The sequence below is a fragment of the Oryx dammah genome, unplaced genomic scaffold (assembly GCF_014754425.2).
Source record: "Oryx dammah isolate SB20612 unplaced genomic scaffold, SCBI_Odam_1.1 HiC_scaffold_21, whole genome shotgun sequence".
In the NCBI taxonomy this organism is placed as follows: Eukaryota; Metazoa; Chordata; class Mammalia; order Artiodactyla; family Bovidae; genus Oryx; species Oryx dammah.
Window position 1 is genome coordinate 41,660,481 of NW_024070205.1, and position 72,089 is coordinate 41,732,569.

Below are 72,089 nucleotides of genomic sequence, written 5' to 3' on the forward strand. Positions count from 1 at the left end.
ACTTAGCAGCAGCAGCTGCAGTGCATAGAAGGCCAATTAGGTGACTATTATGTCATCAAGTTCTCCCAAGTAGGGTTAGTTCCCTAACCCCAAAAGTGTGATTTCAAAATTCAGGATTTATAAGGAATTTAAGCAACTTCATCTTTTCAGAAAAGGTCAGCAGAGGGAGCTGGTAAACCACGTTTGAAAAAGCTTAAAATTGGTTTCAGATGTTAGCCTAGGGCACAAGAAGAGAAATAATTACAGAAGCACAGGCAATAATAGAATAATAGAATACAGCCATGAAATTAAAAGACGCTTACTCCTTGGAAGGAAAGTTATGACCAACCTAGATAGCATATTCAAAAGCTGAGACATTACTTTGCCAACAAAGGTCCGTCTACTCAAGGCTATGGTTTTTCCAGTAGTCGTGTATGGATGTGAGAGTTGGACTGTGAAGAAAGCTGAGCGTGGAAGAATTGATGCTTTTGAACTATGGTGTTGGAGAAGACTCTTGAGAGTCCCTTGGACTGCAAGGAGATCCAACCAGTCCATTCTAAAGGAGATTGGTCCTGGGATTTCTTTGGAAGGAATGATGCTAAAGCTGAAACTCCAGTACTTTGTCCACCTCATGCAAAGAGTTGACTCATTGGAAAAGACTGTGATGCTGGGAGGGATTGAGGGCAGGAGGAGAAGGGGGTGACAGAGGATGAGATGGCTGGATGGCATCACTGACTCGATGGACGTGAGTTTGAGTGAACTCTGGGAGTTGGTGGTGGACAGGGAGGCCTGGCGTGCTGCAATTCATGAGGTCGCAAAGAGTCGGACGTGACTGAGCGACTGAACTGAACTGAACTGAACTGAATTTCCACTGAGTGCTTGGAATTCAGTGTCAAAGACCATCTTAGTCTCACTGAACATTTCTTAGCCCAGTGGTGTAAATGCAAATACTCTCAGGAGTCAGGAAGGTAACCTAAATGAGGGAGGAGGGCCTGGACAAGATCTGACTGGAAGGCACTTCCCCCATGTATTAGGTTTAACACAATAAACTGTGGAAAATTCCGAAAGAGATGGGAATACCAGGCCACCTGACCTGCCTCTTGAGAAACCTATATGCAGGTCAGGAAGCAACAGTTAGAACTGGACGTGGAACAACAGACTAGTTCCAAATAGGAAAAGGAGTATATCAAGGCTGTATATTGTCACCCTGCTTATTGAACTTCTATGCAGAGTACATCATAAGAAACACTGGGCTGGAAGAAGCACAAGCTGGAATCAAGATTGCCAGGAGAAATATCAATAACCTCAGATATGCAGATGATACCACCCTTATGGCAGAAAATGAAGAGGAACTAAAAGCCTTTTGATGAAAGTGAAAGAGGAGAGTGAAAAAGTTGGCTTAAAGCTCAACAATCAGAAAATGAAGATCATGGCATCACTTCATGGGAAATAGATGGGGAAACAGTGGAAACGGTGTCAGACTTTATTTTTTCGGGCTCCAAAATCACTGCAGATGGTGATTGCAACCATGAAATTAAAAGATGCTTACTCCTTGGAAGGAAAGTTATGACCAACCTAGAGAGCATATTCAAAAGCAAAGACATTACTTTACCAACAAAGGTCTGTCTAGTCAAGGCTATTGTTTTTCCAGTAGTCATGTATGAATGTGAGAACTGGACTGTGAAGAAAGCTGAGCGCCGAAGAATTGATGCTTTTGAACTGTGGTGTTGGAGAAGACTCTCGAGAGTCTCTTGGACTGCAAGGAGATCCAACCAGTCCATTCTAAAGGAGATCAGCCCTGGGATTTCTTTGGAAGGAATGATGCTAAAGCTGAAACTCCAGCACTTTGGCCACCTCGTGCGAAGAGTTGACTCACTGGAAAAGACTCTGATGCTGGGAGGGATTGGGGGCAGGAGGAGAAGGGGACAACAGAGGATGAGATGGCTGGATGGCATCACTGACTCGACGTGAGTTCGAGTGAACTCTGGGAGTTGGTGATGGACAGGGAGGCCTGGCGTGCTGCAATTCATGGGGCCTCAAAGAGTCGGACATGACTGAGCAACTGAACCGAACTAAACTGAACTGAAATGGCATTATTTGAGAGCATAAGTCCCAAATTGCAAGGTTTGAGTGAAAGAGGAGAGTGAAAAAGTTGGCTTAAAGCTCAACATTCAGAAAACTAAGATCGTGGCATCTGGTCCCATCACTTCATGGGAATTAGATGGGGAAACAGTGCAAACAGTGTCAGAGTTTGTTTTTTGGGGCTTCAAAATCACTGCAGATGGTGATTGAAGCCTTGAAATTAAAAGACACTTACTCTTTGGAAGGAAAGTTATGACCAACCTAGATAGCATATTCAAAAGCGGAGACATTACTTTGCCAACAAAGGTCTGTCTAGTCAAGGCTATGGTTTTTCCAGTGGTCATGTATGGATGTGAGAGTTGATCTGAGGATGAGATGGCTGGGTGGCATCACTGACTCAATGGACGTGAATTTGGGTAGACTCCGGGAGTTGGTGATGGACAGGGAGGCCTGGTGTGCTGAGGTTCATGGGGTCGCAAAGAGTCAGACACAACTGAGCGACTGAACTGAATTGAACATGTCATGCAACAGTGTGAACACCCAATCATCATGCTTATGAACTTCAAAAGGATCATAGCTTCTTAATTGTGCCTGGAATCTATACCTCCTGGGTCCCAAGCTCCTCTTATTTAAACTGAGCACATTGGCTCCATTGCTTTCAAGCTATACTTTACCCTAATCTGACTTGACTTGAGTAGCATCTGCAGGGCAGGTCCAGGACCATTTCAAGTACATGAATTTGTTGTAAAGTGAGTATTGCTGTCATTACAGGTCATATGTAGACTGCGATTCCTCCACTGGACCCTATAAAACTCTTTTCATTCCTTTCATGCAGGCGATGTGTTGTCTCATGCACTTCTGCTGCGGTTCATGGGACCTCAGAGAGTCGGACATGACTGAGAGACTGAACTGAACTGAGATTCCTTTTACTAGAAACTACAACCCCCAATTTTTATATAAAATCTAATGTTGGCAACAAATTAATTTTTATTTTGAAAAATATTAAGCCCAGAGGAAAGTTGAAAAAACAATCTGATTAATGTGCGTCAACATGTTCCTCACCCATTTCACCAACTAGCAACCTGGCAAACACTACAAATTTGGGATGTCCCCCAACCCAGCCATTTGTTAAATATTTACCCTCTCATTTTTGGCAAATGGCTTTATTGAGGCCTAACTGATATACAAAAAAACCCTGTATATATTTAATGTATATAATTTGATGAATTTGGACATATGCCTGCATCTGGGAAACCATCACCGCTCAAGGTAGTAAACACATTCATCACCTCCAGAAGCTTCCTTATGGACCTTTGTTTGTTTTTGGTTAAGAATATTTGACATGAGATATATCTACTTGCTGCTGTGCTGTGTTCAGTTGCAAAGTAGTGTTCAACTCTTTGTAACTCCATGGACTGTAGCCTACCAGGCTTCTCTATCTATAGGATTTTCCAGGCAAGAATACTGAAGTGGGTTGTCATTTCCTCCTACGGGGATCTTCCCAACCCAGGGGTTGAAACCGAGTCTCCTGCGCTGGCAGGCAGATTCTTTACTACTGAACCACCTGGGAAGCCATACACCCTCTTAACAAATCTTTAACAACATTTTAAAATCCACAATACACTATTGTTAACTATTGGCACTACATTGAACGGCAGATCTCCAGAATTTATTCATCTTGCATAACTGAAAGTTTATATCCATTGAACAACAACTCTACATTTCCCTCTCCCTCCATTCTCTGGCAAGCACACCATTCCACTGTTTCCTTCTATAAATCTAACTGTTTTGAATACCACATACAAATAGGATAATACAGATTCGTATTTTCATGACTGGCTTATTTCACTTGCAGTAATGTCTCCAGGTTCATCAATGCTGTCCCATATTGCACCATTTCTTTTCTTTTTTAAGAGCTGAATAATACTCTGCTGCTGCTGCTACTGCTAAGCTGCTTCAGTCGTGTCCGACTCTGTGCGACCCCAGAGACGGCAGCCCACCAGGCTCCTCTGTCCCTGGGATTCTCCAGGCAAGAACACTGGAGTGGGCTGCCATTTCCTTCTCCAATGCATGAAAGGGAAAAGTGAAAGTCAAGTCGCTCAGTTGTGTCTGACTCTTCACAACCCCATGGACTGCAGCCTACCAGTCTCCTCCATCCATGGGATTTTCCAGGCAAGAGTACTGGAGTGGGGTGCCATTGCCTTCTCCGTATACTGTATGTATATAGCACATCTCTTTATTCATTCATCTGTCCATGGACATTTAGGTTGTTCCCATATCTTGGCTATTGTCAATAATGCTGCGATGAACCTGGTAATGCAAATACCTTTTTGAGATCCTGATTTCAATTCTTTTGTACAAATACCCAGAAGTAGGATTGCTGGCTCATACGGTACTTCTAGTTTTAATTTTTTTGAGGAACCTCCATACCATTTTCCATAGCAGCTGCACTATTTTACATCCCCATCTACTGTGTAGAGGGTTCTGATTTCTTCACATCCTAACACTTGTTATCTTTTATTTTGCTTTTGATAACAACAATCTTAACAGATGTGATGTGATATCTCATTGTGGTTTTGATTCACATTTCCTTGATAATTAGTGAAACTGAATACTTTTTAATATACCCATTGATTATCTGTATATCTTCTTTAGAGAAATGTCCATTCAAGTTCTTTGCCCATTTGTGAATTAAGTTATTTGTGTTTTTTTTTTTTTTAGTTGTAGAAGTCCCTTATATATTTTGGATGTTAACCCCTTATCAGATGTATGGTTTGCAAACATTTTCTCATTTTGTAGTTGTCTTTTCTACAACTACAAAATGTTGTTTATTTTGCTGTACAGAGACTTTTAGTTTGATGAAATCTCGCTTGTCTATTTTGTTTTTGTAACTTTGTGCCTTTGGTGTCATATTCATTGTTAAGAACAATGTCAAGAAGCTTTTTCAATATGTTATCTCTTAAGAGTTTTTAAAAAAAGATCTTGCTGCAAATTATGTTAAAGAATGTTCTGCCTACAAAAAATAAAAGAGTTTTATAGTTTCAGTTCTTATATTTAAGTATTTCATACATTTTGAATTGATTTTTTAGCATGGTATAAGAGAATTGTCCAGTTTTATTAGCATGTGAATATCCAATTTTCCCAACACCATCTGTTGAAGAGACTGTCCTTTACCCTTTCTGTGATCTTGGCAGTTTTATCAAAGATCTACTAACTGTATATATGTGGATTTATTTCTGGCCTGTCTATTCTGTTACATTCCTCTGTATGTCTGTCTTTATGCTAGTATCATACTGTTCTAATCACTATAGCTCTGTTTATTATTAATAGTTCTAACTTTTTTTTGCAGAGTAATTAAAGGTTTTCTATATGCAAATCATGTCATTTGCAAACAGAGATAACTTACTTCTTCCTTTATGATTTGAATACTTTATTTTTGTTGTCTAATTGCTCCAGCTAGAACATTGAATCTAAGTGGCAAGAGTGAACATTCTTGTCTTGTTTTTCACAATTGAGCATGATGTTAGCTGTGGACTTGTCATATATGACCTTTACTATGTTGAAGTAAATTCCTTCTACATCTAGTTTGTTGACAGTTTTAATCATGAAACTGTTGAATTTTGTCAAATGATTTTTCTTTATCTATTAAGGTGATCATGTGATTTTTATCCTTCATTTTGTTAATGTGATATATCACATTAATTGACTTGTATACATTGAACCATATACCACTCTTTATGGTTATATTTCTCCTGATTAAAGAGTCAGTCAAAGTTTATAAGTTATGTTTAACTGTTAGATATCTTTAGTTTGTCCTATTCCATAACAGTTTTCCATCCTCCAAAGGGTCTAGTTTAAGAATGATCAACATTATCGAGTTTGCTACTACTGGAACTAATCTCCTAAAATAGCCTTTTACTTAGTTTTCTTACTTCCAGTTGCTCGCCTATAAACTGTTCTTCAGAACTATCTTTCCAAATCATAAATCAGATCATGTTTTTTTTTTTTTTTTTCTCCTGTTAGTCACTCAGTTGTGTCTGACTCTTTGTGACCCCATGGACTGTAGCCTGCCAGGCTCCTCTGTCCATGGAATTCTCCAGGCAAGAATATTGGAGTGGGTAGCCATTCCCTTCTTCAAGGGATCTTCCCGACCCAGGGATCGAACTTGGGTCTTATGTATTCCAGGCAGACTCTTTACCATAGTTTGACTGAGCGACTTCCTTTCACTTTCATGCATTGGAGAAGGAAATGGCAACCCACTCAAGTATTCTTGCCTGGAGAATCCTAGGGATGGAGGAGCCTGGTGGGCTGCCGTTTATGGGGTCGCACAGAGTTGGACACGACTGAAGCGACTTAGCAGCAGCAGCAGCAGAACCACCAGGGAAGCCCTCTGATGTATAAAAGTGTTTGCTGAAAGAGTTGAGTGGTTTGGGAGGGTTTTAAAAATCAGGAATAGTAAGGCATGCTTATGTACTGTGGCAAATAACCAAGTAGAGAGGAAAACTCAACAGTTTGGGAGAGAAGTTGGTGGAAATCTGTCAAAGTTATCTGCTAATTGCTACTATTTTTTCTCTGAGAGTGAGGTGAGAAGAAAGTGGTAGAGATTTGTGGTAAGAGGAGATGATATAAAATAGTCATCTAGGACATGAGATTGGAAAGTGAAGGAATTAAAGAAATCTACCAGGGTTTAGGGGGCAGTGGGATAGGCAGGAGTTGAAGAGTGATCAGTTAGGAAGCTGAACTTTTTTCCTCTTTCTAAGATGAAGTGCTCAGAGAAGAGTTGGATTTTGGCCAGAGTTCGAGTCCTACCATGCGAGTGTGAATGAATGAGAGAAGACAATGGAGCTGAGAAGGAGAAGACAATGGAGCTGGTAAGGCGGCTTTCTTGCCTGAGTCACTCTTGTTATTCTGTCATCTTTGAGGACTTTGCATGATTGAAACTGGCTTGCTGCCATGACCATGATACAGCTCTCAGAAAGGAGAGACTAAGGAAGTCCAGAGTAAGCAATTCCCTTTTAAGTATGCAAATGTGATGTTACAGAATAATGAACTCTAAACTGGGTAATGAAGATGAGAAAATAAAGGGAGGCTGGACAGTGAAAGATGGTGGAATGTTTGGATTGGAAGTCCCAGGAGTTTTAAGGGAATATCACATTAGGAGAGTAAACCAGAAGAATACAATGATGTTGGTGGAGAGTGGGATGTTTGTAATTCAGACTGTGGAAAATTACACTTGTTGGGAATAGTATAGCCAAGACCAGCACTGTCCAATACAATAGCCACTAGCCATATATAGCTTTCTAAGTGTGTTCCTAGTTTTTGCAAATGTTAATCATGCAATTGTGTCCAACTCTTTGCAACTCCATGGACTATAGCCCACTAGGCTCCACTGTTCATGGGATTCTCCAGGCAAGAATACTGGCGTGGGCTGCCATTCCCTTCTCCAGGGGATCTTCCTGACCCAGGGATCGAATCCGGGTCGCCTGCATTGCAGGCAGATTCTTCACTGAGCCACCAAGGAAGCCTATAGCTTTCTAAATTTACATATAAATCAACATTAAGTTAAAAATTCATTTTTCTTTGGCACTAGCCACATTTCAAGTGCTTAACAGGCACACGTGGCTAGTGGCTACTGCACTAGAGAGTGAAAATTGAAGTTTTCCATAATGGCAGAAAATTCAATTGGACAGCACTGGTTTTGCATATGAGCATAGTACTATGTGGGCCTCCCTGGTGGCTCAGTGGTAAAGAATCTGCCTGCAGTGCAGGAGCTGCAGCTGAACCAGCAGTTTCAATCCCTGGGTGGGGAAGATCCCCTGGAGGAGGGCACGGCAACTCTTCCAGTCTTCTTGCCTGGAGAATCCCATGGACAGAGGAGCCTAGCAGACTATAGTCCATAAGGTCACAAAGACTGAAGTGACTTAGCATGCATCCAGGTATAGTAGTAGGTGATTGAGACAGGTGGAGGATAAGATGTTAGAGGGAGGTTAAGGAGCTGATTGGACATGATGTGGAAGGACAGTATATCTGATTTCGAATTCACTGAGAATTATGACAGGAGTCATAGGAAAGAGAGAGACATTGAGTCAGAGGTTGATTCACAGCTTCTCCATGCTGCTCTGAGCCTCTTGGAGACAGCTGACCTCACCCCCAGCTCTGTGTGTGGGTCTTTTAACCAAAGGAGAATCTTATCCCCCTAGCACATGATTAGAAGGAGGCTTTGATTCGGTTTATATGTGAGAACTTGAAACATGAGGAGAGATGCACTGGAGATTTTAATTTGTTTCTATAGTGCAAAGGGAAGCTGATGTAGCAGAGACTCTTAAATACAATGGAACAAATAAAACAACATTTTATTTGTCTGCCATGCAACCATTTGCCCACTCTAGGCTGGTAAGGCAGCTTTCTTGCCTGAGTCACTCTTGTTATTCTGTCACCTCTGAGGCCTTTGCATGGTTGAAACTGGGTTGCTGCCATGACTATGATACATCTCTCAGAAAGGAGAGAGTAAGGAAGTCCAGAGTAAGCAATTCCCTTTTAAGTAATTGAAGGAGAAACCACACACATAATTTCCATTCACAAGAAAATGATCACATGGCCACACCAGCTGCAAGAAAGACAGGGAAATGTTGTCCCTAGTTAGGCAGCCATGTGACCAGGAAGAAGAGGTAAACAGACTTTTAAAGTACAAGTTGCTGTCTGCCATATTCTGCTTCTGAAGGAATTCTGGAGGCAATTCTCTCTTTTTCTTCAGGTTGTAGTCTGGAATTGCAGCAGCTGTTTTCTTAGCATGCTGAGGATGAGCTGAGTCAACGCAGAAGGGCAAAGCCAAGGAAACTGTGGAGAAATGGCACTCGAGCCACTGGATTGCGAAGCCCACATTACCTCTGGACTCCAATTAGATGAGCCACGATGTTTTCTTGTTATGCCAGTTGGAGTTGAGTTTCTGTTTCTTGCAGTTAGGATGCACCCCAATTTATTTAACCACTCCACTGCTGACACTATTTCTCTTTGTCATTGTTACAAGCAATGCAATAAACGTCTTTGTACACATGACCATTTCTATAGACAGAGTCTAAGATGAGTCATTGCTGTGCCAAAGAATATGTGCATTTAACATTTTGGTGAACACTACCAAGTTGCCCCAACCTATGTTTAATAACATTTACATTTCACAATCACCACCCTCCTCTAATGTTCTGAGATGTCTCCTTTTGTCTAGATTTTGTAGGATAGCTTTTACAGGAGAGAATTTTGGTGATATGTTCTCCTCTGCTGATGTTGAGGCTTAGATTCTTTTTAATTTTTTTTTAAATTTTATTCTTTATTTTTGGCTGTGTGGGTCTTTGTTGCTTTTGTTGTGTGGGCTTTCTCTGGTTGTGATGAGCAGGAGCTACTCTTTGTTGTGGTGCACAGGGTTTAATAGCCACCTGTTGCTCTGGCTAAGCCATGAGAAAGTCACCATGGGAACAGAATAAAAGCAAAATATAGCAATAGAGCATAACCCAAATAAAAGTACATTGGGTTGATCAGTTGGAGTGGTCATGCCCCAGTAAGCTAAGGAAGAACGTAGTGTGGACCTTGGAACGCCAGGTCAGCACCAGTTCAGAACACTGCCTGTGCACACACTAAGATGTTTCCCCAAGGCATATGCGGGTCTATGACCTACAGCTAGGTGGTAGCCCTTGTACAAGAAAATAACAAAGATAGTTTAAAGTAATTAATAAAACGGGAGTCGTGACTGGGGACACAGGAGGCTGACTTCATCGTAACACAACAGACGCTTTCTGCTTGCCAAGACACCAAGTAAAAGTGATGTGGCTCTGAGGAACAGGTCTTGACCCAAGAGGTCTTGAGTCGCTCGGTCCCATCTTTAAAACTTTAATTCTGTCACTAGTTTCTTTTTCCTAAACTGTGCGTTGACCACTTTTGATCCCTAGCTGCTGTGCTGGACACAGCAAAGGTGCACGGACTTCTCATTGCAGTAGCTTCTCTTGTTGCGGAGCTCAGGCTTTAGGTGTGCAGGCTCGGTAGTTGTGGCTTGTGGATTTAGTTTCTCTGGGGCACATGGAATCTTCCTGGAGCAGGGATTGAACCCATGATCCCTGCATTGGCAGGCAGATTTTTATCCACTGAGCCACCAGGGAAATCCGAGGCTTAGTTTCTTCCTCCATTCACATACTGTTCTTGCTCCTTCACTGTTTACTAATCTAGCTATGACTGATCATAGTTACACTCTTTATAAGTCTGCTGGCATTTCCATGAAAACAGATGTCAAAAATAAAAATATGACATAGTTAGATAGTATAACTTGTACTCTGTAGGCAAATGTGCTCAGTAGTCTTATCCTGATACAAGCTAGTTGTCTCATTATATTTTCCCTTTTGCCCTAAAATTTTGATATCTATTTTTAATTATCTAGCAAGTTTTTTTAAAGAGAAAGGACTAAGTGTAGACTTTTAAAAAAAATCAAAATGCTCTGAAGTTAGAGACTGTTTTAAAATAATGATATATCGTGTTAAGGACAGGACAACTGTGGAGGGTGTTGTTTTTCTCAGTTGTCACAGTTTTCATGTGAAACTGGCAGTGATTGGGAGTGGGCACTAGGACTGGGCTCCCCTGGGGGCTCAGCTAGTAAAGAATCCGCCTGCAGTGCAGGAAACCTGGGTTCAGTCCCTGGGTTGGGAAGATCCCCTGGAAAAGGGAACGGCTAACCACTCCACTAATCTTGCCTGGGAAATCCCATGGACAGAGGAGGCTGGTGGGCTACAGTCCATGGGGTCACAAAGAGGCAGACACGACTGAGCAACTTTCACTAGGACTGGGAAAACACAGAAGCTCTTTAATTGATATCCTCTTACAATGATCACTACAGGGAATGGGGAGACCCTCACATTATGCTACGGCGGGGCTTGGGGAGATGGGGCCAGGGGGACCAATGGAACAGGAATCAGTAACCTAGACAGGAAATGAAATGGGCCTGAACTAGGCAGTGAGGAAAGGGGGAAGATAAGGAACAGAGTCTGTGAGTTTAATAATAGTTACCTTTGTGTGAGTATTTACTGTACGTTAGGTACAGTAAATAAGCTCTATTTCTTTGCATTGGTCACGGAGGAAGGCTTTCTTATCTCTTCTTGCTATTCTTTGGAACTCTGGATCCAGATGCTTATATCTTTCCTTTTCTCCTTTGCCTTTCACTTCTCTTCTTTTCATAGCGGTTTGTAAGGCCTCCTCAGACAACCATTTTGCCTTTTTGCATTCTTTTTCTTGGGGATGGTCTTGATCCTTGCCTCCTGTACAATGTCACGAACCTCCATCCATAGTTCATCAGGCACTCTGTCTATCAGATCTAATCCCTTGAATCTATTTGTCTCTTCTACTGTAAGCGTAAGGGATTTGATTTAGGTCATACCTGAATGGTCTAGTGGTTTCCCCCACTTTCTTCAATTTAAGTCTGAATTTTGCAATAACGAGTTCATGTTCTGAGCCACAGTCAGCTCCCAGTCTTGTTTTTGCTGACTGTATAGAGCTTCTCCATCTTTGGCTGCAAAGAATATAATCAACCTGATTTCAGTGTTGACCATCTGGTGATGTCCATGTGTAGAGTCTTCTCTTGTGTTGTTGGAAGAGGGTGTTTGCTGTGACCAATGCATTCTCTTGGCAAAACTTTATTAGCCTTTGCCCTGCTTCATTCTGTACTCCAAAGCCAAATTTGCCTGTTACTCCAGGTGTTTCTTGACTTCCTACTTTTGCATTCCAGTCCCCTATAATAAAAAGGACATCTTTTGGGGATGTTAGTTCTAGAAGGTCTTGTAGGCCTTCATAGAACTGTTCAACTTCAGCTTCTTGAGCATTATTGGTTGGGTCATAGACTTGGATTACTGTGATATTGAATGGTTTGCCTTGGAAACAAACGGAGATCATTCTGTTGTTTTTGAGATTGCATTCAAGTACTGCATTTCGGACTCTTTTGTTGACTATGATGGCTACTCCATTTCTTTTAAGGGATTCTTGCCCACAGTAGTAGATATAATGGTCATCTGAGTTAAATTCACCCATTCCAGTCCATTTTAGTTCACTGATTCCTAGAATGTCGATGTCACTCTTGCCATCTCCTATTTGACTGGTTACAATTTGCCTTGATTCATGGACCTAACATTCCAGGTTCTTATGCAATATTGCTCTTCACAGCATCAGACTTTGCTTCTATCACCAGTCACATCCAGAACTGGGTGTTGTTTTTGCTTTGACTCCATCTCTTCATTCTTTCTGGAATGGTGGATTACACTGTTTAATCCTTATGAGACTCTACAACGTAGGATGTGTTACAACTTCTATGCAATAGGAAAGAAAACTAGCTTCAGAAAAGTACATTGCTTGCTCAGGTTCACACAGCTAGTAAATGGCAGGACTTCTGCACTCATTTCAGTTCTCTAAGCAGCCCCTACAGCAGGGTGTATTAAAAGATCTGGAGTGTTGGACAGTAAAAAAAGATAAGTGCAGTAGGGGGTACTATTTGTATACACTAAAAAGAATTTCTGACAATGTAAAATTACCCTTGAGTTGAAATGCCTTACCAGTCTTTCTGATTTAAAGGATGTGCTGGAGGCCAAAGTGTTTAATATGTTTTCCCTTTTGCTAGGTTTCTGGGACCTAACTTGTAGTGGGAATTCCTAATAATGTACTTTCACAGCCCTGAGAAGTTTCACAGAAATAGCACCTGGCAAAACAGCATATATTAAGAGATTATGTTAATGATTATCTTTCATGTTTTTCTTAAGAATAATTGCTTTGTTACAAACCCCAAGGCCAGATCCAGAAGGGAATATGACTAGGATCCTGAAAGCATGGACATTGGAATACCAGGTTGGTGCCAGACATGAACACTGCCTAGTTTCTAATTGTTCCCAAGACTAGCCCAGAAGAGAATGGCCTGGGGTAAACACAAGGAGATCTGGAATACGTCAGTGTAGTCCAGGACATTTAGGAATAGGTGATCAACAACACAGCATGTATCTTGAGAAAGATAAGTTCTGAGAAAGTCTTGTAGTCAGCAATTAGGAATAAAAGCTGGAATCAGAGTGGACTCTGCACATCAGTCCAATAGAGGCTACAGGTCCCCTGACCCATTGCACCAGATTTCGTGTTCTGTCTTCATTCTCCTTGCTCGCTCCTGGACTATTAGGGCAACAGTAACTAAATTCATTTGTTTTTATGCATGGGTTGTATTTCAGTCAGTAATTGAAAAAATGTATTTCAGTAGGTAATTATGTAGAATTAAATTGGCAATTATGTAGAATTTTGGGGGGCTCCAAAATCACTGCAGATGGTGACTGCAGCCATGAAATTAAAAGATGCTTACTCCTTGGAAGGAAAGCTATGACCAACCTAGACAGTATATTAAAAAGCAGAGACATCACTTTGTCAACAGAGGTCCATCTAGTCAAGGCTATGGTTTTTCCAGTGGTCATGTATGGATGTGAAAGTCGGACTATAAAGAAAGCTGAGCTTTTGACCTGTGGTGTTGGAGAAGACTCTTGAGAGTCCCTTGGACTGCAAGGAGATCCAACCAGTCCATCCTAAAGGAGATCAGTCCTGGGTGTTCATTGGAAGGACTGATGTTGAAGCTGAAACTCTAATACTTTGGCCACCTGATGCGAAGAGCTGACTCATTGGAAAAGACCCTGATGCTGGGAAAGATTGAGGGCAGGAGGAGAAGGGGACGACAGAGGATGAGATGGTTGGATGGCATCACTGACTTGATGGACATGAGTTTGAGTAAGCTCCAGGAGTTGGTGATGGACAGGAAAGCCCATGGGGTTGCAAAGAGTTGGACATGACTGAGTGACTAAACTGAACTGATGTAGAATTTCACAGTTTAAAAATAAACGGTACTCAATAAATATTTGTTTTCTTCTTTCACAGTTAAATAAATGAGTAAGCATTGTCAAGAGCACTCCTTTCAAGGTTATCTAATTTTGATTCTGAGACTTGTTTGGAAACTCTGTAAAACTGTAATTGAGCTGTTTCCCAGTATAATTTATGGACTAATTCCAAGGTGGGGAATGAGACCCCTTCTTCCTATTGAACTTGTTCTACACTATGGCCACAGAGTAGGTCTAGAATAGTCATGGTCAGAGAAGAAGAGGGAGGGATGAACAGTGAAAAAGATGCATGTGGAGATTCAGAAACATAGTGCTCTACATGGAGGAAATTAGCTGCAAAATCCAAGACACAGCAGGGCAGATGTGCTTGGATAGAGAGGCAGTTCTGCCGGGGTCCAGCCCCGGTGGATCCAGGGAATTCGAAGGGTGGACGGAGTCGGCGAGGAAAGACTTATTTATTGATTGATATAAGATTAGATTAAGAAACAACAGTGTAGTAGGAAGATTAAGTGGAGGAAGAGGGCTGAATAGCTTGGATTACGCGGAAGACCAATAAAATTCCAGACAAGGAATTTGCACCATCTATGTTGGGCCACCGGCGCTTGCTTGAATATCTAAGGGTGCCTCGCCTTAGGCTCCCTTTCGCGCGGGTCTTAACAGCCAGGGCAAGTAAGTAGACTTGGCGAGCCTCCGCGCCCCAGATGGAAATTCAGCCTGAAATTAAGGCAAAGAGGAGAGGGAGGGAAAAAGAGAGAGAGACACGGGGGAAACCAGTCCAGCGACTGGCTCCTGCTCCTATTGTTTAGAAGGCCTTATATACCTTTTAGATTGTACATAGAGATCAATGGGTAATACAAAATTATGTAGTGTTAGCAGCCCAGACTCTTATCAAAACCAGGCTTTTCTCTCTGCATACCTAATTGTATACACAAGTCTTAGGTGATTTACATGATCTTCTGGCCAAAAGGGGCCAATTAACATTTTACAGCCTTTTTTCTGATAAGGGTTAGTCAACCAGAAGACTTATTTGTGTTGATCTTCCCAAAGTTTGGTGTCACTCTCAGAAAGTACTAAATAAAGTTACATTCTTACATAGCAAGGACACAAGAGGAGTGCAAAAAGAGAAGTAATTAACTCAAAAGTCTAGTGTTGCTAACATCAGAACTACTATATATCTTTTTCCATATCCCGTTTACATTGATTAACATCCTCCCAGGTGCCTAAAAGATAAAGAATATGGAGGCCTGGTGGCAATCATTGAGTCAACAGTGAAATCCCGTCACCAATATAATTTTTAACTCTTTAGAAAAGGCTCTGTATCTTTAAGATGCTTTTAAGCTTTGTGCCTCTCGCGGTTGAGGGCTGCAAGCAATTCACAAGCTGTAACAGGTCCAGGGAACCTGTTAGGCAAGCTAGAGAGCAATCAAGAGGGGGTTAACTGAAACATCCCTTTCAAATGCAGAAGACTAAAGCCCTGAGTTGACTTTTTTCCAGAGAATATCAGAAAAGTGGAAAAGCAGGCAGATTCTTATTTTTTGGGGGGGTGGATGCTCAGGAAATGCCAGGGGGAAAACCTGAGGTCTGATTAGCCTTGCCATCAGAGCTCTTGCTGCATGATCTTGTCACGGGTGGAATTCCTCACGCTGGCTCCCGACACAGGTCTGTACACACACTCAGGCAGAGTGAGAAAGGGAGACATATGGATGCTTTCGTGGAGCAATATCCTTGCAATATGACTTCCATGTTATCACTATTAAGAATTCTGAGGTCATTTGTACATTGGAAACCACAGGCTTAATTGCTGGAGTTAAGAAGATCCCTGGATGTATGTTTTGCAGATCCATGTCTTCACTCAGCCACTTTATTAGCTCTGTTACTTTGGACTAGGGGCTACTCAGCGGTAAAGAATCCACCTGCCAAGGTAGGATATACAGGTTCAATCCCTGGGTTGGGAAGATCCCCTGGAGAAGGAAATGGCAACCCACTTGGGTATTCTTGCCTGGGAAATCTCATGGACAAAGGAGCCTGGCAGGCTACAGTCCAGGGGGTCTCAAAAGAGCTGGACAAGACTTAGCAACTAAACCACAAACAACAATAACCTTGGAGTAATCAACTGATATTTCCTTGTCTGTTTCTTGGTAAATTGTGTAGTACTGACCTCCCTATGAAGACAGAGCTTGCCATAGTAAGAAACTCAGCTACCATCATTATATTTAGCAGAGATCCAAAGGCAGGAAGGGGAATTTTTTTTTAAAAATTAGAAAATGGGAGGGATTCAGACATACTCTTATTGGAGATTGTTGGCATGAGAAAGGTGGAGGTGGGTCAATGAGAAGCAAGGCATCACATGTGCCTGTGTTTGGGGATTATATTTGATTTTCTTTGTTGTTCCTGAGTTGGAACTAGGGCAAGAGTTAGAGAAGCTGACACTTATTGACCAAGTCCTGGTCCTGAATGTTCTAATCTGATTGTTGCAGAGGTTATGGGTCAGAGTTCTATTGTTGTAGATGGTTTGGCAATAATCTGTTTGTGTATTCAGTCTCTTGGCACAGTGTGTGCAGCAGATGAGATTAGATTCAGGCTCCAGCTTGTGTTCCCATAGTTTGCCCCATGGTTGCCTGGATAGTTTACCTTGCCATGCTTCATCCTGGGTACCCAACTTTCCTAGCCAACTTCATGAGGAATGCTAAAGTGTCAGCTCTGCTTCACAGGAGAGAAAAGCATTTCCCAAAGTCATTTCTATTATATTCTGCAGAGCAGTTTTTCACTATGAGTTCCTATAGTAAATGCTCTGCTTCCAATTCCAATGTGTGTGTGTGGGCTTCCCCCCACACCAGTGAGCAGTTCTTGGAGACCAGCTCGGTTTCCTACAGTTGAACTCGATTCTGACACTATCTACCTAGAGATAGTATCAGGTTCTACACGTTAAAGGCTTGGTCCTACAAGATCGCTTTCTCTTCAGATGTCAATCATGAGCCCAGGTTGTCACCTGTGCATCTGAGAACCAGTTGTAGGTAGGAAGTTTCAATGAGGCCCTAATTGGGTTCAACCAATTTGCTAAAATAATCAGTGCTTTTGTGAACTAGTTTGGCTCCCAGAACTCAGAGAAGCATTCTATTTACTAGATTACTAGTTTATTATAAAAGGATGATATAATTTAGGAATAGCCAGATAGAAGAGATACACAGGGCAAGGTAGGTGGGAAGGGAATGGAATTTCTATGTCCTCTCAAGGGCACCATTCTGCCTGAATCTCTGTGTGTTCACCAACTTGGAAGCTCTCTGAACCTCATCCTTTTTGGTTTTTACAGAGGTTTCATTACATAGACATGATTGATTAAGTCACTAACCATTGGTTATTGATTCAGCTTCCAGCCCGCCTCTCCCCTCCCCACAGATCAAAGGGGTGGGAAGGAAAGTTCCAATCCTCTAATCCCATGGATGGTTCTTCTGGTGATTGGCCCCCATCTTTAGGTGTTTTCCAAAAGTCGCCTCATTAACAAAAGATATCTTTATGTTCTCATCACTTAGGAGATTTCAAGAGTCTTAGGAGTTCTGTGCTGGAAATGAGGAAGACCAAATATACAGTTGTTATTACATATCACAATATCACATATGTTAAGAAGTGAAATAGGTTAGAAGTGTTAAAAAATGGAACAAAAAAGAGGAGCTGCAAGAGCAGACCAGAGTGGAAGAGCCACAAACTAGATCTCTTCTTACCTACACAACTTCCTGATTCTGTAGGTTTTGAATTTCCTCAAGTGTGCAAACCATGGGCCTCTCTGTGAGGTGAAGTTTGCCATCTAAGCCCCTCAGTGAGACAATGTGAAGGCAACACCTTTTCTGGCTGAGTCACATTCTCAAATGTGTAACTGTGAGAGAGGATCCAGGGTTGGTATAGCTTGGTCAAAAACTGCTTTTGACATGGTGTTTGCCTTTGCTCTTCTTTTCCTAGCCTTTCTTCTATTATCTCTCTGTGAAAGACATCTCAGCTCTGTCTTTTCCGGCTGGATTTGGTTGACTCATAGAAGAGGCAGCTGTTTGCCTCTTTAAGCAGAGTTATAAAGGTGTATGTGAGTGGAAGGTGTTTTTCCTTTGGGTGCTGGAGGCCGGTTCCAAGAGTGGGTGGAGGTGGTTGCTTTCTGTGGAATAGATCTGACGGGGTTTCTTCTTATGTCAGCTGGAGACCCTGTTTGGTTGAAGAGTGCATTCTAGGGGGATGGGCACTTCTAGGCAGGTACATTCCTTTAGAAACACTCCAACCAAGTCGTAGACACCTCCCATCCTTTTATGGACTTTATTAATAGACTTTTCATCCCCTTCTCTCTTTTCCCCAACTCTTAAAAAGAGAATTAAAGACCACTCAAAAATAATCCTAGGCTTTTGCTTTCTTTTTATTTTTAATCAGCTGATACCATAAGAGTGCCATTTTAGTACAACCATTTAGTATTTCTTTCATGAAATATTGAGTTTTAACTGAGATCTATAAACATAGGAAAGAGGTCTAATTGCTCAGAGTGGTGTCTGAGGCAGTTCTCTCTTCTAAAATGAATCTTGAACCTTCCAGCAGCCTTCAAATGCACAGAAATCTTGGTTATCTTTCTCTAGTATTAGAAGCAGATGGAGCTGGGAGACACTCAGGAATACTAGTGGGCCCTCGAGCCAGCCAGGGAAGGGGAAGGGGTGGCTTTCATTGCTCAGATATATATTATAGTCATGAAGGCAAAGCTGTTGTAGTGGGGGAACCAGATCGCTGTCCATCTACTCTGTGCATTTGATAGTTTATTTAGGTAATTTTTTATTTATAGGAAAATCAGGAAAATGGCCACAAGCAAAGCTAGAAAGCTGAAGAGTTTAAGGAAGCTTTCAAAGAGAGATGGGGATTCTTGTACAATTCGAGTTTTGGTGGCCTTGAATGTTCGGTCCCACTGGGTCATGATAGCGTTTCGGGCTCCTTCCCATTTCCCTGGACCAGTCAAACGGAACTGGTATGGTGTGCATGGGCCAAAGAAGATGGCCAAAGCCAGGCGTGGATCCGTCAGGAGCAGAGAGAACAGGTTGGGCTTTGCATTGATAGCGGTCAGGAGTTCATCTACATATGTGATATAATCGGTTTCCAAAGCTTTGCAGTAACACAAGCCAAACCTTTATAAAAGGAAGATTGGGATAAAGGAGAAAACAAAAAGATTAAGTAATGGTAACCTTAGAGCAAGTGAAAGTGCCAGAAGTAAACAATGAGGCTACACAATTTGAACTGGTTTCTGTATTCTTCCCTCCATGCCCATAGCTGTCTAATGGTCTCACGGTATTGTTTAAATACAAGACAGATCCTTTGAAAAAACACTCTGTACACATGGTTTGTCAAATGCTGATAATGAGTCTAGTATTACTTTAGTCCTATTGTCAAATGATTAGCAATTTCTAGAAAAAAAGGTTTTACATAATTTTACTATTCCTACATCTTCCTGAAACTCAATTATTGCTTGATTTGTATAAAGTGAAAAATCACAAAACTCAGTAGGGTGAAATTCTGTGTAATGCTGGTATTAATCCTTAATTAATTAATCCCTTGACTGACCAAAGTGACAAAGCTTTTGCTTCATGTAGTTCTAATTAGTGATTTATGTTACACCAGAATTGCATAATGGAGATCAAATCATATCCCAGGTTAAGAGACACTGAAAGTACTTTTATAATTTTGGGATTTAGGACTTTGACAAGGATAGAACAACATTTGAAGTTTGGAAATATATATGAAGGAGAAAAGTGTTTCTTAAATGCAGTGATTTTAAGACTTTTTTCTCGGCTACAACTCCGTCTTTTTCCCAAGTGAAAAATATATGTCAAAGTCTGAAACATAAACAGTAAAACAGAAAAAATCAGAGGTGCTTTAGGATTAGGAGTTGGGGAGAGCAAGAGACCCCCTAGCTGGCCATCTGCCTTCCACTGTCCTGGCCCTTCGTGGTAGCCAAAAAGCAGAGCACAAGTGGAGACCTCTCTCTGGAGAAGGGCCGACAAACTTGTTCTGCAGAAGACTAGATGCTAAATACTAAAGGTTTACGAGGGCCATGTTACAGTCTCTACCTCAGTTAGTCAACTTTGCTGTCCTAACACGAAAGCAGTCTTAAACAATATGTAAATTGAGTCTGCTCAGTCAGTCGTGTCTGACTCTTTGTAACCCGATGGACTGTAGCCTGCCAGACTCCTCTGTCCATTGGATTTCCCAGATAAGAATTCTGGAGTGGGTGGCCATTTCCTTCTCCAGGGGATCTTCTCCACCCAGGGATCAAACCTGTGTCTTCCATAATGGCAGGCAGATTCTTTACCAGTGAGCCACCAGGGAAGCCCAAACTTGAGTGGGGCTGTGTGCTAATAAAGCTTTACTTATGGCCACAGTGATCTGAATTTTACATAATTTGCACATATCATAAAATCTTCTTTCCAATGATTTAAAATAGGAAAATAGGTGGTTGGCTGATTTGGTCCATTGGCCCTGTTTTGACTCCTGTTCTAGAGTGGCCGTCTGAATAAAAACAGAAGAGCTGAACATAGGTTTGCTGAGATGAGTGAATGAGCAGACTCTTTGGTGTCAGAGTGGATAAACACAACAGTTTGCCTTCTGATTATGGATAGAAGTATAGAGTAATATCTGGTAGATAAGGATTAATTACATTTGGTTTAGAATCTAAACTCCACGTCTGCAAGTCGTGCTAGATGACCATGGTCTAAAGTGATGGTTTAGGACATTAAAACCTCAGTTTCCTTTTCCTTTCTTTCCTTAAACAGGCTAGCTTAGTCTTTCCCCCCTCCCTTTTGAGTCTTAGCTGCTTTTTTTTTCTCCAGTGTAACTCACACCATTCTTTGCTCTTGCTTTACCAGTTTTAGTTATGATTCAAAAAGAATACATAGCATTTAACTTACCCACTGGGCTTGTTTTTTCTTCTTTCATTAACTTCCTCAATCATTATGCTTGATGGTGGTAACTTAATCATACCTATAAAGCAAACAAATAAACAAAAATGCAATGTAACTTCAGTGCTTACTTAGCAGGCAAAGATGCTTTACTACTGCTCATCTTTTATTTCTAGTACCCAGCTAGTCATCTATTCTTTTGGCAGAAATGTTAGCAGAGTAATGTTAACTCCTGGTGATTATGCCACCAGTTGAAGAGATAAGAATCAAATCCCCTCACTACTTATTTGATGTTGCAGAACCTCACAACTGGCTTAGCTGAATTTGTCATTCAATTGATTGAGCTTTTAAAATGTTAAAATGTTAATTGAACCAGTTGATTCAGTCAGAATAGCAGCTGATATTTTTTGATCCATGATTTATCTTCTGTGCTTGTACTGGCACAAATTCATTATGATTTTGTAATTCAGTGGGCAATAGATGGATTTGGTTTAAAAAATTCTATTATTTTAGATGGGAGGTGGAAAAAGTCTCAAAATTTCCAGTATCTAAAATGACATGGTAAACTGAACACATATAATCTATTATTTTTTTTTAATTAATTAATTTATTTTACTTTGGCCACACCATGTGGCTTGTGAGATGTTAGTTTCCCAACCAGGGATTGAACCTGAGCCCTCCACTGTGAAATGTGGAGTCGTAACCTCTGGACTGCCAGGGAGTTCCCATGTTCTCCTAATTCTTATACACTTACCTTTCAGGACCCGAACAGCCCATCGAGCTTGCGTATCCCCTGTGGGTAGAAAGGAGCCCAAGGGTTTGATGAGACCAATGACAGCCAGGGTTGGCTTTGGCAGATGTGCAGGAAAGATGTACTTGTATAGCGATGCCTGGCCATCTTCGACTTTCACTACAGTCTCGTCAAGGAAGGGGAAAGCAAAAGTGTATCCAGTGGCAAAAACAATGATATCGATGGGCTCTTCCTTTGGGGTGTTGCTAAATACGACAGAGTTTTCCTTCACTTCCTTAACTCTTGGCTTGATGAGTACTTTCCCAGTGATGATACGGCCTGGGAGCTCGTCATTTAGCACAGGCTCTCTTAGCTGTACCCTAGACATTAAAATGGACAAGGAAGAGATCTGTCAGGGACCAAGGCAGCCAGCCCTCTCTCCTCCTCCCCTTCTCTTCATTCTGTGTCTCGCCCCTCAGCTAGGCAAGAGGTGACAGTACTGTGGGAAGTTACTATGGGAGTGGATTCATGAATGACCAAGAGGGATGATGGAACCATGCTTACTATTTACAAGAATTTAGAAGCCTGGGGAGAAGGAGGTCAGAGTTTTCTCTAGCTCTCCTTCTCCTGCTGAATTCTAGCATTCAGCTATCCCTGTCATTTTAGAGATAGCTGAATGCTGAAGAACCACAAGGGAAGCCAGGGACTTCTCTGTCTGCTGAGAAATGCTAGAAACTCTTTCCTCCTCAGAAGCAATTGTACAAGGAAAACATTCATGTGTTTAAAAGGAACCAGGGCAGAATTAGCTTTTTCTGGCTATGCCTTTGGAATCACCCTTTTCTGGCTGTGTCTTTGGAATCACAAAGCAAATGCTGTGCAAGATGATTTTAAGTAAGCTGAGTCATTTTGGGCTTATGGTGAATGCACAGAAACAGACAGTGTGATAAAATGGAGGGAGCTCTGGAGCAGGAGGTAGTTAGGGTGCCTTTGTGTCCAAATGTTTATACTTAACAGAGCTTGGGAAAACCATTTCATTTTTGTAGGCTTTCTTTTATTCACCTGTAAAATAGGGATGCTAATACTTGCCATCCTTGTTAGTTGATTGGGTAGGATGAAGAACATATGAAATAGTGTATTTCTAAGAACTTTGGAAATGAAAAAGGATTAGCTAAATCTAACAGGGAAGATATTATAATTCCTCAGCTTCTTTTACATTTTCTAGGCTTTGTGGGACTAAATAAAGTCTTTTGAGTGGCCATTTAGGCTAAATCAAGCTTATGGTAGGAAAGGCTCTGGTGAAGTTTAAAACTCATAGGGGGCCTGGAGTTAGGCAACAGAAGAGGGTAGATAAGAAAGGAAAAAAATGGAGACAATAGCAGGACTAGAAGAGCAGGGAGAGAGGAAGGTATATGAGAGAAGGATGAAGAGACCAGAGGAATGAAGTACATGTAGCTGGAAGGGGGCTGCCTGCCAACCCTGGTGGCTTGGGTGCCACCTGATCCATCCTGGTCCAGAGTGGAATCTGGGGAAAGATCAGACAGGATCTCCAGGCTGTGGTGCTACCCTGGCAATGGAATATCATTGTACAGAGTCGGTGAATGGGGAAGTAAAATAAAACCACTGGTTCTCATCAATGGGCTAAGTAATGGGTTGTAACTGAAAGGACAAGACTGAAATCAAGGTCATCTTGACAAGGGGAAGAAGGCAATGTCCTTTGAAAGATGGTGAAGGATTAAATTTTTCCCACACTGTGAAATAGGCAAATGTGTTGCTTTTGTTGGAAGAGTCATAGACAAATTTTTCTCTTTTGATTGATGCAACTAAGGTTTATGTAACTTGCCAAGGCCACAGAGTCTGCTTGGCACTAGATTAACTTGGGCAAGTGACTGAACCTCCCTAAGTCTTAGTATACCCACTCTGAAAGGGAGGTTAAATGGCTTACTTTAAAGGGTTGTTGACAGTTATGTATCACATAATTCTACTTACCAAGCACTGAAAACAGTTAGCCATTATGACTAAGTAATTCATATGAAGTTTTCCTTCATACTCAGTCTTGTTGCTATATTATGGTTGCTGGAAGGACCAATGCCCCTTCTCCCTAACAGCCTTTCACAGACTCTCCGTATTTACCTGTCTTCTGGTATTAAGCCGTAATTTGCATGATTGAACCAGCTGTTCATCCTTCTCGCTATCAACCAATTCACAATAGGAGTTGGAAGAGAATTTCTGAATGTGTTCTGAAATCGTGTCATGAAAACCATGTCCCATGGGTACCCTGAGTCAAAGACACGGCTGATCACCCATGCCCCTCCAGTGGTGCTGAGGAACACCTAGAAGCAATCAAAGAGGCCATTCAGTTTGACACAGTGAACAGGGCTGGTTCTGTCACAGATGAGAGAAGTTTTCATGAATTGAAAGGCACCAAATAACCAGCCACCCCCAAAATACCTCCCTGTCAAGACAGTTTTGGCTTCTCTAACTCCCACTTTAAAGTTATGCTTTTGAGATAATGGTTTGAGTATCTAGAGTATGAAAATGCCTTAGCACATATTATTGAGCACTTTTTATCCGCCAGGCTCAGTGCTAGACACCATGGTGAATTATATATTGTGGTTGGCCATAGGAACTTGGAATCTCATGTGAGAAGATGGTGAACAGGTGATAACAGCTTTGTATGCTAGTGACTATAAACAAGAGCAGGGCAAGGATGCAACTGAAACTTGTCTGCAGGGACTTCCCTGGTGGCCCAGTGCTTAAGACTCTGCCTTCCTGGATCAAACCCGTGCAGGAAGCATGGGTTTGACCCAGGGAACTAAGATACCACATGCTGTGCAGTGCAGCTTAAAAAGAAAAGATGTCTGCAAAGAGTTTCAACATAAACATTGTTAGAACTGACAGTAAAATTCAGTAGTACAACTAGTTTTAGTGGATTTTTAAAAAACAGATTATTTAACTATTTGAGTTTACCAGCTGACATAGTTCGTTAAGCTAATAGTTGCTTTGGAACCTATACAACAAGGAGTTGTCTGTATAACTTTTTAAAAGTTGAAAAATTTAGTCAGCCGATCTGTTGCTTTGCAAATACAAAACAACTGGTTTAATGCCTGGTTTTTCTTCCAATAAACTGGGGCATGGTGGCCATAGCTGCAATGTTAGTGTTTTTATGATACATTTTGTTTGACCTTATAATACTGGAGTGGATAGCCATTCCCTTCTCCAGGGGATCTTCCCCACCCAGAGACAGAACCTGGGTCTCCTGCATTGCAGGCAGATTGTTTACCATCTGAGCCACCAGGGAAGCCTGATAATATAATGGAGCCTTATGGTGGCAAGAATTACAAGCACATCAGTAATTCTGACATTAGACATATTTGTACCTGCCTTTCTTCATCATGATGCAGAATCAGATATGATAATTTGGTCGAAATGAATTGTATTCTGAAACAAGGGGAGTTTCTTTGTCAATATAGAAATGGTGTGTGTCAAAACATGTTTACTTCACATTTGTTTTCCCCGTGACTATACCATCTATGACAGCAGGAATCCTGTTTGATTATTCTGTTCTCCCATGTAGCCTCCATGCTTGGGACACCATTTGGTATAGCAGAATTCAAAAACTAATATTGATTTGTTGCCTGAATGGCTTTCACTTAGTTTATAGCATAGTTGGAAGGAAAATACATACTATAAATAATACAGACTATATATTTTACCTACATATAAAAGGTAATTGCCATGCCGTGCTAAGTTGCTTCAATCATGTCTGACTCTGTGTGACCCTATGGACTGTAGCCCGCCAGGATCCTCCATCCACGTGGATTCTCCAGGGAAGAATACTGGAGTGGGTTGCCATGCCCTCCTCCAGGGGATTTTCCCAACTCAGAGATTGAACCTGTGTTTCATAAGTCTTTTGCATTTGGCAGGCAGGTTCTTTACCACTAGCACCAACTGAGAAACCTCATAAAAGATAATGAGCAACACCAAGAAATAAAAGTGCCATCTGAGGAGTGTAAATTTCAATTATTACATAAATTCATACTGGAGAGATGATTTTGTGTTGGGTAGAGGTATCTGGGAACGTAAATGTAAATTGTAATAAAAGAGAAAAGGGCACTGCAGAAGGGAGGGCTATGGTGTGAATGAAGGGGAAATAGAAGCTTGGGGGTGGGAAAGGTCACAGAGGAGACCAGTCAGCTTTCAGCTGATGATCATGTGGGAAAGTAGTGCAGGATAAAGTTAAAATGGCAGATTTGGACCAGGTGATGGAGAGCCCTGTCATTTATGATTTTTTCTTTTCTTTTTTTTTTTTTTAGGTAAGGAGGAGTTAGTTTTTTTTAACATGAGTGTCATAAGGAGAGCAGTCTTTTCAGAGGATTCGTTTGTTGGTGATTGGGGGTCTGGATGGATTGTCGTGTTTTAGGGGGATGGACTGGGATAGGAGTACAGGCACTTAAGGTAGAATTAGGAGCAGGGGCTTTGAATGGAAGAGACTTGGGTTTGAGGACTGGCTCTACAAGCTGCTGGTGGTGTGTCTTTAGGCAGCTTCTTTAACTCTGGGTTTCAGTTTCTTCACTGGTGGTTAAGGAGTCTTGTACCTATTTCATGGCTTGTTTTCATGATTGGCTGAGGTCATGCAGTAAAGCCTTTAGTGCTGTTCTTGGTACAGAATAAGCAAGCCCCAGTAATAGTAACTCTTTCCATAACTGTTGTGAGGAGGACTGTGTAACAGATCCCACATGAGGTGGTATGGAACTGATAAGGATGGTGGCAATCAATAAGGAAAGGAAGGAGCAAATGGAAGATCTTGTAAGAAAAACTTAGCCAGAATTTTCTGACCCATGGGACTGAGTAAGAAACAGATGCTTCCCGTAACTCACTTTGGCTGGGAAAATAGCAAAAATAGGAAGTCAGAGAACCCGAATTTTTGAGGAAAAATGACACCTGGAATTTATAGTAACATTTATGAACATTCAAGAAAAAAGTACCTAAAAATCTGTTTGTGTGTGTGTGTGTTTTAGGAATTCTTTTTTCCTTTCATCATTTATCATGGTGTCAAACACATTTGTTTGAGGCATGCATCTTAAGATAAAGCCCCTCATTAGGTAACACCAAGAACAATACCTTCTTTGCCAGGTGGCTGGCCTCCACAGCAATGTCTGTGCCAGAATTTCCCATTCCAATAACAAGAACGCTCTTGTCCCTAAATATATCTGGATGTTTATACTCTCGGCTGTGGAAATACTGGCCTTTAAAAGTATTTATACCTATAGAAAAAAAAGGAAGTCAAATAGAAAGTTTACAAGATCTGTGAATGAAACACATATATTATTCAGCTAATAACATCCTTTTGATGGGTGACTTAGGTTGTTTTAATAGCATACTCAGTTTAAGAAAATCTGAAACATGGATACATAATTATGCAAAATACGGAAATTGGTGAGTGATTATTTTATGGAGATACCTACTCCATCTCACTAGATGACCCTCTAGTTTTACTTACTAGATGATTACTAAGTTAAAATATCATGGCACTGTAAAAAAATCCCCCCGCCCCAGCCCACTGGGGATTTCAGTCTTTGAGCATGAGCACCCATCCTTGTTTTGCCCTGCAGTAAACCATTTTCTGCTAAAAACAACAAACAAACAAACAAAAAAAGGAAAGAAAGAAAAAAATCATGGCATTAAGACTTATTAAGCTGAAGTACAAGAAGTCATTACTTTTAAAAATTTGATAGAAGTGAATGGGACAGAAATACTCTATTTACTAATTTGATTATTTAGAACTTTCCATAAGCAAGGAGAAAGAGCAGAGAAGTTAAAGTAAACTGTGAGTCAGTGCTTCCACTCTATTCAGCAAACTTTTTGGATACCTCTTATGTGCCAGACAATGTGCTAGATGATATGGGAAATAAGAAATAAAAAGATGGGACTTTCTGGTGATCCAGGGGTTAAGAATCTGCCTTCCAATGCAGGGGATGCAGGTTCAATCCCTGGTCGGGGAACTAAGATCCCACATGCTGCAGGGTTACTAAGCCCATGTGACACAAGAGAAGCCTGAGCGCCACAGCAAAGACCCAGTGCAACCAAACTTTTTTAAAAAAGGAAAGAAAATTACGGTCCCTATGTGAAAGATCCTTGTGTGTTTACTTTGGTGACTGATGGTAACTCAGGCTAGGTTTGCTGTGTCAGCCAGAGTTGGCTTACAGAAAAAGGAGTTATGTTAGTTATACTGGGATCAGAGCTGTTTGAACTAGATAAAACATCTCAGTTGATGCCAAATCTCATTGAAACATCAAATGCTTGTGGAGGGTTTTGGAAAGTACTCTTAGGTTGCATAAAACAATCAAAAGTAATACATCCTGTGCAAAGAACTTTTTTTAAAAAAAGAAAATATGACAGCACATCTAGATTCTCAGTGATTTCTCAGGGGATATGGATGCTGTGGCACATTAGTGGCACATTACTGGGCCTTAACCAAGGCCAGTAACTCTATTTCACCTTAAATCTTTAGAAGTCTAACATGAATCTCAGTTAAAACCCAACCACAATCTAGATCATTTTGAATTTAGCAAAGATGCAATCAAATTCAAATATTGACTTAGCTCAACATTTGACCCAATATGGATCCAAGAAACTGCCAGGAATGGAGAACTGGACAAGTTTAATTAGAATAATAGAATTATCTGTGAATGTTAGATTGTCTTAGATTCTCTCTGGATCAGGCTTTTTTGGATCACAAGTGGGCAAATATGAGACTCTGTGGCTGAGTCTTCTATCAGATTAATACTTTCCCCACTTATGTTACAGGAGAACAGAGCAAGAACTTTTGTTATGTGAAGGGGCTGTGTTAGCAAACATAGCTGAATGTATATGGTTTCTGAATTAAAATAAGTTACCTTGGGAAGTTATATATTTATTCCAGCTGTAATACCTATTATATTTATGAAGACTTTTTGGACCACTTTCTTCTGGAATTGCCTCCAGAACTGATGACATGTTTTTTGACTAATTTCAACGAATTTAATTTTTGTGACGATTAACAACTACTCCAGGGTGTATGCAAGTCTACTATGGGGCAGAGAGAGAGATGATGAGGTTTAGAGGACTCCATTTCAAGTCTAACGTCATGAAATTTTAGTGCTCAAAGGCTCCTTAATAATAATTTATCCATGGATTTGAAATAACCAATTGGTAGTGGCTGGTAATATGGATATAGAGAAGGATGGCAAATACTAATAGAGTTCTGTTTGCTTGATTTGTGATATATGCTCTTGGGTAAGGTAGGTCAAACCCCAGTTTCTAGGAAGGAAAACAGAGGCTTAGAACCGTTAAGTGGAAAGCCCAAGATTATATAGTTTTGTTTTGTTTTTTTTTGACGTCTGATGGGTAATGTGCTGGTGTCCTAACAAGGCTTAGGAGGGAGCACATGTCATGCTGGCTGGAAGAAGCACAAGCTGGAATCAAGATTGCCAGGAGAAATATCAATAACTTCAGATATGCAGATGACACCACCCTTATGGCAGAAAGTGAAGAGGAACTAAAAAGCCTCTTGATGAACGTGAGAGAGGAGAGTGAAAAAGTTGGCTTAAAGCTCAGTGTTCAGAAAACTAAGATCATGGCATCTGGTGCTATCACTTCATGGGAAATAGATGGGGAAACAGTGGAAACAGTGTTAGACTTTATTTTGGGGGGCTCCAAAATCACTGCAGATGGTAATTGCAGCCATGAAATTAAAAGATGCTTACTCCTTGGAAGGAAAGCTATGACCAAACTAGATAGCATATTCAAAAGCAGAAACATTACTTTGCCAACAAAGGTCCATCTAGTCAAGGCTATGGTTTTTCCAGTAGTCATATGTATGGATGTGAGAGTTGGACTGTGAAGAAAGCTGAGTGCTGAAGAATGGATGCTTTTGAACTGTGGTGCTGGAGAAGACTCTTGAGAGTCCCTTGGACTGCAAGGAGATCCAACCAGTCCACCCTAAAGGAGACCAGTCCTGGGTGTTCATTGGAAGGACTGATGCTGAAGCTGAAACTCCAATACTTTGGCCACCTCATGCGAAGAGTTGACTCATTGGAAAAGACCCTGATGCTGGGAGGGATTGGGGGCAGGAGGAGAAGGGGACAACAGAGGATGAGATGGCTGGATGGCATCACCGACTCGATGGACGTGAGTTTGGGTAGACTCCAGGAGTTGGTGATGGACAGGGAGGCCTGGCGTGCTGAGGTTCATGGGGTCACAAAGAGTCGGACATGACTGAGCGACTGAACTGAACATGTCATGCAACAGTGTGAACACCCAATCATCATGCTTATGAACTTCAAAAGGATCATAGCTTCTTAACTGTATAGCCTGGAATCTATACCTCCTGGTCCTAAGCTCTTCTTATTTAAACTGAGCACATTGGCTCCATTGCTTTCAAGCTATACTTTATCCTAATCTGACCTGACTTGAGTAGCATCTGCAGGGCAGGTCCAGGACCATTTCAAGTACATGAATTTGTTGTAAAGTGAGTATTGCTGTCATTACAGGTCATATGTAGACTGCGATTCCTCCACTGGACCCCTATAAAACTCTTTTCATTCCTTTCATGCAGGCGATGTGTTGTCTTATCCACTTCTGTATTCTTAGCAATAAACACAGTGTACTCTCTATGTCATGAAATTTTCTGGATTCTTGGAGTGATCCTGTACCAGATACTCCTACCTGGGAGTTGGAGTAACTTGCCTACTCAGGGGTTTTCTCTGCAGGCAAGAAATGGGTGAGGTGGAAAGAATTCATAGTTGAAGGCATTTAAGCCGAGGCTGTTGAGTCTTTCTCAGGGATGCTGAAGAGTTTCCTGCACCAGGAAGAAGGCTGGACTGCTTTCCAATTAAATGATTATAGTCTATGACAGTTTTCAGGATATGTTTTATCTTAACATGGCCTGACCAGTAACCGCTGGGGGCAGACCAAGTATCACTGGAGGTAGATGAGTTAATTGTGAACTGAGTCTTGTGATCACTGCAAGTGATATTTAGATGATTCAGAGAAAAATTTGCTAAAGTTTGAACCTTTTGAATCCTTTGCTGCAGATTGAATAAACCAAACCACTGGATTTCCTATTCCCTCTGAGTTGTAATCCAATTGAAATTTGACATAAATGAATCATGGTTGCAAAAGCCAGATGAAGAAACTGAGGCCCAAAGATGTCTTAATTTGCCTCCCAAGACTTATGCCCCTGGTGACTATTAACAGTGCCATAAACCTTTGATCTAGTTAACTGCCATGACCCATAGACATAAACAAACAAAAATCAAGTTATTTTTCCTTTATTCACGGATTGACGCTTCTGACCTCTACTCTCACCTTTGTCAATGCACTCCTGCCGAGGCTAGCAAACTGTCTAGGCCTCCTATGTCTTAGAAGGCTTTCTGGTGCTGCCAGTTACTTAGAGATGGACACTGAACTTCAGTGAAGCATAAAACTGTGTCATAGTTATTCATTCTGCTCTTTGGTACTCATAACTTGTTTGAAACTGATGAAAACCAAAATCTGCCCAAATAGCGCTGGTCAGGGGAAAAAACCCTCTTACCTCACTACTTTATTTAATGGAGGAAATCAATAGGAGTGTATTTCCAGAACAATCCAGTATCAGGGTGGCTCACATAAGACAAATTAAAGTCAGTTGTAGAAAGGGCTATACCTGGAAAGGAGTCCAGTGGTAAATATGGATTAGTAAGGAAACCAGTGCAGACCATGACAGCATCAAAGATGGCTGACTCTTGCTTCCCTTCGCTCAGAGTGACTACCTCCCATTGGCCTGTGGCAGTAAAATCTGGGCGTTTTCTTACACTGCAGACTTTTGTCTGAAAAAAGAATCATAGACATGGTTAATAGTTTTCAAGATTCCAGAAAGGGCTTGCTGGCTGACATGCCAATTATTTCAAATATTCTCGAGCACATACATATTTATTATATTATAAATATAATAAGCATAACCCTAGATATTGAATTGGGCTCTCAGGTTAATCACAATTTTCTGGATGGAAGTATTCTAAACTTAGAGTTGTAGAGGGGTATTGAAGAGAGGTGATAAGGTCCAAAAATTTTAAGTGATTTTCTCCAAGTCTCACAATGAGTAATAGAACCAAGATTATAACCTAGGTATTTCTGTGTTTTTGAAATTCTTTTTCTGCCATGTCTAGTTCTTATAGAGACAACTCTTTTTTTTTTTAAACTTTAAACTTTTTATTTTGTATTGGAGTATAGCCAATTAAAAATGGTGTGGTAGTTTCAGGTGAACAGCGAAGGGACTCGAGACAATTCTTTTCAACAGTCCCTTTAATGGAGACATGGATAGTATATAATTGAAAATATAAATCTGGTCACAAGTAGCTTATGAAAGGCCTTATAGGCTATGGTACTGAAATTTGCCCAGACTGGAGGAACTGTGGAAAAGTGCTCGTTTTATGCGTGAATTTCCATGGAGTTGTCTGAATTTCAAATACAGCTGATTCTTGAACAACATGGGTTTGAACTGTGCAGGTCCACTTATATGTGGATTTTAAAAAAAAACAGTAAATATTACAGTAAACAGGATTCATAAGTGTTTGAATCCACGGATGTGGAACTGTGGATACAGAGACAGCGCTGAAATGGAGGAAATGGGAGATTTCCATTGTGTAGAGTTGGCACCTCTAATCACCCATGTTGCTCCAGGGTCAACTGTAGTCTATTTTTTGTTCTCTTAAAGTACATGTATGTCCATGGGTATGAGGTTCTGATTCAGAAAATATATAAAAGAAATTTACAAGTCAAATTTAAAAGCATGAAAGAGACTTTGATGCCTCATTTTCCTCTTCAGGTTTCAAAGATAGACTTCTCAAGTCCCACTTAATGGTTCACTGTCTGTTTTATCATACTTGAAGTGCTTGTTGGGGTCTACATTTGTATTAGCAATCATCTTTTTAAAACGTAAATTTTCAGGTAATTAAAAAATCATTCAAAATAAAATTTATTTTTATCTTGAAAATACTGAATTTATCATTGAAAATTTGGAATGTATAGAGAGGAAGGAAAAACAAAACCTCTCACAGACAGCTGCTTGTGTGTACTTTCTTAAAACTTTGGTGAACATCCAGTTTTATATATATATTTTAAAACAGGTTTGGAAAGCATGTAGCAAAGGAAATGCTTCAGGTTCAGAAATTCTGATACATTAAAAATAATTTTATGGATTATATCCATCAATTATGGTACTGTTTTATTCTTACTCTGTCTCATGAAATAAGGAAGTAGGATGAAATATTCTTTGGACAACTAGAGTACTTTTAATTTTCTCTGGTTTTATTGAGATATAATTGACATATAACACTGTAAAAGTTTAAAGTGTACAACCTAATGATTTGACATGTGTGCATATGTTAACATGATTACCACAATAAGTTTAGTTAACATTTATCACCCCACATAGTTACAATTTTTTTCTTCTGATAAGAACTTTTATGATCTATTCTCTTAGCAATTTTTAAAAATACAGTATGGTATAATTATCAATACATCTCCAGAGTTGATTTACACAATATAGAATGTATCTCCAGAACTAATTTGTCTTATAACTGGAAGTTTATACCTTTTGACCACCTTCCCTTACTCCCTAGCCTACTTCTGGCAGCCATCAGTATGTTCTCTATTTCTATGAGTTTGGGGTTTTTTTTTTTGTTGTTGTTGTTTGTTTGTTTGTTTTGCCCATGCTTCGGGGGCATGAGGAATCTTTAGTTTCCCAACTGGGGATTGAACGCATGCCCCCTGCATTGGGAGTTCAGAGTTTTAGCTGCTGGACTGCCAGGGAAGGTCCCTTTTTATTTTTTGGATTCTACGTATAAAAGAGATCATACAAATTTGTCTTTCTCTGTCTGAGTTATTTCATTTAGTATAATGCCCTCAAAGTTCATCCATGTGTTTGCAAGTGACAGAATTTTTTTTTAACCATGGCTAATAATATTCCATTGTCTATCTGTCTATCTATTAATCATCTATCACATTTCTTTATCCACTTATCCATCAATGGACACAAGTTATTTCTATAGTTTGGCCTTTGTAAATAATGCTGAAATGAATATGGAGGTACAGATAGTGATTTCATTTTGATCAGGAACACTTTAAAGGTTGTGAAGGTGAATCTTACATGGTACTTGTTTTGGCCAATCTTTCCACTCATGTTACTTTTTCTGTGTAATTCTCCATGAATTCCTAACCATCCCTACCTCTTATAGGGAGAGTAATAAGAGAAGAGAATCACATGAATTTTCATGTGTTTCTTGCAGAGAAAGGAAAAACAGGAAGAAAGAAGTGCAGTGAAGTGAAGTCGCTCAGTTGTGTCTGACTCTTTGCGACCCGTGGACTGCAGCCCACCAAGCTCCTCCGTCCATGGGATTCTCCAGGGAAGAAAGAAAGAGGATATATTTATTTGCTTCTGTCTTTCTACCTACCTCCTGTCTCTTCCCCTAAAATGGGAAAGGAGGTGGGTATGGTCAATGAGAAGAACCATGTCAAAGATTTTTCTAATTCCAAAGATATCTAGAAAGGGCTTCCTGCAAACAGTGAGGTTCTCTTGTGTATGAGCCAGTGCACACATCCATTTCTATAAACGGACAGTAAAAAGGGAGAGCCCTGGAGCTGGTAGGAAGTTCTCAATGTCCCTGTGTATAGGCATTTGGCCCAAACTGAAAATGCGGTTTGACATTTTTAAGGTCCATTTGGATACTTGGATGGAAGCATTGCAAACTAAAAAAATTCTACACATGAATCCTTAAACCAAGTATTCACTTCTACTTCCAGATTTACTTAGGGTGATTGTAAGTAAAAGGGGAAAAGAATCCAACCAGGTGTTGTTGGTCTTGCCAGTTCATTCTGTCATTTATAGAACCCCAGGTAGAGAGAGATAACACAAAATAGGTAGGAAACACTTCCTGACTGCTAACTGATGTTTTGTGCCTTTCTTACCTTGAATTGAATGCATTCCAGGAGGTTGAACCGGTTTGCATACATTTTGAGATAATCCAGGAATAGAGAATTTGGCACATAGTTTGGATAATCTTCTGGGAATGGAAAGTCCGGGTAACAAGACATCTCCTTGCAGCTGTTGGAAACCACAGACTTGTAGAGGCTGGCTCTGCCTTCTTCAACATGTTCCTGTACAAGCAGTGCATGCACGTGAGTGTCTATGCATGTGTGCATATTTTGTGCACACACATGAAATGAATACTAAGTTTTAGACATTTGAAACATTGACTAAGATTAAGGTGACCCAGACAATTTATGTATGCAACCTTCTACTTTCTAATGGGATTTGGTAACCTGCACTTAACTTGAAAAATGATGAATATCATGATCAGAATTACAATTTCATCATTATGTGCTAACAAACATAGGATAAACTTACCTGTCTAGATTTACACAGTATCACTGCAAAATAAAGGAGAATATGGAAATACACCAGACTCGGGAAGTAGTTTCTAGATGATGAATGGTTGCTAGGTATGTTGATTTCATGAGGTATTGTCAAAAGGATTATGGAGAAAGGGCATTCAGATTATGAAGGATTTTGTATCTAAAATTAAGGAATTTGAATTTTGTAGAAATCGATGGAAGTGATTCATATTAAATTTTGAAAACATAAATCTGGTTTTATAAAAGATAAAGGGATCTGGAAAGGAAGGGAATGAGGCTAGTTAAGAACTTGAAATACAAATCCACACAATTGCCAATGAGAACCTGAGCAAAAGCAATGATAGCTGAAACTGAAAGAGATGGGATTTGTTAGGTAGCAGAAAGGTAGAATGCATAGGATTATGAAACTGATTAGATTTAAGGTTTGGGAGAAGAAGCAGGTCAAGGGTTTCCAGACTGGACAACTGCAAGCATGGCAAAATGCTTAAGAATTTCCCATCCCAGTTTGAACTTAAATAACTAGCAAATAACAACATCTCAGACAACTAATACTACAAGGCTGGATAGTGGGCAGTTTTAGTTACTCATTTAGGTGTATACATTGTCTCTGTTTTTTTGGATGTATTATAAAGGATTGTTCTAATTTCAGTGGGAAAGTTCTTAGCATTTTAATATTATTTGCCATCTTGGATATGTATAGTTCCTTTTTCCTGTGAAATAAAAATCATTTTTATAATCAAGTAGAAATGTGAACATAAACCTCACATATGGAGAGGACATACTTTGTTCCCTCAAAAGGTGTGAATCTAGAGCTGCATGAAATGTGACATGTGTTGTGATAACAGAAAATAAAATATAACATATCTTTGTAGTTTGAATTAATGATACAGATCTCATCAACTGATGAGTTCACCTTATCTTGCTTATCTGTGGCTCTACATCTGACAGTCTTATTTATCCAGAACACATCTAGAAAACTAGAATCTAAATGGCTTCCGAGAAAGATGACTGTTTAAATCCTGATCTTTTATTCTGTAGGAAGATCTAAAGCAGTGCTGTTCAAAGAGCCAGACTGGTATGAACTCTTTGCTACCAGTTTATGACAATGTAGGTACAGAAATTGAGGGTAAGCATCTTAAAACTTTTATAGCAATAATTCGACATTGTTCAGTATTCACGCATGTAGACTCCTTGGTGATGAACGGGATCCATCTTGTCTTTGTCTAAGTCATGTGATGAGTTGTGTGGGATTTGAACTGTGTAGTAGTCATGTGAGTAGGACTCCATTACTGTGTGTGACATTTCAAGGTTTGAAACCTGTTACCCAAAAGTTCATAAAAGCTATAAGCTATTTTCTTTGACTGGAAGATAATTGATATTTGATTATAACTTTACAGAATAAATGGTCAGAACTGACTACTACTGATAAAGGACTGAAGATAAGTTTTAAAAATACAGTGCCACTTGCTTCACTTTGGATAGCAGTTAAAAAAATGAATATCCTGAGCTTGCTGAGGTTGCTTTGAATTTTCTTCTTCCATTCCATTCTTTAAAAAAATTTTTTTTATTTTACTTTATTTTACTTTACAATACTGTATTGGTTTTGCCATACATCAACATGAATCTACCATGGGTGTACATGAGTTCCCAATCCTGAACTCCCCTCCCACCTCCCTCCCCATACCATCTCACTGGGTCATCCCAGTACACCAGCCCGAAGCATCCTGTATCCTGCATCGAACCTAGACTGGCGATTCATTTCTTACATGATATTATACGTGTTTCAATGCCATTTTCCCAAATCAACCCACCCTCTCCCTCTCCCACAGAGTCCAAGAGACACAGATGTATAGAACAGACTTTTGGACAGTCCATTCTTCTATTCTGTGAGCCTTATTTCTCTATGTGTGCTGTTAAACAAAACTTAGAAATGGTTTAGATATATGTTAGGTCTTGGGAGGAGTGTTGTCGCCCATCCAGTCCAGATTAGATAAAATGACAAACAAGAAGCAAGCTTAATTACCACATTATAAGCCTTAAGTATTAATATGTACAATGCATAGAGAAAGTGTGGCTATAGGTGTTTAATGGAGAACTGGTATTTCACACATAATGTCTTGTTTGGCAAAAAATCGCAAGTATAATCGTGATTCTCTACAGTGATTGCCTTGTACACACTTTCAAAGAAATTTGAATTTATGTTTTGTTTCATTTTCACCTTATTATAGCTCTTTTTATTGTATTTGACAAATATAATTGTCTATACTTCCTTGGAAATTAAACAAATCTGATTCTTTTCCACAGCTTGAGAATCACAGCTCTCTAGATGAGCACTTCTGAATCTTATTAAGAATTGCTTGGGGAGTCTTATTAATGTGTAGATGTTGACTTAGTAGGTCTGGGTGAGCCTGAGATTCTGTATTTCTAACAAGTTCACATGCAGATGCTACTGGTCATGGACCATGCTTTGAGTAACAAGACTCTAGAGCAGTCCTACCTGATAAGAGTGGGATGTAGGCCACGCATGCACTTTAAAAATTTCCAATAGCCACATTAAAAAAGGTAAAGAGGATACTCAATAGTTCCAAAACTTTATAATTTCAATATGTAATCAATCAAAATTATTAATGAAGTATGAACTTTTTTTTCTCATATTAAGTCTTTTAGGTCTAGTGTATATTTTACAAATCTGAATCCAAATGCTAAATTTTCACAAAAAGTGGATTTGCATACCCAAATTGTTAACAAATGTGTAAAGATTCACCAATAACTGAATTGAGTATTGGCTTTAAAATTAAAATTAATCAAAATTAAATGAAATAAAAAATTCAGTTCCTTAATCAAATCGACTACATTCCACAGTTACATGTGGCTGGTGGCTACCTTACTGGACAGCACAGCTTTAGACCATCCTTAAACTTGAAGCCAGGTATTAGAATTAAATTTAGTGTTGGTTTGATGTAGTTAAACATGATCAAGTTTCTTCTGGGTTATAGGAATGAAGGGAATGTGACTAGCTCTAAAGAGCTGTAATATTGAGAAGTGAGAGCAAACAGCAAGGGAAACAATTAGAGTGTAAGGATAAAAACATCAGTTATAAACATTCTGGGATCAGCCAGTGTGTGACCAAAGCTCATTCACTTTTCTCTGGCATCTCAGAGTATCATATTGTAAGCAATACTTTGTTAATACTGCCAATTTCTAGTTAGCAATAACAAAAGGCTAAATTTGGAATATACACTGTTAAAGAAGGGTAGAGATGTATATAATATCTTGTTGTAAAGATTTTCATAAAAATAGTTCAAGAAACTTTAAAGCATTTAGTAATGGCATGTTTAAAAATCAAAGAGCAGTGCCGACTCACTGAAATTGGATAAGTCATGAAACCATGGAGACCTTAAAACAATTGAACCCAAAAACAAAAATAGAAAATAAAGAAACCAAAACCAACTTTGTTTTGCAAAATTTTGGAAGATAATTGTAAAAGCAGGAAGAAGAAAACTTTACAGGAAACACTGAAGCCTATTGTGAAAGAATGTATTACAGATGTCAGCCTATAGGGTGGAATCCAACATGCTCCCTTTCCTCCTCTGCTCGTTTCTCTTGGTAAAAACACAAGGTCTGGTGTGTTTAAGGTGTATACAGAGATTACAGGTCCATGGCACTTCTGAATGAGGTCTGCAAGTCCTAAGCCTCCCCTCCAGGTTTTGCCTCGGTGAAAAAAAATGTCCCAGTGATTCCCAGGCCCCACTGGGACCCCTGGCTGCGGGCACTCTTGGCATTCTCTCCATGTTAGTCTGCCAGTTGTCATGGTATGCTGTGTGTGGGCGCATGTTTTTCCTGAGAATTGATGAGGGCACTTAGGGGAAACATTTTTGTCTTGAAGGGGCAACTGAATGAGAGGTGTGTGTATGTGAAAGTCGCTCAGTCATGTCAAATTCTTTGTGACCCCATGGACTGTAGCCTGCCAGGCTTCTCTGTCCATGGAATTCTCTAGGCCAGAATACTGGAGTGGGTAGCTTTTCCAGTGGGTCCCCTTTTCCAGGGGATCTTCCCAACCCAGGGATCGAACTCAGGTCTCCCGCATTGTGGGTGTATTATTTACTGTCTGAGCCACCAGGGAAGCCCGAATGAGAGGAGAAAAAGGGGAAATAATAAGGGCAAGAATGGAGGGGTTTTGGGCTTCTTGGTCCACTTGGTGCTGCAATACAATAGTAAGGACATTATATTCAGTAGAACACTTCATGGGATTTCATGAGCAGTCCCCGATTTGCATGCCCTTATTCCTGAACTATGGCACAGACTCTGGAAATGAATGGAGTATAGTTCTTGACAGCACAGGTCCTGGAGTCAGACAGCCTGGGTTCATATTTAAGCAGAACATTTTTAGCTGGGTGACCTTCGGAATTTTCTTAAGTTCTCTGTGTCTCAGTTTTCTCCTCTCGAAATAGGAATAAAAATAGTACCTATAACCCTAGGATAAAATGAAACGATAGCTCTAATCGCAAAGAGTTGGACATGACTGTGCGACTGAACTGAACTGAATGCATTTAGATCAGTGCCTGATAAGCTCTCAAAAACTATTAACTGTTTTGTATTATTCTTCTACAATTATCACGGAGATTTACTTTCTCAAGTTCTATGTCCTCCAGAGAAGATTGTTGGCAACGGGAAGAAAGCTTTGTCAGGTCAGAGGTCTCTCCTTTCTCATTTAAAAAATGGATATAAAATGATAATTAAAGTGACTACTATATAGACACATTAGAGACTTTCTCTCAACGCTGAGTGTGGGGAACCCTGAGCTAGGTTGTTCACAGCTCTTGTTCTCAAGAACAATTGTTTCCTTCTTTTCCTCTCCTTTGAACAGTCAGAGCCCATTTTACTTTGTCACTTCTTTTCCCTATATTCAGACTGCCTATATATAGCCTGTCCACAGTCTATAGATCTGTCTTCAGATCTACAGCACAGGCAGGCTGTGGAAACCTCAGAGAAGGCTTGAGGAACCCCATGAGAGGGTAGGGGCCTATCAGGTGGATCTATTCCAAGATGATATGAATTCAATAAATGTTTGTTTAATATATGAATAAAATGAAACCTACTAAGATTACTGAACTTAAAAAATAAATTTTTAAGAAGAAGTAAAAAGGTATCCATTTAACAGATCATTTCAGCCCCCGTAAGAGTTAGGCTGAACACACCTAAAGAAACCTTCAATGATTTAAGGGGTAAAGTATTATACTTAATCATTGCCCTCACTGAATCCAAAAATATGTGGTACATAAGGTGCCTCGTGGGTTTGCTGGGTTGCTCAGCTTGTAAAGAGTCCACCTGCAATGCAGGAGATCTCGGTTCAATCCCTGGGTTGGGAAGTTCTCCTGGAGAAGGGATGGGATACCCACTCCAGTATTCTTGGGCTTCGCTGCTGGCTCAGCTGGTAAAGAATCTGCCTGCAGTGCAGGAGACCTGGATTCGATCCCTGCGTTGGGAAGATCCCCCAGAGGAGGGCATGGCAACCCACTCCAGTGTTCTTGCTTGGAGAATCCCCATGAACAGAGGAGCCTGGCAGACTACAGCCCATGGAATTGCAAACAGTCTGATACAACTGAGTGACTAAGTACAGCACAGCACAAAGCACATAGTGGGTGCTCAATAACTGGAATAAGCAAAAGGTTACATGTGTGGAGGGAAAGACCTTGATGCACAGAGGAAGAATGTCATTCCAGGGGAGGATTATTGTTCCAGAGATGTGAAGGGTGAAGCAGAATGTGTTTCTGTCGGCATAGTATAATTACCTCTAGACGATGTCAGTGTGGTTCTGCGTGAAGGCGATTTCTCAAGGCTCCTTCCTAACCTAAAACACTCTAAGAGTAATATTAGTTATGAGCGACAGGATAATTCCTGGCATGTTTTCCTTCAATTATTCCTCTACAGTTGAATAATCAGCCTTTAGCATTACTGTTCTAAGCCTCCTTTCCCTCTCCAGAGCCTGAGAGAGTTGGTTGTAGAACAGATGTTCCACACTTGCCTTCTGCTGCCACTGGATTTGGTGCTCACAAGTGGGTTCTTTTCTTTTGAAGCATTGCCAACCACCCCCCACACCCCCCACCCCTGCCCCGCCCAACCACCCTGGAAAAGAAACGGGCTTTGTTTTCCGTTGCAACCTTTGTCTGCTTCCTCTTTAGGACTGTGGTCTAGAAGAGGCCAGAGTTATGCCCACATCAATATTGAATTAAACTGCAGTAGTCCATAATCTCTATAATGTTGAGGGCATCTCTCCATTTGTAAATGGAAACCTTCTCCATATTTGTTTTATTAGGTTTCTGCAGTTTGCCTGTTTATTTTTGCTTTGTGGACCCTTCCACCCAGAACAGGTCCTAAAGATAACCCTTGTACATTTTGTGGCAAGGACAGCCCTTGCCTGGGAAGACTCTAATTCTACAGGTTTTGAATGTGCCACTTGCTTTGATTGCAAAGACGTGTGTGTGTGTGTGTGTGTGTGTGTGTGTGTGTGTGTGTGTATCTGCTGGGGTAGGAGCTGGAAGGGATTTTTCTAGAAAGACTCAGGAGATTCATAGCACGTTAGAGCTGAAAGTCCCCTATAAGATTTTCAATCAGGCTTTAGAGGAATCTCCAGGTAGTACAGAGGTGCCTTAAAGAGGCTTCTGTATCAAGAGAGAGCTGCTGAATGACGGTGGAGGTGATTTTTCCTGCCTCCCAAGACCCTAGTAATTTAGCTTTTATCTTTTAAACTGACTCCATGTTCTCATTTTACAGATGAGGTAATGGGGACTGAATGGGGTTGTTAATAGGGTGCCGTTTTACTTAGGCTACTGCTGGGTTGCCCTCTTTCTCATTCTTTTGATGTGCTATCACTTGCCTCGCAGTGACCTCTTTCTTCCTTCATTCTCCACCCTGACTTCTTCAGCCTCCACAGATGCCGTGTTCTCCTGAAAGGACTGAGGCCCCCACTGTGCTTGCTCCTGGGTCTTCTTCCCCCACCTCAGCCTCTCCTGTCCATCTCCCTTTTTCCTTCCTTCCCTGTCTCTGAGGAAAGTGTGCCTCTGCACTTTCCCAAGCCAAATCCTTCCACTTGGATCTGCAATTCTACTTCTTCCTTTTACTGCTAGGATTTTGTCTCAATTTGGGCTAATGTATTCAGTCATTTCCTGTTATCCTGGCATTTTCTCTTTACCTGAGAGAAACATATATGGGTCTTCCTATCATGCAAACAAAACAAACACAATAGCAACAAAGAAAGACACTGCTTTTAAATGGAGCGCGTGCTTGTGTGCTCAGTTGCTTCAGTTGTGTCCAACTCTGTGTGACCCTAATAACTGTAGCCCTCCAGGCTCCTCTCTCTATGGGATTCTCCAGGTAAGAATCCTGGGTGGGTTGCCACGCCCTCCACCAGGGGATCTTCCCCGCCTGAGGATTGAACCAGCATCTCCTTCATCTCCTGCATTGTGGGCAGATTCTTTACCAGCTGAGCCACCAGGGAAGCTCCTTCTAAATGGAGTCTGAATCCTCAAACATTCCACCACTGTCCTATGCTTCCATGTTTTCATACTCCACGCACCAATAAGCTATTTTTATTTTCCAACAAGCCCAGTACTTTTTCTTTACAATCTCCTCCCTGGTATTTCCCATTCAATCTCATTTGCTTGTTGAAATCTTCCAGAGTCCATCACACACTATCTCCTTCATGAAGCCTTCCTTGGCTTCCCTCAAGTGAATGTTATCCTGACCTCATTTAAATGTCCATAGTACTGCTCCCGACTTGCAAGTCCTGACCTTTTCTATCAGTCTCGTAGTAGCTCTGCAGGGCAGGATGACTGTTTCTCATTTTTGTGTCCCTCACAGTACTTTGTGCATAGGTGTTTGACCTGTCCAATTACATAGCCAGCTGGGCACAGATGGATCTAGAATACACTTCTCTTGATTCTTCATCAATGGTTTTTTTTTTTTTTCTAGTGTGTTAATAATTGGGTATATGTGACTGACATAAGGGGCATTTTTCTCTGGTATCCCAAGGTCTCTGGGCTTACATTTTGCTGACTGAGATTACTTTAACCAAACAATTCTACTAATTGTCCCTCTATTTTGGCAATTTATTCTGCAAGCCAGCTCTCAACTCTGATGGATTAATGCTAACCCATCAGATTAATTAGTGGTAATCTGGGGTATTGTGTTAAGAAGGATTCTGAGGTTAATTAGGTGAAGGGCATAGTGTTTGACTGGGTTTCCCTAATGTCTCAGAGATGAATCTCCTGCAATGCAGGATACATGGGAGACACAGGTTTGATTCCTGAGTTGGGAAGATCCTCTAGAGGAGGAAATAGCAACCCACTCCAGTATTCTTGCCTGGAAAACCCCATGAACAGAGGAGATTGGCAGGCTATAGTCTAAAGGGTCACAAATGTCTGAGTATGAGTCCCTGAGCCCTAATAGTGTTTGATTAGCAGTGTCTTCAATGGCCATGAGAGGCTAGAATTATGGCATACATGTCAGGTTCTGCTTGTCTATTGGAAGGTATGTGGTTTGAATCACAGGAACAGAAGTTCTGTTTCCCCTAGGCCCCTTGGGGAGGTCTCTGTGCATTGATGGTCACATTCGGTGATTGGACACATTTCAAGATATGCAGTTTTTCTTTATGTGAGCCAAGCTGGTTTATGCTGGGACTAAACTAGCATCATGGAAAAGAAATGCAAAAAAGCAAAATGGCTGTCTGAGGAGGCCTTACAAATATCTGTGAAAAGAAGAGAACCGAAAAGCAAAGGAGAAAAGGAAAGATATAAGCATCTGAATGCAGAGTTCCAAAGAATAGCAAGGAGAGATAAGAAAGCCTACCTCAGTGATCAATGCAAAGAAATAGAGGAAAACAACAGAATGGGAAAGACTAGAGATCTCTTCAAGAAAATTAGAGATACCAAGGGAACATTTCATGCAAAGATGAGCTTGATAAAGGACAGAAATGGTATGGACCTAACAGAAGCAGAAGATATTAAGAAGAGGTGGCAAGAATACACAGAAGAACTGTACAAAAAAAAAAAGATCTTCATGACCCAGATAAGCACGATGGTGTGATCACTCACCTGGAACAAGACATCCTGGAATGTGAAGTCAAATGGGCCTTAGAAAGCATCACTATGAACAAAGCTAGTGGAGGTGATGGAATTTCAGTCGAGCTATTTCAAATCCTGAAAGATGATGCTGTGAAAGTGCTGCACTCAATATGCCAGCAAATTTGGAAAACTCAGCAGTGGCCACAGGACTGGAAAAGGTCAGTTTTTATTCCAATCCCAAAGAAAGGCAATGCCAAAGAATGCTCAAACTACCACACAATTACACTCATCTCACATGCTAGTAAAGTAATGCTCAAAATTCTCCAAGCCAGGCTTCAGCAATACGTGAACCGTGAACTTCCAGATGTTCAAGCTGGTTTTAGAAAAGGCAGAGGAACTAGAGATCAAATTGCCAACATCTTCTGGATCATGGAAAAAGCAAGAGAGTTCCAGAAAAACATCTATTTCTGCTTTATTGACTATGCCAAAGCCTTTGACTGTGTGGGTCACAATAAACTGTGGAAGATTCTGAAAGAGATGGGAATACCAGATCACCTGACCTGCCTCTTGAGAAACCTATATGCAGGTCAGGAAGTAACAGTTAGAACTGGACATGGAACAACAGACTGGTTCCGAATAGGAAAAAGGAGTCCGTCAAGGCTGTATATTGTCACCCTACTTATTTAACTTCTATGCAGAGTACATCATGAGAAACGCTGGGCTGGAAGAAGCACAAGCTGGAATGAAGATTGCCAGGAGAAATATTAATAACCTCAGATATGCAGATGACACCACCCTTATGGCAGAAAGTGGAGAGGAACTAAAAAGCCTCTTAATGAAAGTTAAAGAGGATACTGAGAAAGTTGGCTTAAAGCTCAACATTCAGAAAACAAAGATCATGGCATCTGGTCCCACCACTTCATGGGAAATAGATGGGGAAACAGTGGAAACAGTGTCAGACTTTATTTTTTTGGGCTCCAAAATTACTGCAGATGGTGATTGCAGCCATGAAATTAAAAGACGCTTACTCCTTGGAAGGAAAGTTTTATGACCAATCTAGATAGCATATTGAAAAGCAGAGATATTACTGTGCCAACAAAGGTCTGTCTAGTCAAAGCTAAAGTTTTTCCAGTAGTCACATATGGATGTGGGAGTTGGACTGTGAAGAAAGCTGAGTGCCGATGAATTGATGCTTTTGAACTATGGTGTTGAAGAAGACTCTTGAGAGTCCCTTGGACTGCAAGGAGATCCAACCAGTCCATTCTAAAGGAGATCAGTCCTGGGTGTTCATTGAAAGGACTGATGCTGAAGCTGAAACTCCAATATTTTGGCCACCTCATGTGAAGAGTTGACTCATTGGAAAAGACTCTGATGCTAGGAGGGATTGGGGGCAGAAGGAGAAGGGGACGACAGAGGGTGAGATGGCTGGATGGCATCACCGATTCAATGGATGTGAATCTGAGTGAACTCCGGGAGTTGGTGATGGACAGGGAGGCCTGGCGTGCTGAGGTTCGTGAAGTTGCAAAGAGTCGGACACGACTGACCGACTGAACTGAACTGAAACTAGCACCCTTGGCCTCTCTGGAGCTTTGCTCACTGAATTAGAAAATGAGTGCTTTATTCCTGTTCCAGGGCCTACCCTTCTATAATAGACTGCTAGGTCTTTCTCTTAATCTCTTAGGAGCTCTGAGACCAGGATATCTGACACCTTGCTCCTTTTCATTCTTTTGACATCTTTCTCCTTAGCACATTTAAAGCTCATGGGAAATGTTCTTGTTCTCCTGAGAAGAAGGAAAAATAGGAGGTTTGAGGAAATCTGATGCAAAAACTGTCTGGCTGAGCTGTGGAGTTCACAGAGTTTCACTGACCTTCAGCAGGGCCCCTGTGATTCTCCTGGGTCCCAGGCCAGTCAAGGATGGGCTTTATAGTTGCCTCTCCTCCCTCCTCCCCTCTCCAATCTATACTGTAGTCCTGAGAATATTACTTTTATTTTCCTCCAGCAACAAAAAATCTCCAAACTCACATCCTTTACTTGTGATTGTTCTTGGCATGGGTGGGAACTGCCTGGACCACAAGACCTTGAGTACAGAACTCCCCTACACTGAATCTTATGCTGCTTTACTTCAGATAGAGCAGGGTTGGAAAAAGAAGTTGGTATAAGCGACTCAGTCTTGCAGGCAGAGGCAGAAATTCCTGCACTGTATTCATACCGTTGCCCCCACACTGCAGTTTCTTGCTTCAGACTCCCAGAGTTCTGCTCTTAGCCTCCCTTGTCCTGAGCTTTCCTGGCTTGTCTCAGCCACTTCATACTCTTCTACCCTTCGTGGGCATCTTTCTTCCTCTTGGCTTTGGGTGTAGTTTATAAGGCAGCTGATGCACTTCCCACCCAAATTCAGGCCGTGCCCTGCTTAGAGGGAGAGGGTGGGATGATTTGGGAGAATGGCATTGAAACATGTATAATATCATATATGAAACGAATCGCCAGTCCAGGTTCGATGCAGGATACTGGATGCTTGGGGCTGGTGCACTGAGACAACCCAGAGGAATGGTATGGGGAGGGAGGGGGGAGGGGGGTTCAGGATGGGGAACACCTGTATACCCGTGGTGGATTCATGTTGATGTATGGCAAAACCAACACAATATTGTAAAATAATTAGCCTCCAATTAAAATAAATAAATTTATATTAAAAAAATTTTTTTCAATGGCCCTTTCTGTCTCCCTGTTCAGCAGATGTTTCTATCTCCTCCTCATGAGTGCCAGCCCTTGTGGAAGAAATTCAATCTCTTTTTGCACCAGTCAACCCTTTTCCAACAGACACACAACAAAGTCACGGAAACCCTACTTACGGTGAATCTCCACAGCCCCCCAAGGTCATCACTCCTCTCGAAGCAGGTGGGCTTTAGCCCTTCCTCCAGACAGCACTTGATGGAAGCCAGGCCAGTGACCCCAGCGCCCACAATCGCAACTCGTTTGGCCATGTTGTCCTGTGTGGGGACAATGAAGCAGAACCAGTTATTCATAAATGAAAGCCCCACCCCATCCTTGGCTGCTCTAGCGAACCAGGAAAAAGAATCGGAGAGATTAAGGGATTTGCCCCTTTTGAATCCTCTGTAGCTGGTTTCTGGTGTTGTGAATGCGAGGAGGGCAATGTTCAGGTCACTGGTTTAACCCTGTGCTTCGTATGTTCCCACCCCCTCACTCAGAACTGGTGCTAAATAACAGTACAGTTGTCAAGACTGTAGCTTTTGGCAGAATAGCTGGAATCGGATCCTTCAGTACACGGAGTTTCGCGTTCTGCGCTGTGCTGCTGCCTCCAGCCTTCCTCCACAAACCCTCGAGTGAAATAATAGAGCAGCAGCCCAGGAAAGGATCACCTTGGCAAACTCAGTTTTTTATAAACACATGAAATCGAATCTCAGATTGGTGTTTTGTGATACGAGGTCACGCAGAAGCTGGTGGAGTGGGGTTGAGATGCAGAGCCAAGACACTGGCCACCACGAGCGCTGTTAAAGCACTGCCCTGGGCTGGTCCCTGTCCCTGGCAAGCTGCCAGTGTTCCAGCTGTGCTGTTGTCCTTCTCCTGCCTGCTGCCAGTGGATGGTCATCAGTGGGAAAGGGAAGGTGTGGGGTGGAAAGGTAGGCATGGAGAACTCTCCTCCTGTCTCCACAGGGTCCTGATTCACCTCTAGGAAACCATCGTGTCTCCACTGGCACTGATGGAGGGGTATATGACCTTGGCCATGAGTTAACATGAACTTGTAAGAATGATGAGAGGCAATATAATGTATTGGTTAAGCCAGTGGTCTCCAACTTTTACAGCACCAGGGAATGATTCCGTGGAAGACAGTTTTTCCAGTGTGGATGGTTCAGGTGGTAATGAAAGCAATCGGGGGAGCGATGGCCAGGGCCAGATGAAGTGTTGCTGCCCTTGCTTGCCCACCCACCCTCCGCTCACCTCCTGCTGTGTGGCAGGGTTCTTAACAGGCCACAGGGGGTTGGAAACCTCTGGGTTAAGCAACCAGATTCTGGACCACACTGTGACCTTGGCAAATTATTCTACTCCTCTGTGTATCATAAAAAGTGAAGAAAATGGTAGTGTTTTCCTTGCGGGTTTTGTTAGAATCAAGTGAGTCAACAACACATGACAGTTGGCTTAGAAGTGCTCCTGGGACATAGAAAATGCTCAATAAATAGAAGCTATTGTAAGTATAAAAACATTTCCCTAAATCAGCTTCCTCTTTGCCTTTCCCATCACTGAGCCTCTGTTCTTTAAATTCCTATAGCATTTTGGTCAATACACACAAGCTTAACTCTTTATCATGTCATTTTAGCTATTGTTCCCCCCAATTTTTCTGTGACATTTTTCTCTCCCCAAGTTAGTAAATTTTTAAACCAGATGGATCAAAGAGTAGATGCAAAATTACCTCAAAGATACTACCTTCCTGAACATCTGCATTTCCTTGTCTCACAGATGAGCTTGTTCCACAAAACTGAATATACATCTTTTGTTTTTCAGGACTGAGACACAGAGTAGTAGTTCAAATTCAGACTTCATCTGATTCGTACTCTGCTGTAACCCCAGGGTCTAGGGCTGCGCTTGGAACATAGTAATTGATGCTTCGCTTCAGTTCAGTTCATTTCAGTCGCTCAGTCGTGTCTGACTCTTTGCAACCCCCAAAATCGCAGCATGCCAGGCCTCCCTGTCCATCACCAACTCCTGGAGCTTACTCAAACCCATGTCCATTGAGTCGGCAATGCCATCCAGCCATCTCATCCTCTGTCGTCCCCTTCTCCTCCTGCCCCCAATCCCTCCCAGCATCAGGGTCTTTTCCAATGAGTCAACTCTTCACATGAGGTGGCCAAAATATTGGAGTTTCAGCTTCAGCATCAGTCCTTCCAATGAATACCCAGGACTGATCTCCTTTAGAATGGACTGGTTGGATCTCCTTGCAGTCCAAGGGACTCTCAAGAGTCTTCTCCAACACCATAGTTCAAAAGCATCAATTCTTCGGTGCTCAGCCTTCTTCACAGTCCAACTGTCACATCCATACATGACCGCAGGAAAAACCATAGCCTTGATTAGACAGACCTTTATTGGCAAAGTAATGTCTCTGCTTTTGAATATGCTATCTAGGTTGGTCATAACTTTCCTTCCAAGGAATAAGCGTCTTTTAATTTCATGGCTGCAATCGTCAACTGCAGTGATTCTGGAGCCCCCCAAAATAAAGTCTGACACTGTTTCCACTGTTTCCCCATCGACTTCCCATGAAGTGGTGGGACCAGATGCCATGATCTTAAGTTTTCTGAATGTTGAGCTTTAAGCCAACTTTTTCACTCTCCTCTTTCACTTTCATCAAGAGGCTCTTTAGTTCTTCACTTTCTGCCATAAGGGTGGTGTCATCTGCATATCTGAGGTTACTGATATTTCTCCCGGCAATCTGGATTCCAGCTTGTGCTTCTTCCAGCATAGCGTTTCTCATGCTGTACTCTGCATAGAAGTTAAATAAGCAGGGTGACAATATACAGCCTTGATGTACTCCAAATCCTATTTGGAACCAGTCTGTTGTTCCATGTCCAGTTCTAACTGTTGCTTCCTGACCTGCATATAGGTTTCTCAAGAGGCAGGTCAGGTGATCTGGTATTCCCATCTCTTTCAGAATCTTCCACAGTTTGTTGGATCCACACAGTCAAAGGCTTTGGCATAGTCAGTAAAGCAGAAATAGATGTTTTTCTGGAACTCTCTTGCTCTTTTGATGATCCAGCAGATGTTGGCAATTTGATCTCTGGTTCCTCTGCCTTTTCTAAAACTAGTTTGAACATCTGGAAGTTCACAGTTCACGTATTGCTGAAGCCTGGCTTGGAGAATTTTGAGCATTACTTTACTAGTGTGTGAGATGAGTGCAATTGATGCTTAGTACCCCCCAATATTTCTCTTTATATATATATGTTTTTAAAATTTTTATTTTTTTGGCTACTCCGTGTGCATGTGGGGTCTTCATTCTCCAACCAGGGATTGAATCCTTGCCCCCATGCAGTGGAAGTGCAGTCTAACCACTGGACTGCAAAGGAAGTCCCCACAAATATTTCTTGAATGAAATGAAAAGGCCCATTTGTTTAGGTATCATGTGAAAGTGTTATAGAGCCAATTTGCTTCAGCTGGATTTGACTTACTGGGGAAAATGAGTAGATTCCCTTTGGGGGAAGTCATGGTTTAGCTGCTAACGGAATTGCCTTGAGCTCACTTTATAAAAGTGAGTATCTGTACTGACTCTTATTCCAAGGGCCTGACACAGTACTTTAAATATTTGCCTTTAAACATTTGAAGAATCATCATGGACAGATTAGAATTATGGCCAATTATGGATTTGAAGATTTTATAGGGAGGCAAATTTTAGGTCACTATAAGCATTTTCCAGCATTTCAAGCTCTGATATTTATTTTGTTCATTCAGAGTCTGTATGATGGTTTTTTGGGGAGATTTCATAAGTAGGAAATTAGTAGGTAATGTGGAGGGTGGAATCTAATGCCCTAGAGGGTCTTATCAAGCCAGATTCTATGATTCATCTTCTGATTAATTACCCTTCAAACACTCAATGAGGGGCTTCTATGTTGCTAAGCCCTAGGCAAGGTATTCAGGGGTACAAAAAATCAATAAGGCATGATGCCTTCTTTAGCTGTCATTCAGTGGGAAAGTAAGATTTGAAAATAAATACCACATTCTGTGTCAAGGGCTAACACAGAGATATGTTTCACGTGTGCTTTGCAATAAGAGCGTGATGAAAGAGGTGGTAATACTGACTTTGGGGAAGTAGGAAAGAAACACAGAAGTGTACTGTTGCTCCAGGCTTTGAATGATGAAAAGAACTCCAGTGGGCAGAGGAGTGGAGGAAGTGCCCTCCAGAGAGAGGTAGCAGTGAGAGTAAGGGCCAGAGATTGGCTGTAGAGGCATCATGACCACTTGACTCTATGGAGGCTGGACTCTAAGAAGGGCTATTTTTTTTGACTCCTGTAAGAAACAGCATGTTCCCCACATGAGAGGACTACATTACTGTGTTGATTTACTGGATTGTATGTGTTTCGTCTTCTTTCTGCATAAGCCTATATGTTTCTTCACAGAAGGCCATTTTCTTTGACTAGTCTCTTATTTTCTCATAGCATCTAGCTGCATGCTTGGCCTGGACTAGTAGTTGCATAAATATTTGGCAATGGGTTGATTTCCTGACAGGTAAAATAAATTAATTCATCACCTTATATCTTTTTAATTAAAAAAATAGTTGAGTATCTTCTGGGAGCTAATATCCTGGGTCAGACAGTCTGTCCTCAGAATAACTTTCTATCAAATGTACAATCCATAGACATTCCCTCCCCAGGTCATCACTGCTACTCAGTGTGGGCCAGATGCAGCCAGCCTTTTTGGAGAAGTAAACATCCCTGTGGATATCTTATGGGAAAGTAGGGTACTTGGGAGTCAGACCTGAGCTGGAAGTTTAGTGTTGGCTAATTGTCAGCAGTGTGATGTTATACAAGTAATTTGTTTCTGTGTCTCAGTTTCCTTCTAAAATGAAGCTGGTTGTGATAGACATACATACACTTGGTTACCGTGTTGCTGTGTGTGTGTGTGATTTTTTTCTGACTCTTTGTGACTCCATGGACTGAACCCTGCCAGGATCCTCTGTTCCTGGCAAGAACATATATACACTGCTGCTGCTGCTGCTGCTAAGTTGCTTCAGTCGTGTCCGACTCTGTGCGACCCCATAGATGGCAGCCCATCAGGCTCCCCCGTCCCTGGGATTCTCCAGGCAAGAACACTGGAGTGGGTTGCCATTTCCTTCTCCAATGCATGAAAGTGAGAAGTGAAAGTGAAGTCGCTCAGTCGTGTCTGACTCTTAGTGACCCCATGGACTGCAGTCTACCAGGCTCCTCGGTCCATGGGATTTTCCAGGCAAGAGTACACTAGATAAGTTAAAATACACTAGATATATGGAAAATAGATAACTAGCGCAAACTTGCTGTAGAGCACAGGGAACTCAGTTTGGTGCTTTGTGGTGACCTAGGTGGATGGTATGTGCGGGAGAGCAGGGAAGGAGGCCCTAGAGGGAAGCGATATATGTATACATACAACTGACTCACTTTACTGTACAGCAGAGACTAACACAACATTGTAAAGCAATTATATTCCAATAAAAATAAATAAAAAATGTAGCTAGAAGTTGAACCTGTTGTAGGAATGAATCAACAGATGTGTAAAACACTTTAGCACAGTACTTGGGACATTCTTATCTCAGAACAGAAGTTGCTATGTTATTTTTACATATTCAGGAGCACTTTCTTGAATCTGATATTTTTGTAGATATCTGCCTTGACAATTTTGGGTTTATTTATTTGGAATAAGAGAGTATTGGGGCAACTAGAAATATATAGCTAAATGTTGTGTTCTAGCAAGTGAAGGAAATGAGTAGGGAAATAAAAGAATTGATGATAAGAGAAGGAAAGAGAGAAAAAGATAAAAGGAGAAAAAATAGGTTTCAAATCAGCCTCCAGGACTTTTCTTTTTATTTCTTTACGTTTTCATTTCAGATCTACTTGATGTGTTTCCATAGTCTCACATAAATTGTTCTCATGTCTGGAAAAGCGAACATGAGCATATACGAGCACATATGCACTCAAGGTGAATACTGCATTCACATGCTAATGAAAATTAATGCTTCCTGTCATTCCTTCAAGTATTGATACTTCTATGAAACCAAAGTGATTAAAAAAATTAATAAGTGCTTTTTAGAAAAAGTATTGTCTGTCTTTATTATTTCTTTTAACTAAAAATCATTTCTAGTCAGTGACTGCTGTAGGTTAGACAAAGTGATTGATAACAGAGAGGAAATTTTATTAAGGTGAAAAATACTCTAATGCCACTGATTAGTGTTATTTCACATGCTAATGCAAAATGAATATTAAAAATACTATTGCTTCTAATGTGAATATACAATAAAAATTTGGCCATTCCTTTGCCGGAGGTTTTAAAAGCAGTGTATCATCATCATCATCATTATTATTTCAATGAAGAAAGCCTCATCAAAGCTGACTAAATATGAAAGAAGTAATAAAAAGAAAAAGTATGACCAAATTGGTGAAGTGTCTACTGGATGAAAGTGAGTTTATAAAAAACATCAAACAAAATAACTTAAGCAACACAAAATTGCTAAATGAGTTGAGAAATTACTGTCGGTTACATCAAAGTTACCGATTTTTAACCATGGGGGTTACAAGCAAACCACTGGTGTTTTCCTAAGCATTTTACATCACTGCCTCTACTTCAAAAGAAGTAAGAAGCAAAAATATAATGTACCAGCCAGCCTTTTGGAGAAGTAAACATCCCTGTGGATTTCCTGTGGGAAAGTAGGGTACTTGGGAGGCAGACCTGAGCTGGGAGTTTAGTGTTGGCTAATTGCCAGAAGTGTGATGTTATATAAGTAATTTGTTTCCGTGTCTCAGTTTCCTTCTAAAATGAAGCTGGTTGCGATTGACATATATACACTTGGGTGGCGTGTTGCTGTGTGCGTGTGTGAGATTGAGTGCCTCTGTTGGTTTATTAGGATGATATAGGGGGTTAGAACATGAGGCTAGGGCTGTCATTCCCAGAATTGTGTGCAGAGGTACTGAATTATTTTAAAGATTTGAGGAAAGCGTAGTAATACTCCATGTCTGTTGAATACCAAAGTATTAGCTGGAGGTAGTTCACAATTTTTATATCAGAGAGGGATGTGTTCTATTCCATGATGTAACATCTTTGCAAAGCTAGGTCTCTGATTGTTGCAATGTTAAAAAGTGAACAGCTGAGGTAGAACAGGAAATGAATATTTGATCTGATTCCAAGAGTTGAGCAGTGCTGTGTACCTCATTATCAACTGCGATTATTCAAATATAAAATAAAAATACCACTTTCTTTTAAGTTTGTGTATTATTATTTCAAACAACTACAAGGTTGATTGAAAAAGAACAAAAGTATAAATAGAGAACATAATAAAAATACAAATACAAAGAACAGAAATACATAAGTTGTTTGGATGTGACTATTTAATAAGAGGAAATATAGCTTGGGGGGCCCTGTGACAAAATTACTTGCACACTAAAGAGTCCCTTGAACCTAGGAGGTTTGGGAATCTTTGGGTTATAGTCTTTCCTTCTGAATGTATTTTAATTGATCAGGAGACCTTATCTACTGGTGTCAAGAAATGCAAACTATCCTATACCTAGTCCAGCAGTTAACCAGTGTTAAAGGTTTCTGGTGTGACTCATCTATGTATTTCAAAGGAAGCCATCTTCACTGGTGCTGACAGGCTTCTTGTTTAGTCGCTAAGTCATGTTTAGTCACTAAGTTGTGACTCTTTTGCGACCCCATGGACTGTAGCCTGCCAGTCTCCTCTGTCCATGGTATTTCCCAGGCAAGAAGACTGGAGAGGGTTGCCATTGCCTTCTCCAGGGTATCTTCCCAACCCAGGGATCAAACTCTCATCTCCTGCACTGGCAGGCAGATTCTTTACCTCTGAGCCTCCAGGGAAGCCAGACAGACTTGTAACCAGTCCTTTATTTGTACATTACCCACTCGCCCCTTCCCCTTTCTCTCTGTCTCTCTGTCCTATGTTGTGTCTCTCGTCCCCTCTCTCACACATGGACATATACACACATTTCTTATCAGGTGGTTGTTTTGGAAGAGGCTGGAGAAGGGGGGAACAGCTGCTGGAGGTTAGAAATCCCAGAGGATGGCCCTGGCCCTGCTCTGGGATTTCTAACCTCCAGCAGCTGTTTCCCCCTCCTCTAGCCTCTTCCGAAACACAACCACTTGATAAGAAAAGTTCTGCCAGGTTCTAAATTCACCATACCAGTTACAAGGCCACAGATATTCCCTTGGTTGGAGGGGAAACTAGCAAATAACAAAGGACAGACAGTCTCTCCATCTGTAAATCAGATGGCATTCAACCGGATATCTACAAGAGAGTTTTGAAACGCTTAAAATTAATACTCCTGTGAATTTAACTGAGTGATAAAAAGACAACATGCAATATAAATTGATCAGATTCAAAAGGGAGGGGTCATTGCCTCTGTCTCCGAGCTCATGCCAATATTTGGTAGACAAACCCCCAAAGCATTGTCTGACACCAAGTTAGAAGCTATTAATGGAAGCTCTTAAGAAAAAGTACTGATTTCCCTTTGCATTAGGAATACATGGTTTCCCCTTGATTAATCACTTAGTAGTCTACCCAGCAATGTACTTACCAGTGTACACAGAAGACTTGATACTATCTGACTTTACGGTGCCGTTACAAGTACTCAAGCACTTACCCCTCTTTGTCCTTTGGGATGGGGAGTGACTTTATAGCTCTCCACAGATCAAGGGAGTGGCATTCTGCTGAGGAGACTCTGTCTTGAAGCACAATAACAAAACAGGAAAAATCTGGGCCCCACCTCCCTAAAGCAAAAGAATCAGAGGTTATATCTGGTTGTTTATGTACTTGAAATTCCTGATGCCAAGTCCTGGCCACAGTTAAGAGTTTGCAGAAATGAAACTGAATGATCCAGAGCCAGTGTTGTCCTAGGCATTCCGGGTACACTGGATGAACCCTGTCTAGGATAAGGAATGTTATGCAGAAGTTGCAATCTAAGTTTAGCCATTATTTATATTTTAACTTGATTAATTGCAACAGTGAAATGCTAAGATAAATACTGGTGATATGTACTTTAGATTCACTCTTTTCCCTGCAAAAGAGAAATTATTTTAGGGAGTAACAGCAGCATATTCATTGTCCCTAGATTTCACTCTTAAAAGAGGAGGGAATAAATAAAATAAGGCAATTATGACAACAGCTGCTACACTGAAGAGTCACTTTTAAACATTTTGATCCATTTCTCATTTAGAGAAAATGCTTATTGTTTCCAAGTCATGCATCACCCATATTAGTATTCAGTTTTTTCTGTGTTTATTTATATATTTTTATTATTTTTTAAAATTAATTTCTATTGGAGTACAGTTGATATAAAATGTTGTGTCAGTTTCAGGTGTACAGCAGAGGGAATCAGTTATACACTTACATATATCCACTCTTTTTTAGATTCTTTTTCCATATAGGGCAGTACGGAGTACTGAGTAGAGTTCCCTTTGTTATACAGTAAGTCCCCATTAGTTATCTGTTTTATATGTAGTAGTATGTTTATGTGCATCCCAGCTTCCCATCTTTAAGGACTTGAATGCGGATGATTGCCAAAGCACTTGGGAAATATAACAAATGTATGGAAAGAGCACAATCTTTGGCATCAGAAGTCCTGGGTTTAAATAAAGTTTCACCAGGCACTATTAGAGTAATCTTGGGAAAATTATTTAACTTTTTAAACCTTTAATTTCCTCAGTTTAAGACAAGCATAATAATACTTGCTTCACATAGTTGTGGTGGGGGCTGGATGAGACATCTGTATAGAGTCTTGTACACAGTACACATGTTGCGGATGGCAGTGATGGTGATGATGATGATGCTACTGCTAGACCACATAAGGTGTCTTGATTTTTGATTTATAATATTGAAATGACTTCCACAGGGACCGAGACTACACTCCAAGACTGATTGGTAAGACTGAAGCATGGAGAAGGTTCTGGAAAGACAAATCTTTTTTTTTTTTTTCCCCTTGATTTTCAATGTAGTTTTACTACACCCTTTAGCCCTATATTCAGAGGGCCTTCCGTATCATTGGGTCTGTTGCTGGCTCACAACACTTACCCTTGGCCCTGTTTCTGGCTTATTGAAGACTTGGCACTGAAACAGCATTGTTGGCTTTGTTGAGCTCAGCTGCCTTCCTGTAGCTATGAAGATGATAGTATTTGGATGATTTCAAAGTTTAATTTTTACTGAAATTAAGGCTTCAAGACGACTATTAGTTCAAGTGTTTTTAAAAATCGTGAGTTATGGATACCTTGAGAGCCAGGGCCACGATTAATGTCCCAAACCCCAGTACTTAGGCACTTACCTTGATTGTACCTGCACCCTTGGTGCCCACCAAGGAGGTCTCAAGGCCTTACCAGGCAAGCTGCTAACATAAGTGGAAATAAAAATTTTATAGTGTTGGTCGTGTATAAACATAGCCATTGATCATAGCACCTCATTTTCCAAAATTATCAAGAAACTTAAGTAATTAAAAATGAAAAGACTGGCCTTCAACAGCACCTTCCTTTTTTTTTTTTCCTTCTAATTTTAGGGTTTATTGTCAATTAGTGGTACTTGAGGCCTTGGGTTGGTGAAATCTATCCGGGCCCCCTTTTGAAACAAACCTAGACCCTAAGAAACTGAACTGGTGGATGATGATGATCTTTAGGAAATAACTTGGAATTTCTGCCCTTTAGGTATATGGTAGGATTGAACTTCTTGGTCCCTTAGTGGTTGGTTGGGAACATGTGACTAGTTCTGGTCAGTGAACTGTGAACCAAAGTATCAAGTGTCTTTTCTGGGCTCAGAGGATTTAATTGCTGGTATGAGATCCCACAGAACTTTCATTTCCTTCAGTGTGGTAAGGAGAAACTTTCAACATGGCTGTTCCATTAGCCTGGATGCTTTGAGTAACTATGATGAGCAGAGCTTAACTCCCAATGGATATATAGCATGAAAGAGAAACAGTCTTCGTCATATTTCAAAGTTTTGAGATTTAAGGATTTGTTGTTAATGCATCACACCTTGCTTGGAATGACTGATGCACTAGAGGAATGTTTGTTTGCTCCTTCACTGCATTTTTAAGTAGTCTTCTGAAGTCTCACTTCCCTTCCTTTCTTCCCCTGCTCTGTTCATATTTAAAGCCACAGAATTTCAAAGTTAAAAGAGAGCATAGAATTCACTCAGTTTTAGTCCCAGTTGTAAATTGGACCTACCCATTGCAATTTTTTTCTTTCTCCCTCTAAAAAGTTAAAACAGTCACAACTCCTTACTCTTCGACTCCCCCACACCAAAAGCATCAAGAAGCTCCCTGTGCCATTGTCTATATATATATATATATATATATATATATATATATATTAATACACGTGTTCTTAAGTGGAGTTAATTCCCCAAGTGCCTTTCCTGTTGAGGTTGTTTTTCTTTTTTTGTGAGAATACACCTACAGAACAGTAGCATTGAAAGGGGAGGTGGAAATAGTACCATGCCTACTTAAGGCCAATTATTTTGCTTGAAATGGGTCTTGTCTCTGTCAACAGTGGTGAATCAGTGATTCACACCTCTGCCATCTAAGGGTGAGAGCAAATAGCAGCCACTTTGAGTTCCCTTAGACGTCTTTGTAGCTTGATGAAAATTTTGTGGGAAAGTCTGCAACAGTGAGTTAGAAACTGTTATAACACTTAAGGTGCTATTATATTTTGTAACTGCCTAAGAAGTTGGTATGGATGTGAGAGTTGGACTGTGAAGAAGGCAGAGCGCCGAAGAATTGATGCTTTTGAACTGTGGTGTTGGAGGAGACTCTTGAGAGTCCCTTGGACTGCAGGGAGATCCAACCAGTCCATTCTGAAGGAGATCAGCCCTGGGATTTCTTTGGAAGGAGCGATGCTAAAGCTGAAACCCCAGTACTTTGGCCACCTCATGTGAAGAGTTGACTCATTGGAAAACACTTTGATGCTGGGAGGGATTGGGGGCAGGAGGAGAAGGGGACGACTGAGGATGAGATGGCTGGATGGCATCACAGACTCGATGGACATGAGTCTGAGTGAACTCCGGGAGTTGGTGATGGACAGGGAGGCCTGGCGTGCTGCGATTCATGAGGTCGCAAAGAGTCAGACACGACTGAGCGACTGAACTGAACTGAAGAAGTTTGTAATTAATGGGAAATGTTTACATGGTGACATATGTGGGAACCTTCAAGTTGTGAACTTGCAAAGCCAAAAATGTGCGTTTGTGTGTCCAATTATGTAAGGTAGTTCATGTTGTCTGGTATACAATGTCCTGTGTGCATCTTCTACAAGTGGTTGTGCTTTTGTGTACTTTACTGTGCAAAGTACAGAGTACAGTATCTTTACTTCAAGCTCAGGATATCTGGAAGCAGCATAAAGCAGTGGTGATATAACTGGTTCTACTGTGCTTTTCAAGGTACTGTACCATAAGATTATATTTTTTTCTTATTTTTTGTGTTTATTTTGTAATGTATTATTTGTGTGAAAAGTATAATAAACCTATTATGGTATGGTACTATATAGCCAATTGTGTTGGTGGGTTCCTAAGCTAACTTGGTTGGACTTACAAACAAATTGAACTTACCAGTGCACTCCGGTAATGGAGCTCATTTGTACCTAGTGGACTTACTGTATTTAGAATAGCAGCGAGGGGTGAAGCAGAAAGAACACTGGTGAGAAATCAGGGTTCGTTAGTATTCTGTGCAGAGTAGAACCGGCATCCTTGTTTTGCCTAACACCTGAGGCTGTGGTGAGGATTAGGTTAGATAATAATTGTGGAAGTGCTTTGTAAGTACTACAGAACTCAGTTATCTAAATCTTTAAAGTGTGCATCTGGCTTTTCTTGCTCCTCATGGTATTCCCAGCTATAGCATGGTCCTCTCTATGTCTGCATTGGACTCTGTGCTATTACTTTTTTGTCCCAAACCAATGTTAAGTGCAGGGCTTAGCTCCTTCTCTATTCCACAAAATGTCTAGCTCCACTCAGTATTTGTGTGTGTGTGTGTGTGTGTGTGTATTTAATAGCTTTACTGACTAGCTGAAGAATCACAAGGAGAGGTTGCATGGCCTCCTACGCAACATTCTGCTATCCTGCTGGTTCTTTTCTTTCTTTTTGTTCTTATTTTCTTTCCTTCCATCCTCTTTTAAAAAACCTGAACCTTTCTTTCTTCTGACGAATTTAATTTTGTTCCAAACTCAAGTCTCTCTTTTTTGCCCCCAGGCACTTGTAAGAATATTTTTTTCAAACAAATGTCCCCATTCTTATTTAGATACCTTAATACCTAAGTTAACATACTTATTACGGTAGATATTCATACAATTTTATGTTATTTTATTAGACACACAAATATATTAAAACTATTTTTGAATCTTCTTTGACAACTTGCATTTCATCAACTTCTTAGTTCTCTTGTGGATCAGCCCCATTCTTGGTGTGTAGAGAGGGGATAAAATTGATTAACATGATATTTTACCTTGGATATAAGATGGACATTGGAAAATGAAGAAATAATAAATGATTTTTTTGTTGATTCATCATCCTTCAAATCATCATTTAGCACAGGCTGCAGAGTCAGACAGTTCTGGCAATAAAGCCCAGATGGGCTTGCTTATAACTCACATAACTTGGAAAAGCCTTTTTGCCACTATGTCTCAATTTCCAGGTATATAAAATAGGTTATGAGGATTAAATATGATGAAATTAAATTGAATTCTTCATAATATTTAGAACATAATAAATGATCAGTATGTGACTTTTTATTATTTTCTCCAGTTTCTTTAGGTTGCTAAACTTGATATAGTTCCACAATAAGAGAAATTAATGATCCTATAGAATCAATTACTTTCTACTGGCTAGTAGCCCAAAGTATAGGAATATCTAACAATTAAAGCTCTGTTTAATAGTTATAATTAAAATTCCTCTCCCAGAATATGTGACAGATATAGATGGATATCTGGGTGTGAAAACACAAGTTTTAGGTGTATACTTCTCACCCACAAGATACAGCAGCCAGTCTTTATTGCAGTTTATTTGAACTGATAGAGGAAGCAATACCAGCTGGTATTCAGGAGACACGACTATTCATGTGGCCCTGGATGGTGACCTGAGTTCTTTGAATCTCTGTTTTCATATCTGAGGGCATTCTCTTTAGTCTCTTCCATCCTTAAAATGACCCAGTGACTTGCAGTGATCCTTTGGTTCCAAAATATGATTCCTATTACTGCTTTACCCTGAGGAGTGCCAAAGCAGCCTTTTCTGTGTGTTTTCTGGAAGTTGGGTTTGGTAGCTTCTTGGCACAAAATTGTTACCTCTGCTGTTTGTGCTGCTGCTGCTGCTGCTGCTAAGTCGCTTCAGTCGTGTCCAACTCTGTGCGACCCCATAGACGGCAGCCCAACAGGTTCCTCTGTTCCTGCCATTCTCCAGGCAAGAATACTGAGTGGGTTGCCATTTCCTTCTCCAATGCATGAAAGTGAAAAGTGAAAAGGAAGTCACTCAGTCGTGTCTGACTCTTAGCGACCCCATGGACTGCAGCCCACCAGGCTCCTCCATCCATGGGATTCTCCAGGCAAGAGGACTGGAGTGGGGTGCCATGCTGTCAGTGCTAGTGAACTATAAAAGGCATTCTATTTAACCATTATTAAAAAATTGACAGTTAACGAATTATGATAAAACCACAGAATATTATACTTACTGGGAATTAGTGATCATCTGACTCCTTTTCTCTGCTCAGTTGAGAAAACTCAGTCTCAGAAAACTGAGGTGACTTCTCTAGGAGCTACAGAAGTAACCTAATAGAAGGCAGGAGTGTAAACACTATTGCAAGCTTGAAACAAAGTGGTTTGGGAACACAGGCGGGGAGGAGATATATTTTGGCTGGAGGGACTGGGGGAAACATCTGACGTGGCACTGCAGGAAGGATGGGATCTTATTAGACTGGGGAGGCGAGAGGAGACAGCGTGAAGAAAGGGCAGCAAGTGAGGCCGTGGGGAGAGCGTTGGAGGGGAGGTGTGAAGACATCACCGTGGGAAGAATGCTGGGAAGGGAAGTGACAGCTGCTGTGGGGAGTTTTGAATGATAAATGATGGAGAGCCACTGAAGGTTTCTGAGGAAAGGAGTAAGGTGTCAGCAGGAAAGGAGAACGCCATAGCATCTCCTTGTTGGTACTCTCACAAATACCTTTGAGTCTGGGCTTTTAGGGACTGGAAGTTTGGGGGCAAGGGGAAGGGACACTAATATCTCAGAATTGGTTGTGGAAGAAACTGATGACTAACCAGGTAAATGAATCTAAAAACGCTGATTCCACTAAGTAAAGAATATAAAAATAATATTATGAACCTATGGTAACCATGCGTTTTATAGATATTTCACAATAGGGAGTGTGATTAACCAAGGGCGTTAGCTGCTGTACTTGAGAGGCATTGCTGCACTCATGCCCAGGTCCCTTTCCCCATGAGCTGCTTTCAGTCAGTCATGACAGCACAGAGACGGAAGCATTTCATTCACAGGAGAGTCAGGGCTTCTCTGATGGCTTGAAGTGTCCCCAGTGGCTCCGCCAATTCTTCTTTAGACTGCACCACAGTCTATGATGTTTCTATCCACCCATCTTCCCTCTCTCCTTCATTCAGGGTCAGACTTGCATTGCTGTTCAGTGACTCTTTCAGCCTTTTCTTGCACAGCTCTCTCTCTTTCCTCTCATGCAGTCATTTTGCTTAACAAAACCCTTGCATATTTAATCTCATTCTAGCACCCAACCTGAATTAAGTAGAATCTAATCTCAGGATTAGAGATTAGAATCTTAAAATCAATCTTAAAGGAAATCAACCCTGAGTATTCGTTGGAAGGACTGATGCTGAAGCTGAACTCCAATACTTTGGCCACCTGATGCGAACAGCTGACCCATTGGAAAAGACCCTGATGCTGGGAAAGATTGAAGGCAGAAGGAGAAGTGGGCAATGGAGGATGAGATGGCTGGAAGGCATCAATGATGCAATGGACATGAACTTGGGCAAACTTTGTGAGATGGTGAGGGACAGGGAAGCCTGGCATGCTGCAGTCCATGGGGTCTTGAAGAGTTGGACATGACTTGGCAACTGAACAACAACAATCTCAGGAGCTTTTCTTTTAGCCTCATTGATCCATGATCTGGTCATAAGGCAGACTGGACCAGAAAGTGAGGTATGTTGTACGTAAACATATTCTCCCTCTTGGGAAATAGCCAAAAGTTCTGTACAAGGTGTTGTAGGCCAGTAGCAACATCTTCCAGGATGAAAAACCAGTTATGAAGAAGAATCTTCTTTTGCCATCCTCATTATAATGTGACTGCTGGATTATAATTCATTTAAGCTTTGAAAACCTTTATTACTTGGAATGTTGTTACATATGATGGTCCAATAGTTTTATTTGTAAAATATCTTTATTTTTCTGCAAATATGACACATTTGGCTTTGAGAGTGGAAATTCAAGGACCAATCATCTGGAGAAGAATAGCTAAAATCAGAAGTTAGTAAAAGGGAACCATCATAGGGAGAGATTTTGCAAGAAGATGGTAGCTAGCTAACATCCTTCTCAGGAGAACAAACATTGTACAGCAAGAAATTGTAAGACTGAATCTAAGGAGGAATTTGGGCCTTAGGAGTGGAAAAATTCATGGACTAATCTCCGAAAGCAGTGTTTTTTTGAGAAGCCTCAAACCAATATTTCCAAGATTTAATGTTCACAAGAATCCTCCAGAGAATTTATCAAGACTATAGATTGCAGTGGAGATTCTAATCCAGCAGGTCTGACTTATAGTTACATTTTATTCAGGAATCTGCACTTCTAAAAACTCTCTGAGATATTCTGATGCAGAAAATGTCTCTGTGGATCATAGTTTGGAACAAACTATCCTAGATGATTTGTTTATCTAGGATACTTTCATGTTTCAGAATGTATGGAGGCAAAGGAACAGACTTGAATAAGTCTTCCTTAATCAATCTCAGGCTCTGGATGTGAACTATTTATGTTTAAAAAATATATCAGAATACTTGGAATTATTTCAAGTGATCATCTTCTTTCTAAACATTTTCAAGAATGTAAATTGAATAACAATTTTGTCCTAATGGCATTATTCCGCCCCCCCTCGCCCCTGCCACCCCACTGATTCAGCATCGACCTGACAATTGATTCTCAATCTTCCACTATAGAAATAGAATAATAACCATAGTCATTTCACTGGGGAGTGGTAATGATGAGTGAGTTATGAAAAAACAATTAGGGCAAAGCTTTGCACATTACAAAGCAGGGACTGGCAAGCTTTCTGTCTTTACAAACTTTCTGTAAATATTTTAGGCTTTGTGAGCCATACTGTTTTTGTTAGCAACTACTCAACGCTGTCATTACAGCTTCAAAGCAGCCACAATCAGTGAAAAGGAATGGCTGTGTTCCGGTGAAACTTCATTTACAGATATAAGTAGTGGGCTGTTTTTGACCTACAGGCAGTAGTTTGCCTACTCTTGTTATAAAGCCTTGATAAATTCCATTCTATTATTATTACTAATGTAATGACTTGTAAATGATTTTTACTAATTAGCAAGGTAATTGGTTTTTAATTGATAACTAAGTATATATACCATATAAACTTTTTCAAAGGAATCTGCTTATAGGAGCAATGAAGGAAAAAAAAAAAACACACCTGTATTTAAAGGCTGGTATCATTTCAATAGCCTTTAAAGAGTTTCCACTGACAGGATTGCCATCACCTTGTTCTGGGCACTTGAGAGAGAAATCTAGGCCAAGTGAAGAGTGATGACCCCAAAGGCTTTGGAGGAATAAAAGGAGAAATTTGTCTAAATCTTGAATCTCTGACCTTTCCGCTATCTTTGAAGGTCTTGTTCTGGGCTTGTGACATGGTTTAATCTCCCAAAGTACAATTTGTAGAAATAACGGCTGTGATGAATGTTTTATAACCAGATGTTTATCTATTATGTTGCTCAGTATCTATTGACATTAAATTGCTTGTGACATTTTTAAAGTTCAGTTCTAAGCAAATGTCTGTCTCTCCTAACAAGCTGGTATGCTTGCTTTTATCAGATGACAAAGATTACATACTGTTTTGCTTTTTGCCTTGGTTATTTGTTGGTTAGAACTAAATACAAGGTCCAGTCATTACAATACTTTTCATCTACTTGGGAAATATACTTTTTTCCCCTTAACACTTGTTTTTTGAAAATGTAAATGATTATCTTTAATGTTATTATATAAGCATTTATTTTGTTGTAAATTCCTTCAAACAAATTTTAGACCTAGCTAAAATATAACCCAAATATTATAAATAAAATTAATCAGATCTTATTTGTGAGAAGAGTATTGTTTTCTATGTAAAGGACCTACAGAAGTAATACATATGTGATTATAAATAGAACTTTAGTAAGTATTTTTGTTAATAGTAGAGGTTTTTGTAAATAAGTATTATGGGGCAAGGTTATGATATTCAGTTCTGGAGTCAGGCAAACCTGAGTTCCAATTCCAGCTCCATCACAAGATGGATGGCCCTGGGCATGTTACCTAACCTGAGTCTCAGTTTCATAGCCTGTAAAATGGGTACAAGAGCTGCACACATCTCACACAATTGTCATGAGAATTAAATGAAATAATACACACAATGTGCATGTTGGTAAATGATAAGTAGTCTCTCTCTCAATACATATATGGTAAATACATATTACATGTATAGTAATATTATAAATACATCTATCCATCTATTATAGTATGCTTATTTTTAATTTTACAGCAGTGTCTCTATCAGAATATAGTGAAGTGAAAGTGTTAGTCGCTCACTTGTGTCTAGTTCTTTGTGACTCCATGGACTGTAGCCTGCCAGGCTCCTCTGTCCATGGAATTCTCCAGGCAAGAATACTGGGGTGGGTAGCCATTCCCTTCAGATCTTCCTACCCAGGGATCAAACCCAGGTCTCCTGCATTGCAGGCAAATTCTTTACTGCCTGAGCCACCAGGGAAGCCCTTCAAAAATATAAGACAAATATAAGAAAAGTGGCTATTTGCTCAGCTTTTAATGTGAGGCCCTAAAAACCTGTCCGAATGTTGCTGTTTTCTAAGTCTATCCTCTCATTTTTTTTTTCTCCAGTATTTTTGAGTGATTCTCCATGAAGCAAATGGAGCCTAACTTAACATTTGAGAACTCTGTGACCAAATAAAGTTTGGCTAAGAGGACTATCAAGAACAACATGCAGAAATTTAAATATTTACCCACAATTTAAATTTTCCAATAATTTAAACCGTGGGTGCTTTTCATTCTGTGTAATTCTACTATTTTTCCATATGGCTCTCCTTTATTCAGGCTTGGCAGCACTATTCAGCCAGTGTTACTATATTGATTTTTTTTCTTTTGGAGAGTCTGGTGAGTTTGAGGGAAGGATGGATGGCAAAGAAATTTCATGACACAATTTTGGTTTTATACATTTTACACCTAATTCTTCTAACTTTTCTCTCTGTGTTCTTTCCAACTCTAAAATTTAGACTTTAGATTTAATTTTTTTTTTTCTTTAAGAGGTACTGACTGCCATTAAAACTTAAAGCATTATGCCGATAGATTAAAATCACTGAAGTTGGGAAAAAAAGGCCACCACCACAGCAAGAAGCCCCAGGATTTTCAATAGGAAGGGAAGTGGGAAAGTTGATGAGGTTTTGATAGCCCGTGTCTTTAAAGGCTTCAGTATCCTTCGTTTCTGGGTGAAGATGGCATTCCTGGCTCCATTCCACTGCCCAGGCCCAACCAGGCGATACTGATAGGAGTTGCATGGCCCAAAATAGAGTTTCACGGCCAGTTTAGGATCTTTTAGCAAGAGAGAAAGGATTTTTGGCTTCACACCTATCTCTACAGCGAGCTCGTCCAAGTATTCGATGTAATTGGTCTGCAGTATCTGGCTATTGCTCTCTCCAAACCTTAATGTAGAAAAAAGGACAGAGTCACAAAATATTCTAAGTTATATAAGAACATTAGATATTCAATAGCTGCTGAAAGAATGGAGAGAGGAATGAATGAATAAATGAGTTTTGAATGACTCTGGTGGCAAGTGTTAGTTTATTTCATCAGGAGACTCACATCTCAGATTGAGAGTAGGATACAAAATAAGTATGAATTCGTGGAAGTTCTAGGAATGTGATGGGGTTTATAACCATTATTATTATTTGGTATTTAGCAAGCAGCTACAAATCTTCTGGCAAGTAAAACTAGTCAGGATTGTTGCAAAGATTCACCAGATTACAGATGAAAGTGTAGCTCAGTGTCTTGCACAGAAGAGATGCTTAATATTTTCTTGTTAAATTATTAAAGTATCTGACACTCTGGTTGGCATAGATGAATTAGAACTTGAAAATGAGATAATCCCTACATATGATATAAGGCCCCCGAGTAAATCTTCCAATGTACTTAATCACCTATGGCATTTTGTGGATTCCTTATGGAATGGATTCTTAATGGATCCTTAAGATCACTTAGGGATTCTACTGTGTCACAAAGTATAAATCCTTGACTTTCATTCCATACCAACTCCTTTCTAATTTGCTTTGATGGGAGTTCCCCCAGCTAACTTTCCAGAGATACTCAGGCTACTGTCACCACCATTGCCCCATCCCATTTCCTCTTTACCAGAGAGTGTGAGAAGATATAGAATCTAACACAGGCATCATACAAAACAAATGAAAATATGTCAAGGAAAAATGTTCTCGTTTGGTGAAATGACTATTTTTAAGAAGTTGGATCTTAAACTAGCATATATAAAAATCACCTTGGAAGAACACAAAATTACGAATTTCCAGTCTCATCCAGATTTTGATTAAGTTGGTCTGGGTTATGTCCCAGGAATCTGCATTTTTAAGAAGCAGCTAGGTGATTGTTGTAAACAGTTCAATACTGTTCTATGTAAAAAATTAAGAAAAATCCTTACATGTCAATTCTTTTTTTATTCCTCTTGATAATGTCTTCCATCATAGTTGCCTCTGAGGGCAAGGTACATAAGCCTAGAAAATAAAAGGTTGGTTGAGCAGTTGGTTTGAAACAGTATCATTGCTTTATCTAGCAATTGATTTTTACATGTAAATTTTGGCCACTGACCCATGTTTAATCAGTCAGGGAGGCTGTGCTGTTGAACTCCAGCCTGTGCCACTCACATTGAGTTCTGTGTGATGTTGCCCAGGATTCACTAGACTACACCATGGACTCTGAGGTGGGGTGGTGGCAGTTAAGAGAGGAAGCTGGAGAGGGAAAGTGAGCCTAAGAAACCAGGGAGCTGTGCCAGGTGGCTTGAGCTCCATTCTGAAGGTGGTGGGAAGCCGTGGGAAGTGACCTGATCAGGTTTGCCTTTTGGAAAGATTCTCCTAGGTGTTGAATTTTGGAAAATGGGTTCCAGGGAGGTGAGTTTAAAGGCAGCAAGACCAGTTAAGAGGCTGTGAAGTAAACCTGGTGAGGGAGAGAGTAGCACAAGCTAGGGTAGGGCAGTGGGGATGGAGAAAGATTGATGTGAGTTATCATTGTGTGCTTGGGAGCCCATCTGTGTCACAAGTGTCCCTGGAGCTTCAGACACACTGAAAAATGGTCAGTTTCTCTGGCAGGCCACAGTCCATGGGGTTGCATAGAATCGGACATGACTGAGCAACTAACACTTTCACTTTTTTTGGCTCCCTGGGGGCTCAGATAGTAAAGAATCTGCCTGCGGTGCGGGAGACCCAGGTTTGATCCATGGGTCAGGAAGATCCCTTGGAGAAGGGAATGGCTCCCCACTCCAGTACTGCCTGGAGAATTCTATGGACAGAGGAATCTGGTGGGCTACAGTCCATGGGGTTGCAAAGAGTCAGACATGACTGAAGAACCAATACTCCCTGGATATGGCTAGTCATCAGACTTCTCAGAATCAGAGTCCAAAATTGAGCTTATCACTGAAGTCCTCCTGCTCAGGCTTGCATACTTTTCCACACGCCTCCCCTCATCCCAGCACCACTCTCAATCCAGTTTCCACTACCTGAGATCTGCAAGTCACCTGTGATTCTGCTCTTTTCCTCTAATTTTTCTTCTTGGAGCCAATCATTATGTCCTGCTGGTTTTATCCTTAACTATTTCTCTTCTCCACCTTGTCTCTTTGCCTGGCTGAGGGTGTATCACGTTTTAGTATAGACCATTACATAGCCTTCTCACTGGTCTCATTCTATTCCTTTCGACTTTCAAATCTATCTTTCACACTAATGCTGAAATAATCTACCAAAAATGTAAATCTGATAATGTCTGGTCTTTGCTTAGAACCTTTCATTGGGTCCTCTGGCAGAAGAGCTTTCTTAAGTGGAGACCCTAGGTCCTCAGGCCAGACTTAATCAGGGTTCCTAAGGGTCCTCTGGATGGTTTTGGGTCTACCAGCTAAATTTGGGAAGGGGGTTCAGGTGGCTCAGCAGCAAAGAATTTGCCTGCAATGCAGGAGACGCAGGTTCGATCCCTGGATTGGGAAGATCTTTTGGAGAAGAAAATGGCAACCCACTCCAGTATTCTTGCCTGGGAAATCCCATGGACATAGAAGCCTGGCAGGGTACAGTCTATAGAGTCGCAAAAGAGTTGAACATGACTTAGAGGCTAAACAACAACAAGAAATTAGGAAAGAGCTGATCTATATTTTATATTCAAGCTTGTTGCTGTGCTGCTGCTGCTAAGTCATTTCAGTATTGTCCGACTCTGTGCGACCCCATAGACTGCAGCCCACCAGGCTCCCCTGTCCCTGGGAGGAGTGGGGGAGAACACTGGAGTAGGTTGCCATTTCCTTCTCCAATGCATGAAAGTGAAAAGTGAAAGTGAAGTTGCTCAGTTGTGTCCGACTCTTCGCAACCCCATGGACTGGAGCCTACCAGGCTCCTCTGTCCATGGGATATTCCAGGCGAGAGTACTGGAGTAGGGTGCCATTGCCTTCTCCAAAGCTTGTTAGTGTGCCTTAAAAGCTTCCTCTGTTTTGGTCCCTTTATCTCTAAGAAGAATCCTTCACCCCTCTCTGCCTCACACCCCATGTTCTAGGAATATCAGATAGCATGTAACTCTCCATCTATATCACACCTCTGTGCTCTCACTTAAGGGTTCCTTTTTCTTCACCTGGGAAATCCAGCTATCTAGGAGTCTTCCTTGACCACATGCCTTTCCTCAGCCCCACTCTGCTGTTGCTCAGCACCCTTTCTCTTCTTTCCAAACACTCCATGCATTCCTCTGACAAAGCATTTGTCTTACTATCTTGAAATGATCCGTTTAAATTTGTCTCTGTGCCACCAAGTTCCAGCACAGGGCTGAATATTCAATAAATTTTTGTTTAGCTGAATTGAACCCTGGGCTCAGGGAGATAGTAACAGTCTTCTGAGAAGTGCAAAGTGCTACATAATGCTCAGAGAGAAATATTTCAATAATTTTATAGCTTTGTAGGGATCTGTGAGGTTGAGATGCTTAGATATTAAGAGTTAATTTGAAGTTAAGTATGGAGTAGGCCCTAGGTCTCTTGATTTGCACATATCCCAAGGAATTTATAAATATTTTATAGGTAAAACTTGGAGTCATAGATGTCTTCCTTCTTCACTGTTCTCTCATTAGTCCAACAAAAAGTAATATGTACTTAACACTATGCCAATTGAAATTCTCTGAATTTTCTAATATTTTGAAGGAATGATTATGGATATTTATTCTTGTATCCTAGTATTGGTTATTTTTTGAATTCTCTGCTAATTTTTTAGGATGCCAGTTTTGTGAGAGCAGCCAAGTTTGGAAACCTTCTTTTTGGCAACCTCCTTTTGTAAACTTGTTTTTGAGCAAAGTCTACCAATTATGAAACCCTCAGCCACTCACCTGCCTGCTAACTCACTCACTTACCTTTGAAAACTCTGGTTACCCAACGAGCTTGAAGTTCAACAGTTGGGAAAATGGAACCTAGGGGCTGGATGAGACCAATGCATGCAAGAGTTGACTTCTCCAGTTGAGGAGGGAACATGAATTTGTATAGCAAGACCATATTATTCTCTACTTTAACAAGATCTTCAAGGAAGGGAAAAGAGACAGTATATCCTGTTGCAAAGACAATGATGTCAATGTTCTCTTCCACTGTTCCATCTTCAAAGATGGCAGATGTTTCTGTGAGCTCTTTCACTCTTGATTTCACCTTGATGGCTCCATAGAGTATACGACTTGGAAGATCATCATTTATGACAGGCTCTTTAACAAGGTATCTGAAACACACAGAAGAAAACACTCAGAAAGGAGTATTTAATGAGGAGTTTTGAACTCTGTTAATATTTTATGGGGTTGGATCTGAGAAAAAAGTGGTTTCTCAAATATTTGTAAAACTTTCTAACTTGACTTTCTAACTTGGCCTACCCCAAGCTTTACTCTCAGACTTTATTCTCATGTCACATGAGACTTTATTCACATGTCACATATCTCTTCCTTCAACAAATAAGGAAAACATGCATGTAGATGCTGTGGGCAAAATACATTGCAAAAAAAGAGACATCCTAAGGATTTAGACAAAATGCCAACGCCTGTGATCAGTTCCTGAGTTCTCCAGTTGTCATTACCCTGCTGATATTTCCACTGTTGCTTTATGTTATCTACCTTTAATTATCTTGCTGCTTCATTTAATCTCTATCTGATCATAAGTAAGGAAGAAAAAATTTGTTAAATTCCCATCAGTTTTGAAACTAATTAAGAGAATAGTGTGAAAATTAATGCATAGAATTAAGTTTGGGGATATCTCTTCATCTCAAATATCCATGGAGAGCATGATAGCATGAGTAGTGGAGCAAAGTCTGGTTGTATGTCTAGAATTTCCTTTTCTTTTTTAGATTTGAGAACCACTTAAAAAAAAAAGGCTGCATGGCATATGTATCAGATCTCAGAATACAGCAGCCACATTGCATTTGTGGAAAGACTGCAAAGCTCACCTGTTCTTTTTTTTTTTTTGGCGGAGGAGGGGGAAAGGAGCCTGTTATACTTTGCTAACTCTACACCATAAGAGTTCTTCCCATGGGTAGCTTTTGAGAACATATTTATTGCCTGTTAATCTCCAAGTTATACATCAGTGATCTTAGGAACATAAGCAAACAATATGGGTGTTTATTTTTCTTTATCTGATAACAGGCTCCTGTAGAATTTGGATCAATTTTCCCACCCCACCCTCTGAAAGGAAGGGCACAATCTCTTAACAGCCTTTTCCAGTGTTGGCTAGCTCTGGGTATTAGGAAGTCCTTCCCCAATCCTAGTTCTACTCTCTGGAGCAACTCATATTTATACTTCATCTTCTCAAA

The 72,089-nt window shown here is 40.6% G+C and overlaps 2 protein-coding genes and 2 pseudogenes across 3 annotated transcripts in view; all 4 read right to left on the reverse strand.

The window, feature by feature from the left end:
* Window positions 1–2,542: 2,542 nt before the first annotated feature.
* Window positions 2,543–2,633, reverse strand: LOC120880689 (annotated as a pseudogene).
* A 15,685-nt stretch (window positions 2,634–18,318) lies between these two features.
* Window positions 18,319–55,500, reverse strand: FMO1 (flavin containing dimethylaniline monoxygenase 1). 2 transcript variants are annotated; one of them, XM_040263528.1, is made up of 9 exons: window positions 55,421–55,500; window positions 46,931–47,068; window positions 34,575–34,763; window positions 31,273–31,435; window positions 26,709–26,851; window positions 23,718–23,917; window positions 21,612–21,967; window positions 20,867–20,939; window positions 18,319–19,090 (listed from the first exon to the last, which is right to left on the reverse strand). In XM_040263528.1, the coding sequence occupies exons 2-9, from the start codon at window positions 47,060–47,062 to the stop codon at window positions 18,748–18,750; spliced, it is 1,599 nt and encodes a 532-aa protein (XP_040119462.1). In that variant the 5' UTR covers window positions 47,063–47,068; window positions 55,421–55,500; the 3' UTR covers window positions 18,319–18,747. The 2 variants fall into 2 exon arrangements, with proteins under 2 accessions (XP_040119462.1, XP_040119461.1); XM_040263527.1 differs by having other exon boundaries at window positions 55,355–55,468.
* LOC120880690 lies at window positions 29,822–29,917 on the reverse strand (annotated as a pseudogene).
* An 8,952-nt stretch (window positions 55,501–64,452) lies between the features above and the next one.
* FMO2 (flavin containing dimethylaniline monoxygenase 2) overlaps window positions 64,453–72,089 on the reverse strand; it is a 43,039-nt gene continuing 35,402 nt past the window's right edge. Inside the window, exons 7-9 of the mRNA XM_040263529.1 lie at window positions 70,660–71,012; window positions 67,721–67,793; window positions 64,453–66,716 (exon numbers count right to left, since the gene is read on the reverse strand). Of these exons, the coding sequence (XP_040119463.1) occupies window positions 66,371–66,716; window positions 67,721–67,793; window positions 70,660–71,012 (772 nt within the window). The 3' untranslated portion in view covers window positions 64,453–66,370. The remainder of the gene's footprint in view (window positions 66,717–67,720; window positions 67,794–70,659; window positions 71,013–72,089) is intronic.

Coding starts and splice junctions, on each gene's coding strand:
- FMO1 (XM_040263528.1), bottom strand. CDS start 47,062: ATGGCCAAACGAGTTGCGATTGTGGGCGCTGGGGTCACTGGCCTGGCT. Junction 31,436..34,574: donor TGGAATGCATTCAATTCAAG/GTAAGAAAGGCA, acceptor TTCTTTTTTCAG/ACAAAAGTCTGCAGTGTAAG. Junction 20,940..21,611: donor GGCTGTTCGGGTCCTGAAAG/GTAAGTGTATAA, acceptor TTTGCTTTATAG/GTATGATTAAGTTACCACCA.